Source organism: Rhipicephalus microplus, chromosome 6 (assembly GCF_043290135.1).
Source record: "Rhipicephalus microplus isolate Deutch F79 chromosome 6, USDA_Rmic, whole genome shotgun sequence".
Taxonomy (NCBI): domain Eukaryota; kingdom Metazoa; phylum Arthropoda; class Arachnida; order Ixodida; family Ixodidae; genus Rhipicephalus; species Rhipicephalus microplus.
The window spans coordinates 127,428,595-127,500,683 of NC_134705.1; the positions used below are offsets into that span (position 1 = coordinate 127,428,595).

A 72,089-nucleotide genomic window follows, 5' to 3' on the forward strand; every position below is an offset into this window, starting at 1 on the left:
GTTCGCTACCGATGCACTATTCTGCTAATTAGGACACTTCAACGGTTATCTAAGGTAAGCTGCTGAGGCCAGGCACTGCATTCGCCGTAATTAGCATGCAAGACGGATTCTCGTCTTCTTTATGCGGTCTCTTTCGTCCTTTAAACCGTTATACTTATAACTTACATCTTGTCCCTACGTCTGTTTCGTATTATTTATTTCCCCACAATGTTCTTTGGGAAATGTTCATTAGTAGACATTTCTTCATCGCGACAGTTGACACTGGCAAAATTTCTATTCATTGAGCTACGTCACATGTGACAGCCTGGAATCGGTGTTTGCCTTGCACGTTCGTTCGTTCCGTTACACTGTCCGCCTCGGTGTCCGGCTTCTGGCTCGAAGATCAAGGGTTCGATTCCGGTGCTAGCGCTTTCATTTCAATGGAGACGAAATGTTAGACGCCATTGTACTGTGCGATGCCGGTACATGGTGAAAAACACCAGATGGCCAAAATTTCCGGAGTCGGCGTCTGTCATAACTATATCGTATAGTTTAGGAACGTAGAACCTCAGAACCTCAGAACACTCAACATGTCCAATGTTCTGATCAGCGTCTTTTGTGAACATCACCTGGCCGCCTCGTCATTCGCTGCCTAAATGTGTCATGAACCGAACATAAACAAAAAGACCACCATTTAGATTTAAGCTCAGGTCTATGCAGCAATTTGCGTTTCAGAACTGAGTGACCATTTTTCCTTAGTTAACACAGTATTTTGAGATTCAGTTTCATTCCGAAACAATTATTACTTAGCAGAGGCTATTTTACAACTCCTTTAAGTTTGGAAGACTATTGAAAATTTTCAATGTTTTTCGATTAGTGGATTGTTATTCGTTTCGATTGGCGCTGAAATCTATATTATTCGAGCTACTCGAACTATTTACACTTCACAAAGACATCTTGCAGGGAACGTCCGATTGAACATGACCCCTTCATATCTTTCTTGTGCTTCGTCTGATTACATTCGTGTATTGCAGCAAAACTACAAATCAAGCTTTCATATAGTCGAATTTCTCAAAGACACGGTCGAAGTCAAATTGAAAGTGGCCCTTTGAATTTCTTTAAATGCGTTGTCTTATTTCATAGCCGTATTGAGACAAAGCTCCTATTCAAGAGCCGCTGCGGTCAAAAATTTACCCACTCAGGAAAAAAACTGTTTTCGACATACTCTTCAATTCGATATTTTTTACTTTTAATTTTTGACTCCTTTTCACTCTTTTGACGATATTTTTTGACTATTTAATTCAATATTTGGCTCGCAAAGGTTCTTTTGAATAGAGCCATTCGATGCTACTGTAGCATAATCACGAAGGGTACGCATTTTCGTCAAGTTCGCCAGCCTAGCCCTATTTTCCATTAACACATGCACACTGGTTCGTGCAAACGTCTTTCGAAAATCAACATGTTGTCAAAACGAACAAGTTAAAATTGATTTCGAAAGTTGAGTGGCTGGACTAACTACTAGAAAGTGCTGGGTCTACGAGAAACAGATTTAACATGCCTAAATTGACAAACCAATGCGTCGATCAAGTGTGATTTATTTGAATAGACGCGGCAACGAACGAGTAAAACTTTCTCAGCAATCACGTGATGGTGTCGGGGAAGGAGATTCTGCAGACGCGCGATAAACCCGTGTACTCCCGCGTGACGTGGTGATGAACCCGCGTCGTTGCTCCAACAAGAGTTCCAGAGGAGTAAGAGCAAATCTAACTCACGGGGCGCTCCACTGGAAAGGATGCGTTAACCTCTGGCAAGGTGCCCGTGATGAATCTTTCGGTCGACCCATGTGCTACGTCACATGCTACTCAGTGTTCTCTTTCCCGGGAGATGAATATACGAAGAAACGTTATTTGAAGTCCTACCGTTTTTTGTTTTGTTTTTTTTTTTCGGGTGAGGCGGGAGGAAGAGTTATTTAGCCGCTGTCCCTTCCCACCCTTTGTTGGTGATTATGGCGGTTCCTCAGATGACCACTCTAAGACCATGGACGCGGGTGGCACTTTCAGCTGTTCTGACGGCCCAACGTTGGTAGCTGGTGAGTGCCGCCTCCCAGCGGCAGCGAGGATGGTGCAATATTTCACAGAATCTCTCCTAATATCCAATAGCTTTTTAATCAGTAAATCCCAGTTGTTATATGACACGCTTCCATACGGATCATAAGTGTTTCGACAACCCATACCACCCTTAGCTTTGGTGCTTTAGGTACAAGCGTTACCACGAGAGGCTATCTGGTGAAAGAAAACACCCTGACACCCTCATTTTTGTAATCTCTGGTTGAACAAAAGGGTGTTTCGCTTGCATGCTTGAAACCTCTATAAGGGTGCAAAATAGCTTGCAGCGTGAAAATCCCTTTGAGCTTCAGAGACGGAAAAGGCAACCAGACAATCGGTCGTCTTGTGTTTCAACCGATACAGCGGTTCGCGGTCATTACTCCACAAACTCTTCACGCTAACTTCGATGTCATCGACCTTGAATAGTGTACTTGCGCCGTAACAAAAAAAAAAACACGAAAACATCCTATTCTTCTTCAGCTCCTACTTCGACTTTCCTAATCATTTACTTGACACAATGGGCTCAAAGTTTTCTACGAGAGGGGGCCTGAAATCTCAGTGCGAAGCACCGCCAATGCCGTTCCGCTTGTTAGCCATCTCTATACAGAAAATAAAAGTTGGGAAATAGCCATTTACCGCGCACCCATCCGTTTTGCTGCGAACAAATTAAAGTAAATAAAAAAATATGGCGCCTGAAAAAAAAATGAAGCGAAAGTTGGCTGTCGTTTCTGAAGCGCAGCCAGACAGAATCGAAAGTGGTCTGGAAGCTACGAGGAATCAAAATACGGCAACTTTGGTGCGGCTGATACAATTGGGAAAAGTGGCCGCCGCCGCCCGCTTTGGGACTGCTGGGATGAAGATGGACAGTGCTGTCTGTTCCGCCATTTCTCATTCTGTTCCTCGCATGTGCGGCGCGCCAAGCTGCTGCTCACTTCGCAGATTCTTCGACAACCAGCCCCCCACCACCACGTTTTTTTTTTCTTTCTTCGAACTCTATAGCCTCCCTCTCCTCTTCCTGCATTCGCAAAGTTTTCGTCTCTCTCTTCGCAGTTAGCTGCAGCAGCGCCAGTATCGTTCGCCGTTGATGGAATATGCACCGATGGCACAGAGAGTGAGTGGACGGTAATAGAAGAAAGAGCAGTAATGTAACCTCTGCCCATCACCTCTTCTACTTCTTAGACGGTAACGCTGCAAAAACTTGGCTACCGGCTAAATATATAAAAGGTCTTCACTGTCCGTATGCCAGTCATTCACTCGAGTACGTTGAAATTTTTAGGTACGTAGGTGATAGAGCTGCCGCTGTGTGGGGGCAGTGATATCACACAGAGCACACACCAAGCCTCAATTTAGGAGGACGGGTGCCGCTGCTTTGCTGTTACTGTAAAGTGTGAAAATTGCCTCAGGCGTAATTTAGACATGGAGTTTCCCCTGCTCGCGAAAATGTGGCACCAGAAAGAGGATGAAGTGTGTCCGCTTCATCGTTAATTAAGGAGACGTGATGGCTTGGTGTGTGCAAATGGCATCGCACGGAAGAGTTTAGTATAATAAAAGGGAGGTGAGTCGCTCATTCGGGCTAGTTGGCTTCTGTCAAAGTTTTAGTTTATGCGCTTATTCATGAAATAACAACAAAGAAGATGGACAGACTTAAGCTAACGTCCGGTTAACCTCTGCCCGTCTGTCTCTTTTTGATGTGATTTTATAAATCAGCGCATAATCAAAAGCTGCACGGTTGCATGTGAAACGTCTCGCATTCCACATTAGCAATATAAATGTCCGAAAACCACAGATACTAGACATTAACTGTTTGTTTAGACTGAATAAGGATTAAATGTACGTCTTTTATCGTCAGCTGACTGCCACGGTATTGAGGTAGTCTAACCATTTCTGTTCATTTGAATACTCTGTGCTGTGACAAAAGAACACGTCTCCATGAGACGACAGCTCGTACTGCCACTCAAGTTTGATGATCGGCTTTATGTGTGAATCTACCATTGTTGGCTCCCCCTTCTCAATGCACCCGGAAGGGAGCTTTGAAATTTTTTACACACAATTGGCAGTCATCATTTCTAAGAATCGGGGAAGACTGGTTAAGAATGTTCTCAGTTCGAAAGGCGTTGAACGCGTGCCCACCCTTCTCCCGCACTAGCTTAGAGGCGGACCTTGAGCAGAGTTTCCTGCCACTTTCTCTTTTTTCTTTTCTCTGTCTTTTGTTTTTGTTGTCTGTCGTTTCTTCTGTTTGTCCACCGTCTCTGGCACTAGTTAAACAGCAACTGCATGGGAATGTTGTTTAGCCTGCTAGTCCTCCTATAAATATATTAGTATTTTTACCTGTCTCGTCTCACAACGTCAACAAATATATGTAGAAACAGTGGTCCTTCTCAGGTTTTTGCTTAAACGAAGGGTACCTTGCTCACGCTGAAGCACAAAAAGGCACCGAATCAGCAAGTTCTTCAGTTTACGCTTCTTCTTTTCTTTCGTGAACTTGCAATGTTTTGAAGTGGACCCATTTAGCGTCACCATGCTACGTCTGTATTATAGTTCACAGCGCAGTACCAGAATAGCCAACTCAGGATGAAATCACCTGACGCGGCCTCCCGGTGTCTCAAGTGAATCGCAAATTTCGCGAAGTGTAAAAGAAAACTCTAAAGCAAGCAAAAAAGGAATGATAAGTATAGTTATTTAAAGAAAAAGACTTTTGCGCCAGAGTTGACCTACAGAGAGAGCCTCAGTTCGAGTCGAGATACGGGTGCGATTTTGGATAGAAGACAGTGACCTATTCGCAATCGCAAAACCGATGGCTGCGTAGGTACAGTGTAAGTCAATGTTGTGTGGAATGGAGAAGGACGCCCCTGTTCGTGGGTGAAAAGGCGCATCGTTGATAGACAGTGACAGAGGAGCTTAAATGCCGACAGCAAAGAAGCAACTCTTCCCTATTTCTGTTTGATTGTTTTAAATTAGGAACATCTCTTAGTCACAGAATGTGGTGCTTCGGCATCGGCGTTACCATCCACACCACCACTGCGCAAGCTCGCGTCTCGTGCCGCACTAGGAATACACCCGCCAAATTGTCAGTCCGGGAGCCATTGAACAATAAGACCTCACCGGGCGTTCAGCAAGTCGAGCATGCGCAGTGTAGGTGCGGACTTCTCCTCTGTACTTCCACAAAAACGGGCGGTGTGCATATAAGTGGCGGAGCGCACGCTCAGAATTCAGTCAAGAACGTTTTTACTTGGCTTTTGCTTGGCCTGAAGCTTTGCTTGGCTCGAGTAGATGATACGGAAGCAACAGTACCTTAAACTAGTTGTGGGACACAACCGAACATGAGCGTCCCGCCACTCGTTGAAGCAAATGCTTCTCCTTCATTCAATACATAATAATAAAGACAAAATAACGATCAGGCATTTCTAAATTACACTCAATTACGCAACATTCACGTGGTACCCCCGAGATTCTGCGATGCATTTACTCGAGTTCCCGCCTCGAGTTCCCCTCCGGGAAAAGATTCGGCCGGCTTTTTTATTTATTTAACCTTCATCGATGTTTCAATTGAGACGTTCGAGGAGTCAGCAGGATAGAGGGTTGGCTGGAGATGAAGGTGCTTTTCAAACGGCTACAATACAGTACGCTCGTCATTTTCAATATGCTATGAAACTCGGACTGCCATACCATGCTTCGTTGAAGATCTGATTCCGCAAAACGGCGAGTGAGCAAGATGAGATAAGCGAAGGGGCACAGGCGTAAAGATGACTCTCAAGAGGGGGAAGTCTTGGTGGCTTTATCTTTGCGTAACAAGAAGATTTATTGCAGAAGAAAAATAGAGAGAAAGAAAGTAGAAAATGTCACGAGGTCATTCGAAGTTTGAAATATCTATATTCACTGACACTTGGGCGAGTTGGTATGTGTTCATAGTTAACGATGGTGCAAGAAGACGATTGTAAACAAAGAGACCGCCGCTAAAGTAAATTAGTTAAACTGGCCCGGTGTCTGTGCTTGTGATTTCTTCATTTGGAGTCTTGTATTCTTGCGCCATTCATAACCCCGAACAAATCAGAAGCCCTTGCGCCAAATACACCTAAAAAATCACACAGACTTTTGAGCACAAGAAAGGAGAGAAAATAGGAAAAGGAACAAAGACGCCGAATTAAAAGAAGCGCAGACAACTTTGAATAGTTCAGTCTGGAGCCATATTTGAAAGAAAAGGGACTTTAGAGGGAGGCTGACAGAACTGGCTTGCCTACGGCGATAGTCTTTGAGCTAAAAAAAGGCAAACAGCTCACTTAGGCAAGTGACAAGTCTGTGCCTGACTGACCAGGTTCCTAATTAATTTAAGGTTTCCCTTTGTGGGCGTTTCTTTTCGTTCTGGAAGCTGCAAACAAGACTTAATTAGTGAGGTGAAAGGTTTCGCCTCCGGGAAAAGTACGAAGGGTGCAGCTTCGAAAGCCGCACATAAAGACTGTAGAAGGCCTCTTGTTCAATCATAGACAAGGCTAAGTCGCACGGAGGGTGTGCGGCTTGTGTTGGTTCACAAAGGCAGGCTGTCTTTATTGCGCGCCACTCACACGACGACCGCCAGCTCGTCAAAAGGATCTCTGAGGCCGGAGGCTATACGTCACATCAGCAAGAACCGTGAACCAAATAGATGGCCAGTGGCTCATGAGGGCCTTGCCCCTTTTTGTCTCGCAAAGACCAGGTGTCTGCTGGCCGTACGGATAACAATAGGCAACAGGCTATCGGCACCGCGCGCAGAGTTGAAGAACCCGGAGCTGCAGACGGGAAGAGATCTGTGGTTCTCACAATGAATGCGCACCGAAGCGCGAATTCGCTATGGAGAGCTTGTGTTTGATCTTTTTTCTTGCGTGAAGCAGTGTGGCGGTGGCTGCTGATTAACCAGTAGATCTACCGTTTTCTTAATTTTTTTTTCCGCTGACTGAGTGATAAGGTGCTCGAATATACTAACTTTCTTTTGTTTTAAATGCGAAGCACTTTCAGCAAACTTCGGCGACTTTGAGCGTATCTATCTATCTATCTATCTATCTATCTATCTATCTATCTATCTATCTATCTATCTATCTATCTATCTATCTATCTATCTATCTATCTATCTATCTATCTATCTAGCCGCCTACGACATTTAGCTCTTCTGGCTATTTTGATTAACTTGGTATGGCATCACATGACTATATGAAGAATACATCTGACTAGCCATAACATGAAAATCATGGCACGTATATAAAAAATGTTATGACTTACACTTCATGGTCCTGCCGCTCTTGCGGTGGTTTGGTTCACATGGTATGTTGCAAAACTGGTATTGTATGACATGATTGCTGACATGCGTGTCGTGCCACGCTCACGATGCACTCGTGGCCGTTTCGCTAGCGTCACATATAGCAAATTTAGTGTTACAGTACGTGAATGAATGGCTAAGGTATGTGACTGGTGCAAACATAATAATCATGAGATGCGTGTCATGTAACAACATGACTACATGCCACGCTCATGATGCGCTCGCGGCCATTTCGCTAGCTTCACATGTACCACACTCGGTATTATTTATTTATTTATTTATTTATTTATTTATTTATTTTCATACCTCAAGGGCCTCCTAGAAGGAGGCATTACATGAGGGGTGGTACAAGTGACAGACTAGAACAAAAAACGAGGGTAGGGGTGAGGGGGAGGTGTGCTACCAACATAACTATATACAAGACCGTTACAACAATAAATGAGTGAAGAAGCATAAAAGAAACTACATGGCCGGACACGCTACATGTTTTACATTGAGACAAATCAGAGTTTAAACAGCATGGATAACCGCGCTTTGCAGCAGTACAATGTTGCAAACATACAAGTCAGAATGCAAACAACGGCAATGAGCTAGGTAGCTATAAATTTGGTAAAAACAGAAAACAATATGATGTCAGAAGGCAACGCTCCATTACTTCGCCTGCACTGACAACAATGAAAGTCAGAAAAACGGGAACCATAAAACGACATGAGGATATTACACAATTCCGGGCGCGGTAAGCAGCGATTTAAACTTAAATTATGTGACGCGAACGAACGAAATAGGTGAATGACACATCCAAACTTGATAATCACGCTATGCGTGTCGTGTAACAACAGGACTACAAGCCACACTCAATTTGCGCTCGCAGCCGTTTAGCTAGCTTCACATATGCCAAATTTGGTATTACGTGACGGCAATGGATGTCGAAGGTATGTGACTGGTGCAAACATGATAACCATGAGATGCGTGTCATGTGAGAGCAAGACTACATGCCACAGTCAAAGTGCCAATACATTTCTACGTGACGCGGTGCGCGATCTCGCCTGCGTTGCCACGCCAGGCACCGGTCGTGCCATATACTCGCAAGCGCGCGCCGCGCTGCATTGCTTTGACGCATGCCCGTTTAAGTACGTGCGGCGTCCCTCCATCACGCAAAGAGGGATACACAGTGCTATCTGGGTAGTGCATCGGCGCGAATCTCGCGCCGGTTGCCGTCGGGCTGCGCCGACAGACGCTGGTCACGCCGGTCGCGCCTTTCGAAGTGCTCGCGTTTTGCTAATTTAGCGTCGCTGTACCCAGCACGGGCGCGCGTCAACGCTACATTGCAATATATTGGGCCCTTCATGATGCGATCGCGGCCGTTTTGTTAGCTCCACATATACCAAATTTTGGGTTACGTGACGTCAACGGATGACGAAATAATTGACTGGTGCAAACATGATAATCCTGACACGCGTGTCATGTAAGAACATGACAACATACCAGCCTCATAGCGTGCTCGCGGACGTTTCACAAGATCCACATGTACTAAATTTGGTATCACGTGACGTGATTAGATGACGAAGGTAAGCGAGACATCTAAACATCATAATCATGACACGGAAGTCATGTACGGCATTATTTACCTCCACCTCATAACGTTGGGTTGATTTCAAAGTGACATATATATACCTTTCCTATCCGTGCTTCGCATATCATCGATTCTCACTGTAGTTGAGATTTGAGAATTTTTTCAGGTAGTATTGCAGTAGTTCCTACTTTTACAGTGTCGCGTTTGATTTGACGTGGTGCCATGTGGTCATGGAAGAGGGAAGGCCATCAGCTCACTCAAATGACAAAGAAATATATTGCAGGAATGCGTGAGCGAGTGTATTTTGCCAAACAAAGAGCCTGGACACAGAATTGCAGAAAAAACAAAGTCGAATGGGGACACACAATTGCAGCAAAAACAAAGTAAAATGTGGTGCCATGTGGTGACGGGCGAGAAAAACCATCATCTCGCTCAAATGACAAAGCAATGTAATATCTGGGAATGTGTGAGGGAAGGTATTTTTCAAACGAAACGCTTGGACACGGAATATCAGAAAGAAAATCGTGTTTTTTTTTCAACAACACGCGTGCCTTCTTCTTGTGCGTGTGTGTGTGTGTGTGTGTGTATGCGTGTGTGTGTGTGCGTGCGTGCGTGTGTGCATGTGTGCGTGCGTGCGTGTGTGTGTGCGTGCGCGTGTGTTTGTGTGTGTATGCGTGTGTGTGTGTGTGTGCGTGTGTGTGTGCGTGCGTGCGTGTGTGTGCGCGTGCGCGTGTGTATGTGTGTGTGTATATGTGTGTGTGTGCGTGTGTGTGTGTGCATGTGTGTGTGCGTGTTTGTGTGTGTGTGTGCGCGTGTGTGTATGTGTGTGTGTGCGTGTGTGTGTGTGCATGTGTGTGTGCGTGTGTGTGTGTGTGTGCGTGCACGATTGTGTAACAAAACATTTTAATAAATATGCAGTTAGCAGTTGAAGCGTGCTCTATAGGGGCTGGATTTCGCTATCGCGTTCAACTCTTGAAGGATACGCTGAAGGGTCCCGCAGTTTACAGCACCTGTGTGAGCAAAAGAAGTTTGCGAACGAGTAGCCTTCGACCGCAGCTAGAATATCGGAATAATTTATTTATTTTTTCGTGCTACGCTGCCCTGCTTTTTCGTCTCCCGTTTCGCTCTTTTTTAGTATACAAAATTAACAGAACTCACAGGTGTGGCATTCAGGCAGTGTTTTTTGAGAAGCTTTTAGGACTCCAAGACACTCTTCCGGGAATGTGCAGGTGTGAATGCATGTTGAGGGAGAAAATAATTAGCACCAAAGTCAATGACAAACCATTGTCACGCGACGGTGACATTAGCCAAGTGGTATATACATTCAAAAGAAATAGCGCGCAAACGCGTAGTACAAGAGTCGGTGATGTGTATACAATTATCAAAAAGCTTGCCGTTTAACGCCCCAACACCATGACAGGAATATGAGAGAGAATGAATTGGAAGGCTCCGGCATTTTAGACATTTAACGGGCATTAAAGTGATGCACCGGTGATGTAAAGCACTCTGATTAGTGGGTGCACATCCAGAGAGCGGGCTGAGGTGTAAAGAACCACCTTGACCCCACTTAATTATTATGGCGTACTTCCAGTGTACCTTTCTAAGAAGAGGATTTGTTAGGGCTTCCCATTGCTCACCATTCATTTCCCATTGGTTGATCCCGTCGGAGAAATTCTGTGCCCGGCTTTACTTGCAAATGACACTGTCAAACTCTCAATCCACGCGCCTTCTTCAAAAGATGGCTTATCGTGCCACCTTTCACGCCTGAAACACTAAAGCTTCGATCTGCTGAGTGCCATCACGAAACATTTCGAAACGGACCTAAGTTTACACTTTCGGGACACCAGTAATCTTGGAGTCTTTTTTTTGCTACTTCACGAAAGCTTCTCCAGCTCCCCAATAAAATCATTCTCTCTCTCTCTCTCTTCCCGAAAGCTATTTTGCTCTACAGTAGATTACTAATATCCGGGCTGGGTTCGCGAAGCAAAAACCAAGTGCAAAAAATAAAATATAAAATCTGCTGGTTTCTACTGACATCGTTTGAAAACAAAGCTGCTACCATACATCTATGTGCCGTGGCAACACTGGCGTAGATTGAGGGAGGGTGCATGTTGTAGAGCGTACGCAACAAAAATCAGTAAAAATTTCATGTTTTCTTAAATCACAGCTGCTGGAGGTGCGGATATCTTGCGCACCGTCGTGAAAAGCTATGACCATGCACCGATACACGCTATCTTCATTCTGTTCACACTAGAGAGAGAGAGAGATAAAATGCAAGGAAAGGCAGGGAGGTTAACCAGACGCACATCCGGTTTGCTACCCTGCACTGACACTAGAGCGCAAACGTTCTTAGGCGGATGTGCGCCATCAGAATTGCCGATCCGCACTACGGTGCACAGGAGGTGCGAGTGTCAAACAAAAACAAACAAGTGAAAAAGAGAGCGGGAAAGAAAGTAATAGCAAATTGAGTGAAAGAGGAAGAGAGAAAGGAACTCATATGGTGATACAAAGGAAAGGAAGACAGAAGAAGTCGTTGAGAGTTAAATGAACAAGCACTGAAACTACATTGAAAAAAGCAAAGAGCTATGGAGATAGCGCAAGAGAAAAAAGAAGCAGAGAAACGAAAGTGGTTACCAAAAGAGACAGAGAGACAGATGACATAGAAAGAGCGATAGCAATAAAGAACAAAACACGAAAAATGAGACAGAAAGGGGACGCAGAGGGAAAAGGGGGAGAAGTCAAGAGGAAAAAGAAGGGAAGAATGATAGAGAGGCAAGAAAAAAAATAAGAAAAAAAACAAGGAAGAGAAATAAGTAGGTAGAAATAGAAAAAAACAAAAAAAAACAGTGATGAGAAACGAGACTGGCCACCCAGCAGTGCTCTTTCATCAGGCTTCGCACCACTTCTGCCAAGCTGCCAGTATTTAATTTTTTTCTGTAGCGGTGGAATTGACAAGATAGTCTGCAGTTGGCGCGAATAGGTTACTGACACGAGCTTAAATAAGAGAACAGCAAGAACATATCGTAGCGCTTTGTTCTTTATATGCTTCGTTTCCGAAGTATGAAGAAGTTCCACGAGCCTCACTGGTCTGCTGACGTATATGCAGCTTACAATGAGAAACAACGATGCTCGCTTCAAAAGGTCACTGGCTGGGCTGCTCGGCGGCTGACCCCCAAGGTCACGCGTTCGATTCGGGCCGTGACAGTCGCGTTTCGATAAAGAGAAAATGGCAGAGGCCCGAGCACTGTGGGATATGAGAGTGCTTTAAAGAAAGGCAGATGGTAGAAGTTTTCGGAGCCCTACCCTACGGCCTCTCATAATCATATACCGATTTTCAGTCATAGAAACCCCGGATATTAGTATCAAACCAAATCAAATCAAGTTTCATTATTTCGTAAAAAGATGTACAAAAAAGAATATACAGAAGGAGGTCCCATAGTATACACTCAAATGTGACCTCCTATGAAATGTAAACACAAGTATTTGATTGGCAACAACAGTGCGAAACTAAGAGAATACAAGGTTTAAAAAAATGAAATACAGATACATTCTAATGACGATGCTCTGATCAACTATATGCAGTCGGAAATATAAATTGTAAAACATATTTATATACATATATGTAAATAGCATAGGAAAATAAAAAAAAACGAGAGACTGAAAGGAGAATGGCATGGTGAGGGAGAAACTGGTTAGATAGAGAGTGAGTGTCGCATAACCAAAATTTTTTGATTCATGGCACAATTTATGTTTTTGAATTTTCAGTAGAGATGGCATTGTATTCCATAATGTTATGGCCGCAAAGTGAACTGACTGTTTGCCGTACTAGTTCGTACTTTGGGCAAAATGAAGTTGTTATGCTGTGCGAAACGACTTGAGTTAGTATTCAGTAAAGATGATGAATGAATTGATGATAACGATATTTGTTTATTGATTACTTTAAAAAAAAGTGGCGAGATTGAAATTTACAAGGCCGGCAATGTCGAGAATTTTATTTTCTTGTAGCCACTGTTTAGCATTGTGGGTGGGTGAACTAAACGTGTATGTGAGGAACACCAGAAGACATTGGAATGACAGTTACAGGTGGCAAAAGTATGTCGCAGTAACAGACTGCGGAATAGAACAAACAAAAAGAGCTGAATGTGCCCCTAATGGCACCGTATCAAGTAGAAAAAAATAAAATAACAAAATACAAACGCAGTTTCAACCTTTCTCCCTTTAAAGTGCATCGGCGAAAACAACACAACTGTGCGCAAGCTGAAATAAGATAATGCAACGTGTCAATACGAGTACGTGTTCACGCTAAAGTGCAGAAGGTAAATTAGAGGTCAATTGACATTACTTCAATGCGTATGCAAAAAAAAAAAGCAGAGCACGCTTGAGCTTCGGTTTCGATAGCAGATCGTGATAGCGTAATCGAGACTCATTCCCATCGCCCTCTGAACTGCTCGACTGCTTCGGTTCTTGGTTCATACCTCAGCTATGACGTTAAGAAACGAATGATCATGCGCGTTACATTGGCCGTTTCAAAGTGTTATTGAATGCCTAATAATTGCTCATCGCGCCATAAGCATTCTTTTTTGCAAAGCAGTGAACGACCCACGACGCGTCCGAAGGGCAACACGAGAACATACACAGCTATTCTCTATGTTGACGGTCGGGCTGCTGATCAGGATTAAATAAGTCGAAGTGCTTTTTAATGAGTGGTTCTTTAAAACATCCACTTTTTGCTCGATTCACATCTTTGGACACCTGGGGTGATTCTGTGCTTCTTCCACGCAATATATGATGCGTGAAGGTGACTCTTCCTAATGCACAGTTTGCAGATAGTGTTTTTTTTTGTGTACAAAGCCGTTTCAAGGAATTGCACGTCTCTATTGTGGAACACCTGCTTATCACGCTGACAGCCTGATTTCGATTTTCACTCAGATACGATTACTTCTAGAAGTTATTCATATATATCTGTCCCGATTTTTCGGTCACGGAAAATGCGAAGATTTTTCGCTCCCAACCAACCACGCCATCACCGATGCCGACACCGAAATTGTTGCGAAAAAAGCTCATCACCGCTATTACATTATTGCGACTTGACATTTTGGTCACAGTCTTTAGACAGAAAAGAGGTAGAGAATAATCGTCTTAATTTGAAAATTAGACTCGGAAGGGACGGCATACACGTATACACTTGCTCCCTCTGTGTAAAAATTCAGTCTCTATGTAGTAATAGTTTGTATTCTTGTTTATGTTTATTCCTGCTCCGAGTGTGTGCATAGGGGTGCTAGGGCGCACAAAAGCAACCTTTCTTTTAACACTGGTATACGAGACTTAGTTGTTTGAAAAAATTAGCAAAAACAACAATTTAAATTGAAAAATCAACGAAATAAATTAACAGGAAGTAACAATTCAATAGAGTGAAGTTTTAAAGTAATTCATTGCCTAGCACAGCATTTTACCTGTTCTCTGTTAGCATCAGGCAACGAGCCTGTTGGTTTATTTTTTTCATTTTTTATTGCTGTGGTAACCTGGTTTTCACGACGTTCCTTATCCGCAGCTCCCCGTTCATTATATTTGATTTTTCTTTGTGCGCTTGCTTTCTATTCGCTGCATCTTCACTTCCAGCAAGCCCAATTCTGTTATCTTTTTTTATATTTATTTCGTTCTTACCCTCTTGATTTGTCACCCTTTTTCGCTCTTCCACGCAGAGGTGACCGGCTTTGACGCATTGCTGGCTATCGCTGCGTCAGCGGTGCGAGCAATTAGCCAGCGTGACAATTAATTGCGTTTCTGTCGGCAACCGCAGCAGTCTCGCTGGCACCGCTATCTCCTCTGTCGGTGACCATACGGATGGTATTTTTCACGCCCCGGTTCTTCGACAATTTGTGCCTTCCCTCGCTGCCTTATTCATCGACCTTGTCCTCGTTGTCATGGTGTTGCCGAGCCGGCACGTTTAATTGAGGCTGATTAGCGAAACAAGTGTCGCTAATTGCGCAGGCTGCCCCTTGATTGCACTATGCTAATAAACGACCCGTGCCTGTTTCTTTAGTTATGTATGAGAGGAGTTTCACAGTATAGGACAGCCATCATTAAATTACCGCTGTGTTGTGTTGAGTGTCTGCTGCTTTATCATGAATGAAATGTTGTTGGCTTGGTCGTTCACGAGACATAAATTTGCGTTTCAAGCACAACCTGATAAGGCGCCAGAAAAGATGCAATCCGGGAGGCAGTATATCTTATCTCCTTTTTCAGGAGACAGCCTAATAAACTTAAGCTAATTGACCGTAAAAAAAAGAAAAGGAAAACACACTGTTCATATACGCGTATATGTGTTATAAATCAAGTGTCGAGGGAACGCCGCATTCATTATATAAGAGGTTTTGTTTTCTGTGCTTCTGGTAATAGTTTTTTCTTTTTTTTTCAAATGTTTTTTATACACGTTCCGTCATACATATTTCCGTGGCTTCGTCTATACTGTTTAGCACAGAGAGTAAAAGTGACTACGAGGCAACCGCATACTCGTAGTCATAGTAAGCTGGTTATAAATTTCTACTGAAACGTGTGTTTAATTTCCTGATAAATACGATATGCTCCATATAAGCATGTGACTTTGAGTATAATAGATACTTATGTGCGTGCATACATCGCGTTAACTACTTATTTTGATTGAGAAGTCTTATCTTTTTTTTTTTTTTCGCTTGTACAAGTGATTGTGATTCAGTCACCCTTGATACTGTGGGTTCTATTCAAAGCGTGCGTTGTCCGTTAAATAAATAAATATTTAGAGAAAGATAGTTTTTTGAAGTAACAGTATAAGTACCGCCTTTTTTTTGTTTCATCTGATCAGAGAGAAGGCCAGGGCTTTCAACCTGGCTGTGGCAGTCACATTTTGTTGGAGGCAAAACGGTAGACGCGAGTGTATTGTAAGATGTCAGTGACTGGAAGGTAAAAAAAAAAACACAGGTTGGTATAAATTTTCGTGGCCTTTCGCTACGGTGTCTTTTAGAACCATCTCGCAGTTTTGGGACGTAAGCTCTGTATAACAATATTATAAATAATTAGAGGGCGTGTACTGTGCACAAATTTACTTGAGTAATTAGATGCTCTTCACTATCTCAGCTTTCTCTCGGGGGCTTTATACACGATAATTTGCAACTTTTAGTGTAACCACAACGCATCAATTTTGATGCCTGATATGATTTGTTTGACCTGCATGATGTTTTCGTCTTTTTGTTTCACTTATTTTTATTTGTGCAGGAGGGGCTGGGGGGGGGGGGGGGAACTGACAACCTGCATTCAAATTTGGTAAGCAAGTGGCTACAAATAGAAGATTGTACGAATTTGTATTTTTCAAACTTACGTGATGAAAATGCAACGTTGTGTGACTTGTATTTTCATACTTTTCTAACTTTTTTTGCGTATCTAAATAAACTTGTGTTCCTATGTGCCATTCAAGCAAATAAACTTTTCTTTTTTACCACTGCGTAATGTGGGCTGAACTATGTATGTGTATATGTGTGATTGGAAAATGCACATAAATAAAAAGTCCGTGCTCATGTTCAGGACTAGGAAAAAGTCTGCGTTTAAATTTAATGGCGTCGTAATTCACCCACCCTTTTTAATGTCGTCGAACATAATCACCTAGTGGTCATTTTGCCACATGATCTACATTGAGGCACTCATATTCATGACATCATGTTACCTGCGCTGAAAATATTGTTCTTTATAGAAAGGCACTTACAGCAAGCCCGACCAGACACAATGTTAATGGCCTCAAATACATTTATTCGTCGTATTTTGGAGAACGCAAACAGTGCCTCGTTTCTATACAGAAAAAAATTACCAGCAAGCTCGAAGGTGTCCAACGAAACGCGCTTAATATGATCGCTTTCAACAAACATAACCGATCAGATTCACCTACAGAATTGCTTAAAAAGGCTGGAGTATTAACCATAAGAAACTTTGTGAACTTGGCAGGCTTGAAGCAAAAGTATCAACCATTACGCAGTCGTCGAAACAGATAAAAGTTCGTCTACATAAGGCTATCCGCAGCTAGAACTACCCGCCACATAAACTCTCGTACCCTTGCCTCTAACACAGATGCTCGCAAATTCTCGTTCTTCCCGTTTACAATTAGAGAATGGAGTAGCCTGTCCCTCTCCATTAACAGTCGCACATCCTTAGCCACTTTCTGAAAACTAGGAGAAGATGACTCGATAGCCTCGCAAATTTATTACAGTGATAGGTTTTTTTTTCGTTTTTCTCCTAATACTTTAGGTGAAGTTCCAATGTATTTCTAGTTTTCAAACGTGCTTGTATGATCTCTTTGCATTTCTAGTTGGTACTTTTCTTTCCTGTTTTTTGTTTAATAAATCACTGTCTTAAACTGTCCACCTGCTATAATCATTCAGGAATTTACAGTGTGTTTAAATAAAAGACATTAACAAAAACAATAACACAAAAAACAACATGTTATTATTAGTAATATTAAATTATATATAAATAGTAATAATATGAATGATAACAATAATAAGACTACAATTACTATTACTATAATAAAAACATTTGAATTTCCACCCCAAAATTATTGTGCTTGCCTTGATTAAAATAAGTGTCACTGTGTCCTAAAAGAAACGACATTCTTCTTCTGTCGTGTAAGAATTTCGGGACTTGAAGGATCAGCTCGTATCGGTATAGCTTCACTTCTCCTCTAGATATGACTAGCAATAATCGATTACTTCGTGTAATCCACGCTTGTTACATGTAAACGAATCTTGAAACAGCGTTGAGTCGTAGCGGGCGTTCATGTCGGTGGTAGCGATAAAGTTTTGTTGCGTGCGTGCACCAATTCGTATGCTGAGACGCACGGCGCATGCGCGGCCAACATGCCTCCCGATATCTCAAGGAAATGTCCGGCGTGCTTCGGGGGCTACACAGCCACGCCCCTTTCGTGTTGTCGTTTCTCGACGCCTGTCTTTTTTTTTTTGTGGCAAATAAACTACTTCTTGTGCTCAACTTTCAAGAATCTAATCCCCGTATTCTAGAACGTCCCTTCACTCAACGCTTCACCTTCACTTGAGAAAGCCGACGGGAGTGCCATCTCTAGGCAGGGAAAGTCACTGCGGATTAGCGATAATCTGCTGCGATTCTTGAGCAGCGCAGCGTCATTGTGAGCTGAGCTGTGGCGCAAGGCTCAACTATGTCAAGTGAAGGGTGAAAGTCGAGTCGAGGAGTGTTTCGGAATACGGTGGTTAGTGTTTGCCTTTCGCTCTAACTTAGGGCGAGTTGTGTCGACGCTTATGTTTCCCCTTTTGTCCCAGCTTTCTGATTTAATCAGCGCAGGGCAGCCACCTTGGTGACGCTGTGCTTATCGTAAACGTGATTACTGTCATCTTTTTAACCCTTCAATGAACCCCGTTGCTTCTAACCTAGTTCACTGGACATGTGTCGCCGCGCATATGCGGCCTTTCCTAAACAATAGCATAATATATTACAAAACGGACATCAATTATATAATCACAATGAGGTAGGTCGCTAATCGCATTAATGTCGCCGATATTCTCCTATAGAGAGATGCGCTAGATGCTTTCTGTGTTTACTACGCTAAAGACAAGTGACGTTCTTCGAACTAATTCCTTCATTTTATGACAAGTTTTGCAACGTTTCCGCATATGCAACTCCGTTTGACATGTGCCAACTGCAGATGAAAGCCCAGTAAATTAATGTCATCTCAGGGAGTTCCTGAGTTGACACGCAAAGCACCGTACACGGGTAGCTTCGTGGATTTTCTATGAAAACTATTTTTTTCCTTTAAAAAAAGGCAGGCAGTTCTTTTTTTTTTTTTGCCAAGAAATGATGATGACTGCGAAGTGATAGAGTTGTAATATTTTCGCAGTGCTACTTTATATGAGGCAGTATTGTGCTTCCGTAAGGTTGTTTTCGTAACAAGTGACACGGTAGAGTCGCACTGTAAAATGAGACAGCTCAAACACACATATGCCATTTACAGGGGCTTAGCTAGACATATTTTGTACATGGAAGGAGTGAAAAAGGGTCTGGTTAAACTTCATGCTTGTGTGTGTGTGTGTGTATGTGCAAATGTAAATATACAACTACGAAATGTAAGGGTCTTAGGGGGTTTGAACCCGCCCCTCTTTCACCCTTTTCAAAATTCATTACTTCGATTTCTGACATCCCTTATGCCCCCATTCACCAAGCCACCAACACCCGCCTACGTCAGTCGCGTAGCAATATTCGAGTGTCTCAAGCGCCGGGATATTCTAACAAAATGACGCGCTATTTTTATACCGAAAAACGCTTCTATTTGCTCTGATAGGCTCGACGCAGTTCAATGTGCAGGGAGCCTCTGTTGCAGTCCAGTGCGCTTACTTGAAATGTGGCAGGTGCAAGTCAGAGTTATTCAGTCATACCTGTCGCAAAATTTCGCATCGTTAGCATGAACATGTTCGTGGACGTATTCGCGAAGGATTAGAAATCGATGCGCCACATGTTAGCTACGAGAGTAAACGCAGCGCATCGTGATGGTCACTGCGGTATTCGTGGATTTTGCGCGACTTTGCGCAGCAGGAATTGGCAGAGCTACTTTCAAATGATTGATATGTGTGGGGTTTAACGTCCCAAAACCACCATATATGATTATGAGAGACGCCGTAGTGGAGGACTCCGGTGATTTCGATCACCAGGGGTTCCTTAACGTGCACCCAAATCTGAGCACACGGGCCTACAACATTTCGGCCTCTATCCGAAATGCAGCCGCCGCAGCCGGGATTCGATCTCGTGAGCTGCGGGTCAGCAGCCGTGTACCTTAGCCTATAGACCACCACGGCGGGGCGCAGAGCTACTTTCGACAAAGGCTTATGTGTTCTGTGGGCGCAGCATCACTACAAAATTTAAGGCGCAGGTTAAAAAAAATACGGATCCCTTCGTTAATCATGCATGTCTCACGGGCTTGAGAACCGGAACATCATTTTCTAGCTTGTTTTTTTCACCTACAGATGACGCCATAATGAGCAAACTCTCATGAGTCAGGTTAACGGAGTGTTTCGATCTTTTCAAACCAGCCTTCGATGTTCTTCTGATTTCAATACAGGTTTCTTTGTGCGTCTGCTCGTGATTTAAGTTTTTGGCAACTTGAAGTGCTCTCACTATCCAAACATATGGTTAGATTTTCGTTATTCCATCCTATGTAGGGCGCTTCTTTAGCGCAGAGCAGTTCAGAGGGCGAGGCCGTCGCGTTCTGTCGTTGTCGCTTGGCTTAAAGAGGCCCTACAACACTTTTTCGGGCATGGTCAGGAAACACAGCCGATCGAGAGTAAAGGCTCCCAGAACACGCGAGCCAAATAATACAGCGCAGCACGTAACATGGAATTCACAATAAATTCTCGATATCAGTGGAAAATTGCTTTCTCTTCTCTCAACAAATGACGGGAAAAAAATTCAAACATCACTCGTCGCAGCTGTTGTATCATTCATTGGTTGATTTGAGCCTGTCGCACTCGGTGGTTATAGGGATCCCCGCGGGAGGCCGCAACTTGTTCACGCGTTCGCGCGTGATCGCACTGAAAAGCCACGTATTCGAAGATGAAAAAAAAAAGCGAAGTGTTCGAGGTCCTGTGGTGCGCATGACGTATTGGCTTTCCTCGCGCCACCCTTCTCTGCTTAGCTTCCAGCCCTTTTGTCCAGACTAGAGAAGAGAGAATGCAGTTGCAGCGTGGGACAAATCTTTTCAACTTCGCTCGTACTGGCCGGCATCTAGAAACTTTTGGTGGTGGTGAATTCATCAGGCAATAAGCTCTTTTAGTGAGTCCACTCAATAGCTACTTAAAAAAGTGTTGCAGGGCCCCTTTAAGGCCGGCAAAGCTACCTATATATAGCATAGCCATCTGTAGCATGCTCGCGTCAAAGGCAAGTCTTCTTCCTGTTGTTCTTCGAGGGCCTTGATGGTGACAATAAAGTGCGCAGCACTTTGAATAGAACCACGTAGAAAAAATGAAAAGAAAAAGGTATGAAGCGAGATATAGTAAGAGAGAAAAATGGGAAAGAAGGAGGACATAATATACAAATAAAGAGAAACAAAAAGAAAAGGTTTTTAAAAGACAAAAAAGGAAAAAAATTGCCCGCAGCTTCCCTCGGGGGAACACTGAGGAGGATGCGGACCATATAATTGGTTAACGGGGTGTTAAAGTGCGACTTACTTGGCTCGATGGCTAAATTGGTTAACGTGGTTGTGAAATGGGGTGTTAAATTGCGACTTACTTGGGTCGATGGCTAAATTGGTTAACGTGGTTGTAGGAGGGGGTGTTAAATGAGTGAACACGTACACACGTATGCGAAAGGGCGGCGCTGGTCGAAGGGACGTCGATCATTGTGTTTGTGAATTCGTTGGAATTCATTTCACCGCGACCTTGGACGTCGACGCACCGTACAAACCAACCGACGAGCGGCAACTGAGCGAGCGAGCGCCGACCTTGAGTATATATACAGCACGACGGCGCATGCACTGTCAGCTGTTGAATGTTCTCGAAGCGCGACGCCACATGCGCGTCCACTGGAGAATCAGGAGAATTGTAGATGTCGAACGCGGTGTGTAGAGGAGGAAGGGTGCACAGATGGTGGAGGAGTGAAGCGCGCGCGGTGTGTAGAGGAGGAAGGGATGCACAGATGGTGGAAGAGTGGGCGTCGGCGCGACGGCGCATGCGCGCGCGTCAGCTGTCGAATGTTCGAGAAGCGGTGCGGACGGCGCGGACGGCGCGGACGGCGCACTACAAGGCGCGAGTATAAGATGCTTCGCATCTAAAAAATAAAGGGGGACAGAAAGACAAGCTAAGGCTGACCAGTTCCAAAATTATTTCAGGCTTGGCACCACTCGTCCACAGCTGCCTCAGTTTTTTTTTCTTCTAGTCGTCTACGTAGCATGCACAATATTTACTGCTGTTGTAGACGTAGTGTGTGACGCGCTTGATTTATTAGATTCAATCAACTCTCAATCACTGAGCCCTCTCTAGCAGCACCTGGACAATGTCTTTCACTGCATAAACGTTGCAAAATGTTTCACGATCGCGATCATGTGGCACCCCTCTAATAAAATGTTCTATATGTGTTCTTTCCAAAACTTTTTTCTCAATCAAGTAACAGCGCATCACTTGCTTCGGTACTTGAGTTAGTCAACAGTTCGGTAAATTAGTATGGCGATTGCAAGTTCGTCACTCGGCGATTGCATCGTCGTCATTGGAATCACCAAGTCATTTCATTAGCATGGGTGCCTCGTTTGTTCACGTTAAACGGACGATTATTCGGATATCGTTACTTTTATGAGCCTAATGTACCAAGACTAATAGTCTAGGAGGATATAGGCGAAACATTATTTGAAGGCCTGAGGTGCATGACTTTTACTATTTTCTTTACTAGTCACAAAACGTAGTTGAGCGTTCTTGAATATCATAAATATTACTAAGGCACCGCAAAATTGGTCACGCTACACTAGTATGCGTGTTTACTGATACGTAACTCTGGTTGATGATTCCAGTAGCGAAACTGCTTAAGTCGCAGGTTACGTCGCTAAATGTACGCACAGAAACCTCGCCGAGCCATGACGTTGGCAAGCGTTGCCTAGAATTCTGTTAGAAGAAGTAAATAAACAGGAGCGGAGAAGAGGAGCAAATAGAATAAATAAAAAGTCGAAATTTCTTCGTGAGCCGGGAATCGATCCCGGGTATAGAGGCTCTTGAGGCAATCATCGCAGAACGGACGTTTATGGTAAGCATTTGATTGCGTCGCTGCAGGGGAGAGAAAAGGAAACAAGATAAAGATGGATAGAAAGAAAGAGAATGAAAGAGAAAGAAAACAAGAGCAGGAGAGCATATTCTAGCATATCAAGACAGCTAAGGGTTGTAATATTTGAAAAGATGTGTTAGCACATATACTGTGTATAGAAATGCAAAGGTGTGCATGCGGGTGTTTTATGGCTGTGTGAATCGATGTAAACAAACTGCACATTCCCATGATGTTCCAACTTGTTCCTGTGTGACATTATGTTTTTTATTGTTCATTTTGAGCACTAATAATAATTTTTTTGTTGTTGCACATTTCATTGATATGGAGTGGCCGAGGTAATATTGACCTCAACCTCTCTACAGCAAGACGGCTACAACAAAAGAGAACAGGAGGAGGGGGGGAAGGTGCGTCAAGGCGAGAAGGCGAAAGAAAGAATTGGGGGGCTAAAAGAGCGTAGCCATGTATACACTATATAGTGTGGCACGGTGAAAGGGACATTGAGAGTGAGGAGAAATAAAATGAGGAGGGTAAAGCTACCAGCCTCACTGTATCCGCCATCTTCGCAGCGTTCGCGAGCAGCTGCCCCGGTTCTTTAAATAGCATGCTAGGTTAGATTTCTTAGCAGTGATTTGTTAATCGAGGTGGGCTGAATGGTGCGTGGCACTTTGTGTCTCGTCTAGTCCTTTATTTCCTCACGCTGCAATTATTTTATTCCATCCGGAGCTCCGCCTACCAAAAGTGGAGAAATTTGCTTCCCGATGTGCCTGGTGGAACACGGGGAAAATGAGTACACGTGAATTGTATATCCACCGAGCGATCGCTTGAAAGCTTCTTAAGATATGTTTGTCGTGTTATGCAGTGGTATGTAGCAGGCGCACATGTTAGCTGTATTAGTATACCTTGTTGAATGATCGCGCACCAATACATTTTGCTGTCGCACTGTCATTTCGTCGTTTTCATTACTGTTCTTGCTTTTGATTACCATACCTTGGTTGAATTACTTTTTGGTTGATTGAAGTGTTCCTACGTTTCATAGCTGGCATTTTATCAGTTTCCCGAATCGCTTTGGTACATTTCTGACGTATTTCGTGCACTTATCGAAATGTGGCCCACATGCATTCATTTATTTCAGTCTTAACTTGCAGTGCCGCACATTTATGCATTGAGGTTGATATATATTATGCTAGTTTAGGGACATTCGCTTCTACAATGCCCACAAGCGCGTTGTAATCATTTGTTTTTGAATATTCCGGCTTGTGGTGCTTTTTTTAGTTTTATATGGTCGTTACGCCACAAAACAGTGAAACTTCAACAACACTAGCTTGAGAATAACCACATTCATTTAATATATATTTATGTACATTTAAATACAATCACATTCAGCAGCAAAAGGTCTGGGCCCGAATTCACAAAGCTTTCTCTTTGGCTACGCATTTTCTTAGCCGAAAATTCTCTTATCTGAAGGGATTACTATAGCGCGGGTATGAATTTAACTTATTCGGCACTTAAGAGGGCAAGGAGGACCGACGATAGCCGATGAAACGACAAGAAAAGAAAGAAGTGTGTGCCGATAATATTAAGGTAGCACGCAAAGCGTCTAGCATCGAGAGTATACGATGATAGCCAATGATTTGCTGCATCTAAGTTTCAGTTCCGCGAGCGTCTGCTACAGCGCTTACGGGATGCCGCGTACGTTGTAATAGACGTTTTGGTGGGCGGTGCAAAGCCAAGCACTCGCCTTTAATCAACGACTGTAGCTAAAAAAAATAATTGCTTGATGGCCTTAAGCCACCGAGCAATCCATGCACTATCTCGCCTAGTACAAGTAAACAACACTCCAGGTGCACCACATAAATGAAACCACACATAAATCGATGCATGCAATGTTTGAAAATGTGCCTTGAATGTCTTCCCTTATTTAAAGCGACCACTTACCTTACATTTCATTGAAGCTACGCTGCTACTTAACTAATTCCGTGCAATCTAGCACGGTATAGTGGTGAACGTAAGGGTGTTTTGTACCTATAGTCAAAGGTAGCCTTTGTTACAATATTCTTATTACAAGACACATGAGCGACTTTGGTGCCTGCAGACGAATTGTGCTAAAATAGATAACAGCAGTAATCAAATGAAATTGTGAGCGCAATTTCGCTGGTTTCATGCACCGCGGCATTTTTATAAAGCCGGAATGCGAGAACGTGCATACGCTTACGCTTAGGTATATGTCTACGTGAAATGAGGGAGACTCGTCGGGAGGTGTCTCAGTGCTAATGCTTTTCACAAAACACGGTGCAAATATTTCGTCCAGCGTTGTTTGAGTGCGCAAACAAAGCAAGGGACGTGTATACGAGTCTTGAGGTCGAGAGACGTTATCACACGTGCGAAAAGGATGAAGAGAGAGAGAGAGAGAGACTCTCGTTTTGGCTTCGCGAAAGCTTGAAATTGATAGATAATAAAGACAATTTTCTGGCCCAGCAGACGTCAGGGAAAGTCTCCGCAAAGCAGCGTCAGATGCTCGGAGAGCATAAAAAAGAGGAGTACGCGTTATATGGGAGTGACAGCCACTCAGAAAGCGAGATGAAGTGTGACTGTCCTTAGATGTGAGAATCATTACTGATTAGGAGAGTTGAGTTAATGAGCCAAAACTTTCCTAAATAACGATAATGGAAGCAAACTGAGCATTCATCTAGTGAAAGTGACACTAGTGACAGTGAACTCATAATAAATGATTAGCGTTGTCACAGGCTGTTATATATTTTTATTTTCTTATTTATATTTGGCAAACTATGAGAAGGTAGCCTACGTTAGAGCCGGCTATCCCAACGTCATGACAGTAATGTAAAAGAATAAATAGCGCACGGTTATACAGTCACACGTGGCGGTTTCTATCTTCTAGTAACCTTGGGCAAACGCATTCTAACTATTTTTTATGTTTTCGACAAAGTTTCACCGGACGTTTTTGCATTTGGCTTCATTCGAAGGAATGACGATATATCAGCAATAGGGTGAATGCAAGCACTGCTGCAGTGGACGAGCGGTTACAGCGCTCAACTACAATCTAGGAGTACTTGGTTCGATTCGCAGAATCACTAAGAACTTTTTTTTTTTTGAAGAGGTTGCCCGGCCTGACATTATGCGTGGTGGCGGGTACTAATTTTTTGAGAAGTAGGCTTTCGCACTTGCTTCTTTCACTCCCCTTTTGACCCAAAAGCGCTGTATTGTGCTCCTTCAAAAATTAAACAATTCAGGGTTCATAATTTTTTCCTCCATTCTCTCTTATCGCAAAAGTGTCCAGTGCTGAAATACCGAATTATACCTGGTATATTACTTTTCACGTGTTTGGATATTCGACCAGCAATCAGTCTTCACGGTGTTTTGAAAGGGGGGGGGGGGGTAAACAACAAGAGGGAAAGGCAGGGAGGTTAACCAGGCACATGCCCGGTTCGCTACCCTACGCTGGGGGAATAGGAAAGGGACATAAAGATGAGAGAGAGAGGAAAGAGAAGAGAAAGAGAGAGAGAGAGAAAAGGAGGATTGTCAGTCAATCGGCTGGCGCGTATGCAGCGGTGGCACTACACAAAAGTTAAAGGTCGATCGGCCACTCTCTGTTCAGATGCTACTGGAACACCGTCATCGCCTTTCGTCGGCTCAAAAAGCAGTCAAAGCTTTTTGAGGACTACAGGCCTCTGTGTTTTGAAAAAAATCTACACATGCAGTGAGCTAACTGCTTGCAGCCAAGTTGACTGCCTTTGTAGGGACACGCTTTCGTGCTAATTTGGTGGGCATCATCACATGCAGCAAGACCAAAGAGCACGGACAGTTAGCGCTGACGCGAACACAGTGATTAGTTTGTGTCTTCTCTCCCGCTATTTGTCATGCTACACGCTTCAGTGTAATGTCGCTGTCAATGGTTAAAATGAACTATAGCAGTTAATCGAGTTCTGCTGAGAGGGTCCCCTATTGTCCAGAATGGAACAGAACAATAGCGATTTGATTTGTGTGATAAAAAGATACCCTGCTTTTGGTTACTAGAATAAATGTCTAAACTGAAGTTTATTTTTATTAACAACAGTTCCAGTGCAGATGAAAGGTGCATGGACAAAATTCGTGTATTCAGCTTGACTAGGTTTGTGACCTTAATTGTAATTGCGAACCGGTATCACAGTATGCATAAATATCACACACATATACAACCACGGGTGATAGCTTGCTTATTCTGATTAAAATCGAAAGGTTGAAATCGAGATATTCAACCAACGCAAGGTGTACGAGATATGTCATGTAGAGTAGCTATACTGTAAACTAATCTTCGCAGGTCCGTTCCATTTTACCCAATTTCTTGCCCATGACTGTAGGTTGGTAAATAAAACAACTTCTTCGAACACACATATTCTGTGTAAGGTTACATTTATTTTTATGCAGTACAAAATAAATTGAAATATGTAATGGCTCAAAAGAGAAATAACTAGAAACAAATTCAGCCATATCATTACCAAACTTACTCACCAATGATAAACGGATTCTCATTTAAAAGATACATACATACATACATACATACATACATACATACATACATACATACATACATACATACATACATACATACATACATACATACATACATACATACATACATACATACATACATACATACATACATACATACATACATACATACATACATACATACATACATACATACATACATACATACATACATACATACATACATACATACATACATACATATACGCACACACACATATACATATGTACACCCATACATACATACATACATACACACACTCAGGTGTAAATATTAAAATGAATGGCTATAAAAGAACAATTCTAATAAACTCATTTTGAATATATTACAGAAAGTAACTTACGAGAGAAATCCACCGGCACTGTTATGTCTGAACACGGTGTTTCTCGAACCATCTCGCAAAAGCTTGATGCATAGTTTTCCGCTGATGCCCAGTGACAAGCACTCTTTATAAAAAACACAAGAATAAAGCCCTTGACAATGTCATGCTAAAGAAAAGGGCTGTGCATCAATATTTTGTACATGTCTGCAATATCACTCTATTTACATAGCTTGGCTCATTCACAAGCCACTAACAAAGCATGTTAGGACACTTGGGCTGAAAGTTGGCACAGCGCGAGTAAATTCTAGACAATACATAAATAATACAAATATAAGCTACTAAGCTCCTTGGTGCAAACAGTGTTTATATTGACAGCTATAGGTGCCATTTCGTTTACCCAAAACACTTCTCAAAAGTAGAATCAACTTTATTTAGCTAAAAGTTTCTATTCTGGCGCTTCGTGGTGGCTCAACGGTGGAAGTGACTCTTTCGGCCAAGAAAACAAAGACCAATATTTTTCCAATTTGTGAATTCACCCCATGCTAACATTGAGGCAGCTGGTAGGAGTGCTTTTGGAGAGAGGAAAACACCACATTCCCACCAGTTGTGGCCTTGGGTAGCTACTTCACTTGGACAAAAATGATGAAAAACACTCCCCAAGAAGACTTCAAAGTTTGCACACCAACACAGTTCCCATACAGCTGTCTATTAGTCTGCTTGAAAAATATTGAGTTTACTGGTGGGCAAAGACTGTACACTATGTGAGGTGATGCTCCAGTGCACTGCATGTATGTCTTGCTGCTGGCCTCAACTGCGATGTTGCTCAGTACATATGTGTAAAATAACAACTAATACTGTGCCACTACCAAGTAATTATGGGTCATTTGCATGAAACGGGGACCACAATAAAAGAACACAACATTTGCCTTCACAACGTTCAAAAACTGTAAATAAACTTCCACAGAGTTTTCACAGTTCATCTGAGGATAGTAATATTGGTTGTAAACACATTCTTACTTCCACTAACAAACTATTTTAAGATGCCAGATTCAATATTAGAGTATACCAGCACTTTTGTAGGGCTAAACAATTGATATGTGGGGTTTTAACGTCCCAAAACCACCATATGATTATGAGAGACGCCGTAGTGGAGGGCTCCGGAAATTTCGACCACCTGGGGTTCTTTAACGTGCACCCAAATCTGAGTACACGGGCCTACATTATTTCCGCCTCCATCGGAAATGCAGCCGCCGCAGCCGGGATTTGAACCCGCGACCTGCGGGTCAGCAACCGAGTAGGGTTTAACAATTGTACAGGCACCTAGAAAAAAAAACACAAATGAATGCATGCTATAGCTACATATGAAAAAAAATAAATACTTTTATTTCTAGTCTGAGTAGAGCTGCATAGATGATAAGTCACTTGCATTACATTATGAACAAACCTATCCGAGCAAAGTATACATTTAAAAAGTTACACTTACACAGTAGATAAGTAGACTGTTGAAGGACTGACAGACAGTGGGATAATACCCAAGCACTAAAATCTACTGTTAAGATATACTAGGAGTAGTGATGATCCTCTTCCTTCCAAATAAAATAATCCACATAGATTCACTTCCCAGAGCTTATACACTCATGGCATCATTGGTGCTATACAAATGAGTGTACACTGAAGGATTACATTGACTAAGTACATGATTACTGCATCCATGGCTTTACTTTTTGTACTACAAAGAATGCAAACACAGTTACCATTGGCGACCATGGATGCTGTGATTTCTGGCATGCAAATGTAGAGGCACGCAGGCACTTAACACACCTGTTAAAAACTTCAGCTCAAAAACATTTGCCCACTAACACTACAGCAGCCTTTAAATTAGTGTCATAGTTTGGTATCTTCCATGCAAAATTTAAATAATTTCGAATGCAAGCAAAGGAACTGCTGAATAATGCACTGCTAAGAAGTTAAGCAGCAGCTGCTCCTGACATCATAATGTGCTCTTTCTGCTGTTGTAAACTTTGAGCAGGAGAACAGTCACTGGCAGTCCCTTTATACTTGTTGGTCTTCTGTGCTCTGTTCTTGATACACTGTACATGACCGTGGAGCACCGAACCTCTTGTTACTGCTGGAACTCAGAAAAATACAGATCATTGTTACAACCATGCTACATGCAAGAGTGTATAGTTGTCAATTATGTGCTCATATTTACAGATATTGTATTTTCAGAAGCCAATGACAAGCCTCAACACACACACACAAACAGTGAAGGCTGAAAATATATTTAATATGATACAAGAGCAAAACCACAATGTTATAGATGAAGGCATGAAACTTCTGACAGGCATAAAAAGTCAATAGAGTTTCTTTTATTTCGACTTTACACTAGGTGCGAGAAGTAGACCACAAATAGGTTCACTAAGAAACACAAGTTAGACTGCATTACAACACAACAGCCAATGTTGATAACTTTAAGGCTATCTAACATAGCCAGCTCACCATACCGCATACAGGAGCAAATGGGCAGTCTAGAAGACACAAAGAACTTGTGGATTATGAGTGTGCTTGTTTCTGACATCTATTATTCTAAATGAAGAAAACCTTTCAAAAATGCACTTTATCAGGGGAAATAATCATACACAACAAACACAACGGGCTCCTACAGGTGCCACCAACACTCACCATAATTGTTCATACCAGTGTCTTGCCGGATGGATATGCTGTGTCCTGCACAGAACACCAAAGGAGCGCTCCATGACTTGGATTGCATGTGTGCTAGCTGCATCGCTCTGCTGCTGAAATAGGCTAGCCACAGTCAGAGAAATGAGAAGCCATGGCTTTGAAACACACTGAACGTCACCTTTAGAGATCAACAATGCATACTTAGGTCAGGTACAATTTGTAGAAAAATATATATCACTATGCAATCGTGGTGAACATGTTCGGCTGAAACACAAGCAACAGCACTCAGAGAGAAAAAGCTACATTAGGTAAAAGATGCAGTTACTGGCCTTATGTCATCTGAGGCTTCTTCAATAGGTCTTTCTCCTTGCAAGTTGTGAACGGCCAGGTAATTTTCACCCACTTGCTATTTCCTTCCAGAGCACTTGATCCACAGAGGGAGTCACAAGCTGGAGAGCTCAATAAGGAATCAAAGTATTTATGCTCGTTTCAAAGCACAAGCTTTTGAGTCTCAGATTATTGGAGTTTCATTCATAAGCTGCAGGCTTTCAGCTTTCAACATTCTCAATTATCTTGCAATTTAGTTCTATAAATGTTGAATAAGAATTATGTGTAAGAATATTACAGGTATCCACTGAAAGCAACCATGCTTGGGTTTTCAATTCGTGCACAGTAAGTGGTGTTCACGTAATCGTTTGTATTAAAGAAAAACTATCCTTGCAGCCAGCCGTAGGCACTTTTCTGCCCTCGAAGCTTCAAGCAGATTGCAGTCCTTCAAGATGAGGCTGCCATGCATGCTTCCACGTCACATCCGCTGAATGATAACAGTCCGAGCAGTGACATAGGCTTGCACAGTTAGGGAGACCGTGTCCTTCCTATTTTTGTACAGGTGCTCCAAGTAATGATGAGGATTGATGTGCCAGAATGTGCAACCGATGCATCACAGGACCTTAACAAACCAATCTCTGCGACCTGTGAAGAGCCAAAAACGAGATATTTAAAAACAATCATTAAAAGCACTCACTTCTAATACTTATTTGAGGAAGCTATCACTTCGTTAAAGTGACCAAAGTCTGCTATAATCACTTTGAAATAAACTGAAGCCTCATGTAAAATTTACGTACCGCAATATATATGTCCTACTGAAGTATAGTACTACCGCAGTGGTAATCGTCTATAGAACTAATTTTCCAAAATAACATAAATTTTTAAGTGCAACCTGGCTCCTGAAAAATAAATTCACATTAACTTTCCAACTATCAAACGTGGTCAATCGACAGGCCCAACCTCATAATCAAACAAGAGCTCACTTGTATCAAATCACAAAAAACTTTTTATGTATTTGCTCCATAATATATGTATGTATATAACAGTAGTAGTAAATTTTTCATGCTTCAACTTACCATAGAGAAACATTACATCTGATGGGCTTTAAAACTTGCACACATTATAGAACTGCGTGAATTATAGTACCGGTGAAATTTAGTTCTGCAAGGTGAACTCACCGATGGCAGCATTTAGTGGCCGTCGGTGTCATAAGGAACCAAGTACGGCGAACAGGCAAAGGGCATCTGCAGACTGGAAGCTGCCAATGACAGCAATGAAGGGCTGGCCAGGCGTGCACGTCCATTGATAAAGTGTAAGAACTGGCCATGACCGGCTGTTGTCAAGGCTCTAGTGCCGTGCAAAACGATGGCCAGACGAACTCGGAAACCTGTAGTTAGGCGACATTGGCCTACAACTTCATCCAAAGCAAGGCACCGGTGAAATCTTTGCTTTTTTGGGGGGCTGGGGGGAAGCTTGACGTTCACGGGCTCTCGCTGCCACATAGAACTCTCAATTTCTTACCGAAGAACAGTCTAGGCGCGCTTCCAAAGTAACACGATCCACAACAGAATGTAGCGTCTCGCAGTTTTGGTTGATCACATCACAGCGCTAGGACTATGGTCATCACAAAAAGGAGAAGTGACGACTTAACAAACAAAAGCGCCAAGCTGCCCACCATGACTTCGCAGGGCAAAACAGTTATCAACGCTGTCTTTCAAGTTTCGGTCACACGAGCACAGCTTGTTCACAAGTCTTGGAACGTCAACACAGCACCACTGTTCACAACGAACATCGTTTCACTCCCGAACAGTACATTGCTCTCAAGTAAATAGAAGCGTGCGGGCTAACTAGTGGCGAAGCAAGAACCGAGCGCGTAGTTCATACGTTTCCGTACGTACTTGGGGTCACTCAAGTAACGTGTCAAAACGCTGTCAATCCGAAATGTCGCACAGCACCAAACCGAGAGACTGGAAAGTCAAGCGAACGAACTGTTACCGGCACACAAACACACATTGCAGGCTTCTCGGGTGCCAGTTGTCGTCGATACATCGACGCCGATCCCCGCTTGATAACCACACCGACGCACAGGCTTCGCTGCGCTTCACCGAACACCATTGCACTGCCACAGCTTTCCGCACTGCTTACACGCACCGAAAGAGCTGCTGTAATCACAACACATCCGGTCAAACGCTGAAGTAACTCGTGCGAGAAGCGTTTGCTGAAAGTCGCACCGACCGATATGCTGTTTACGACGCCATGTCGTTTTCGACAACTGCGCAGCACATAAGACGATAAGAGAGCTCTTAGAAAGTACTTGCACTATTTTCACGGCGTGAAAAAAATTTCTCTTATGTGCGAGGGGGGTGATATGACGAACAGGACAGGCGTGCCAGATGAAAGAAGTGTTTTGGCAACGTCACGGAGTGAGCTGATGTAGAGGGTATTGCTTCACAACCAATCACAAGCTGTGCCTGTCGGCCAAGCCGTCGTCTGCTCGCGTTTGTCGTCTGCTTCGATCAGAGCATGCGACAGGGGATTCGCCTTTGCAACGCTATTATTCTCAGGTCAAGTGGTCACTACGTCGCACAAAATACATGTCAGTGGCTCGCTCTACCTTTGAATGATGTTCGTGCGCCAAGTTAAATGGCTGGTAATTGACGCAGGGATGAATTCAGCCAAGGTTTGCTCTAGAATCGTGAGGGTTTGCATATTTTTGGTGTCATACAAAGTTACTAGGGTCATTTCATTTCGATTGCTTGCCATAGTATCACGGTCCATATCGGTGTCTGAACAGTGAAGGTGAAGATGCATGATTTGTTTGTAGTTCCATGCGTAATCATGCGCACCCCTAATACGCTTTGGTTTACAAAGTACGCTTTGTTCCAGATCGTCCCAAAGTGTATCAACAGCTGTATTTCAGAGATCGCAACCATTGGACTGTTAGAGCCAATGAAAGTACACTAGAGCACAAACTTTAGGAACCACTCACTGAAAACTTCCTCTCATTTTTATTTCCAATAGCGTGCAAAGAGTGTGCTCCCATTAACCTCTTTGGTGGTAATTTCCACCAATGAGGCAAGGATCTCGAGTCGCACTTTTAATTGGATGAGATGGGGCGCAACACAACAACATAACAAATAAGGTTGATCCTATGCCATGTCGCGTTCGAATGCACCGACCATTCACGTATCACATTGGTTTTCATCCAACCACAAATCTTTACATGCGTAGTTTTATGCCATTGACGCCCAATAGAATTCTTCAATTACTGCGACTTCGAACTTATTGGACGATGGTGGTTGTCAACACCATCCACTGCGTACAAGGGAAACAACACGCGAAGCTCAAAGCGCCGAAAGAAATAAAAACGCACCAGCAGTCATCAGGCAGCCCTTGATGGGCGTGAATTAACTCAAAACCAGCCAGGGCACCAAAGTATACCGCTGCGGCAGCAGGTTCTAAGTAGCCACATTGTTCCTAAGAGTGGTCCGGACCACTCTTGGGATTTTCTCTCAGCCATGCTGTTTTTACGCACAATTTCGCTTCGTGAATCCACTTACGAGCACTTTTCGGTGACGTAAGCAAATATAGCAACTGCATCACCATCGCTGACATGTTCCCGGGCAGTCACAGCGCGCTTTATTTGCAGCGGCCGATGTGACAACTATGGCCTCTTACGACGTTTTTTCGTTTCGTGAATCGACTTACGCAAGAAAATTTCTCTTGCGCAAAAATGTTTTCGTAAGTTAGTTTTGTGAATCCGGGCCCTGGTTTCTCTTTTGATTTTCATCATTTCTAACTGTTCGACTTTTCCGTCCTAAAACCATTTGCTGAATATTTATTTATTTATTTTATTTACAGAGTTCCTGCAACGCCATAGGGGCATTACCGCAGGGGGTATACATACAAAGTTACAAAATCAATAAGGTTGCTAACATTTCTGTGACAGTACACCTTAACGTTTTGGAAAATAACAACATCAGAAATGATAACAACATCGGAGCACACAAAAATATTTTAGTACATTATGGCACGTGGCAAACAGGAACAAAAGCTAAATAGACATGTCACATTGTCACAACGATGAAAAGAAAGCGCTGTTGTCACACAAGTTTACGATTTATTCGGGAAATTTATTCAAGTCTCAATTTGTTCTTAAAAAGAAGGAGTTGGCGAAAGTTGTGGTTTTGAATGTGTATTCTCGTATTTTATGTGTGGGTTGGCATCTTGTGGAACGATATGTTGCGACCACTAGAAATTTTACTAATCGATTCCCGTTAGGTTGATTGCATCTTATCGCTTTCCCGAATTGTTTTGGCAAATTTCTGGGGTATTTCAGGCCTTTATCGAAACCTGGCTCACATGTATTCACATATTTCAGTGCTTACTTGCAGTGCCGGGCATTTGTGCCCCGAGGTTCATATATTATGCTTTTTTAGACGCATTCGCTCCTACAATGCCTACAAGCACGTTGTAATCAATGGTTTATGGATATACTGGCTCGTGCTCCTTTTTGGGTTTCATGTGGTTATGACGCCACGAAACAGTGAAACATCAACAACACTCGTTTGAGAGCCCTTACATACATTTATTGTAAATTTATTACTATTAATTGCAATCAAGTTTTCGGCGAAGTTTTCATCTTATAGATTGTAGAGTTTTGAAGCCTGATGTGGCCGTTATTTCCGATATACTAGCCAATGGGTCGTAATTTTCGCTGATAAAACGGGTTGCCTGGTTTTGAATTATGGAAGACATCGTAGTGGAATTATTCGTAGGCTCACACTACCTGGGTATTTTGCTTAACGTGTGACTAAACGTAAATGTACGGGCATCTAACATTTCGCCGTCGTCCAACTGCTGCAGCCAGTATTCGATACCGCGACCTTCCACTAACCAGTCAAGCACTATGAGCATGGAATACCACAGCCGTTCTTATTTTCAGTTCAGTTGTTTTGCGATACCCCATCCGTTCTCACGATGTAGATGGCTGATGACGTTCCCAGAGCAAACCGTGTGATCGGGGCGGCAAGGTTGACCGCTCGTCAAAGAAGCGGATGCATTTTTTATTTCGCCGGTAACTCGACCAGTCTGCTTTCGCACCTTGACATTCCGCAGGCCATTGTCCTGTCGTAAAGCAGCTCGTAACAATAACAGGCGGCGCGCTGAATGCGTCCTTCGTTGCGATGTCCTGTGATACGTCGCCTGCACTGAAGGACACCCGATATGAAAGCATGGTCATTGAAACTGTACGCGCGAATGAGCACTTTAAGCGCAGATGCCAACAATAAATGGTTTATTCTAAACTACTTCATCCTTAATGCTTTAGTAAATGAGTGTCGACCTAATAATCCACCTGTAGGATGAGTGAAACAACCAATATACCGATGAAATTAAAATTAGTGAAATACAAAAAAAAAGTGAATGTGCAAGCTCTCAGTATGTTTCATCAACGAAACTAAGATATTCAGCCACAGTGTTCATCCGTGTGTTAATCTCGATGGTTCAATGACCTATCGGGATTAACACTGGGATGTGTGAGCCCCGCCGCGGTGGTCTAGTGGCCAAGGTACTCGGCTGCTAACCCGCAGGTCACAAGATCGAATCCCGGCTGCGGCGGCTGCATTTTCTATGAAGGCGAAAATGTTGTAGGCCCGTGTTCTCAGATTTTAGAGCACGTTAAGGAAACCTAGGTGGTCGAAATTTCCGAAGCCCTCCACTACAGCGTCTCTCATAATCATATTGAGACGTTAAACCCCGCATATTACTTCTTTTACGGTACTTCTTTTTTGCAAATAATTGTTTGTACTTCCACCCTGTAACGGCCCACTTCTGGGCTAACAGTATAAATAAATGAAATGAAATGAAATATTGATCAATCGCTGGGATGTGTGAATCCCGCTTGTGTGCGTGCCTTCTCCGTTTCTTGTCGCTTTTCCTCACAGTTTTGTAGCTATGAATTACCAACTCGCCCAGTGTTCCGTCCTCTTAAGGTTCAATGAAGTCTGTCTCAATGCAGCGAATGGAAGCGTTGGGCTTATCAGTTTCAGTTTATTAAAATATGAAGAAGCAGACTCGTGTTCTTCAGTCCCCTTCTGTGCGTTTCGTCTTTTGCGCTGTTACATAATAATGCTTCTCAATGATTGGTTACGTATTTCAGAAATGCTAATGTCTCCTTTGTCATTGTTAGTGGACCAATGACGACTTGCAACCTGACGAGTCTCTACAGCGCATGTGCACTTTTTTTCACGCATATAGGACAAATGAATTTCTATTTCCCTTTGATGTATAGTAGTAGTAATAAGATTAACATTTCAGCCAAACTCTAAAGGTCGAGCATTTCGAGCGCCTGCGCAAGCAGTCAACGCTATTTTTCTTTCCCTTTGGGGCCGATACATCTTTGCTGTAAAACATACGTTTGTTTTGATTTGCGAGCACACTGAAAAAGCTCAGACGGTCGTCATATTACAGCGTGTATTCCATGTTTTTCGTTATGCCGCTGAGCGCTCGCATACACTAACGTCATCTTGAATCTGTCTTTCAAGTGTGTGCAACACAGTTATCTTGTCTTGTCTTGTCTCCTAGGAGATCTTGGCTCATACCCACATAGGGGATTGGCCACACTGTACCTCTTGATAGATCATTTTTTACAACTCTTGTTAAAAGAATAAAGAGAAATTAGATAGAAACAATAATAATGTTCCTTTGAAAAAACGTAGTTATAACTCGGCCATTACGTGTCCTCTTCGTCATCTTCTTCTTCTTTTCTTCAGAGAGAGAGTACTGAAAGAGACAAAGAAAAAAAGGAAGAATAAAAAATTTAAAAAATATTGTCGGCAAAATGTGATGATCGCTAGACGAGGCGGGAAGAAAGTAAAGCGTATCATAGAAAGAAAGAGAGATTGAAATAAACAGGGAGAAAGAGGGAAAGACAGGGACGCAAGAGAAAAGTGTATTCAGAGAGCGAGAAAAAATACATATAACATATAAATAAGAACATAGACAGTGACAGAAAAAGAAACAGGGAAAAAAATGAGACACGAGCGAAAAAGTAATGAAGGAAAAAATAGAAAAAATAAAGAAATGAGGAAAACCACCCTGATCCTTACTCCTGTCAAGGTTGGCACTATTACTGCAAAGCTGGTTTAACTTTTTTTTTTTTCGAGTGGTCTTCTATTGAGCTGTAAGTGACATATCATTCCGCCATTGTACGCCGAAAAGCCTCTGACCTCAAACACATGAGTTTTTTTGACGTAAAACAGAGCCGAATCTTATGCAAACGTGTGCTTACACCGTTTGAACTATTCTGTTTTGTCACGCTCCCGAATCTGTTGTGTTGCGCAGAAGCTACTCTACCGTAAAACTTCTCGGCTTGCGGAATTTTCTAACAGTACACTGTGAAATATTGGCTTCGCCAATCAGGTGGCACACAGACAAAGTGAGACACAAACAAGCGAAAACACAAGCGGATTCATTCACAGAAGATAAATTATATCAGAAAAAACAACTAGTGGTTGGCACTTGTTCGCGTCCTGATCTTTCTGTGGACCGATAGTTTTGCGATGTGAATATTTCCAGATGAGTCTATACCAAGTATTCCGCCTTTCAACCCTTCGTAAGTGCATTTTTGCCAATTTTGCGGCAAGGACTCTGAATCATGCCTGCCTTAATATAAACAGAGCAGCTCAGCGCTCATTGAAAACTATACGCAAACAACATTTCGCACATTCTTCTTTATTTTTTATTTAAATATTGCGTGACTTGAAATATGCCGAAACCAAATTGCGGTTCCTCCTTGAATGGGGAACGCTTCATTATGTAGGGTCGGCTTACAGCGCAAAGCCGCGTTGATTGCCGCATAAATTCCCCGCTTCCCAGCTTGGGAACAAATATTATTGCCGGGGCCGGCAGGAAATTTGCACTTTGGGTGAATAATGCACCTCCTCATTTTTATTATATATTTTTTTCTAGGCACGTACACTGGAACTTGAGAGGTGCTGACCCGAATAAACTTTCGTCATCAACAAACGCGGTTTTAACACTCTTTTGGAGGCACGTGTTTGCCGAAACAAAGGAGTGCTGCCTTGAAAGAGATCTGACAGTCAGAGTTCTCTCCCTTTGACACGGCACTTTACGGGAGAGCTTTGCATTATAATATTATCTTCCGTATAACTCCTCAAAACCACGTTATGATCATGAAAGACAGCTATTAAGATGGCTACGGACTTTTTGATCATCGGGTCTTTTGGACAGCACACGGGCTTTAGGCATTTCTCCTTTGTCGAATTGCAACCGCTTCGGCCGCAATCTAGCGCACGACCTTCGGATCGGCTGCCGAACACCACAGACAGCTCCACTGCAACGGATAAGTTTCACATTTCGTAACGAATGCGCGTGAACGTAGGCTTCCAACTTTCACTTTCTACAGTGTGGTCCCAGCGAGAATGCTTGCTTCAATAGCATAGAAAAAAAAGGAAGACCATATATAATAAATGCACACTGAAGTTGAACAATATACTAGCTTCACCTCATAAATTATAGTGTCAAAGCTTGAAGGTAACTTAACCTTGGTAAATATATTAATATAGTAGAAGATGATTACGAGTTTTCGGTGCTTCTATGGCTGCCCCGGCTACGCCTTCTGACGATCAATTCTTAATATTTTTAAATCTAAATTTCAACATTCAGGAGGCACCTCCTTCTAAACCGTATTAACTATAATCTTCCAAATATTCGGACACCCACAGCTATCCCGCATTTCGCCAGCCAAACTGCGGCTCATTTAGAACAGCGGCTGACAGTTGAAACTGTAACCATTACTTCGATATACTGCGGGCACACTGGAATTGTATTTTGCAACCGCCGAAAGAGTCGAGCCACACCACTGTTACCTCAATCGCCGCAGTAAACGGGGTTGCTAATAACCTCACTTCGGCAATTTGCGAATCCAACGACTCTCTCTGTTGCTTTCAGTGTTATTGCAGCATTTCTTTTTTTTTAGCGTCTCTGCTTTGCTGCTATTTTCGTTTTCACTTTCGCCTAATCCTTTTACTTCATATATGCCGAAAATGCGTGTCTGTATAGTGAAGGGGAATACACCGTACAAATGGCCAGAGGTTGACTCGTATTCCTCGAGCAGCGGTATATGAAAAGTAAGGACTCGCGTCGCATTCGCGAAGGTGTGTACGCATCGCAAATGGCTTGCTATAAACCAGCCGAAGGTGAAAGCAGGTTAGCACTCGGCCTTGTGCCCAATGAGTCGGTGTGCGGTAAAAGGCACGCACGTGCTGCAGGCGGATACGGTAACGACGAAAATTCAGTGTGTATATAGAGGCCGGTGCTTCTGATATGCCTAGTACCACGGGTCATGCAAACCACCTTAAGGCCGACTGAATTTTAAATGTCTCTGGACGCAAGTGAGGTTATTACGCGTAAAGGAGCCCAGAAAACCGCAATGCATTTTTTCTGTGGCAGTCGCGATTTACTGATAAGGTTTTCATGGCGATTTTATTTGCCATGCATTACAATGGATCGAAGACCAGCGTCTCGCTAAAGGTGCAGATGACTGAAATGCAAAAAATATTTATTATATCACGAAGCGTTTTTTGGGCCTCAATAATTTCCAACAAGGAAGCATCAACTCACCTAAAAAAATGGAGTGCCTTCGTATGCCTTGCTAAAAGGCTATTTTCTTGAATGGATGTAGTATACGAACTCTGGTTAATATCCACAGTGGTGCAGATGCTACAAAATTGCACCGGGGATTCTGAGGAAGGGAAGGTTTGTGCCGAACAACCGCGACCGAATTACCAAGGCTGTTGTTTCGTATAAGAGGTGGTTTCGATGCCTCCGGTATCAATATGTGCACGACATATGAACGTGAATACATGGGCATGGTACACGGAGATAGGCGCATTGGCGCTTCGGTTTTGATTTCAACAGTGAAGTTTGTCGAGACTAATTTCGTCACGCTGCAACAATTACCACACACCACTTTTCGGAAAACTCAATTTCGCAATGCGCTCTTTTTAGGAATGATTTTGATTCTTTTGTACTTCACGTTACAGCCGGCCTCTGACAGTTTTGTTACTGTTGTATGCGTCCAGTCATCTTCATATCAGTGGCAATACAGAAAAAAAGTTATTAAAGCAGTGATCTCGCTTACTTGCAAGGATTTTTGGACGCGATCTCTCAAGAATATGTCAATGCTTTGTCTTCAATGTTTTTTTTTTATATATGATTTGCTCGCAGCGCAGCCGAACCATGCGTGCGAGGTATTTGAACGTTTTGGTGACACACATGTTCTCTATATCGTTCTTTGGGTGTCGCGCTGCCTGCTGAGATGAAAAAGACCAGCGGTAACGACAGAAACATTCTACTAAACCAGCCTACTCTGTGACCTTTGTTCCCTTCACTTTACGCAATACACACAGCGGGATAACAGTGAATCATTTCCCAACACTCGTAATCGTTAGAACGTTCATCGTTCTTTTCTCAGAAGCGTCTGCTTGCCCTAAAAAAGATTTTACGTAATACACGATCAGGCTTCAGTGAGCACAAGCCCATAACACGGCTTTGCAGTTTCCCAGAACAATACGTACAAGTGATCGCACCACCGAGAGTAGCTTGTGCTGAGGCCATGTATATTTCGCACCATCGACCGTTCTTCTTCGCAAGCGTCAGATGGGCCTCCGTAGTATCGCGACGACCTCTGGCGAACGTCAGCGAAAACGCGTCTACTTGAAGCGCAAGCTGTCATGAGGCCACCCTCACAATCATCTGGGCTATACTGCGTTCGCTCGGCTCAGTTACGAGAATGCAAAGAAACTAAAAATTCGAGCTACTACACAGATGCAGGCGTCATCGCATGCGTACAAAAAAAAACATACAATACAGATTGCGTACTATTTTTCGAAATGAAACTATTTTCGCAGTGTTAAAACTTACAGCCTAGTAAGAAGGCATGTAAGCCCGCATACACTGATCTCTCGTGTGTTTTTGCTGTAACGTGTATTTTTCTTCGAAAAATACGGCGACAGCTGATTCAATCACTGCTGTCGCACTGAAACATGGTGGTCGGTAAATCCAAGGCAATGTAAACAAAAACAGAGAAAACGAAAGGAGGAAAAAAGACAGAGAAGAAAGAGGACAGAGAAAGAAGGAGAAATAAAGAAAAAAAACGAACAAAAAGTGAAGGAAAGAAAGAAAGGAAAACAGGAAAAAAGGAAGCAAAAGAAAGAAAGAAAAAAAAGAAATATAGGCAGACAAGTAAACGTAGCCGAATAGCGTTGGTAACCTTATCGTCTGCGCTTGATCACTCACTCACTTATTCAATCTCTCACTCAATAACTCTCTCACTCACGTGACACAGCACTGATCTCTACCCCTGCATGAGCGATACTGTCGAGCTTCTTTTTACGACACTTTAATTCCAGACGCCGTGCTGCTCTACGAGCTCGGTGAATGAGGCAGTATGGGGATTAAAAGACCGTGCCGAACGCGTAAAGGGACGCCAAGCAAGGTGAAGAACTTCTGGACTCTGCGATGTGCCATCAACTGGCAACCCTTTGTATATTTATTCTTCCGGCAGATTTCTGGACTAGCACCCTCAGGGCCAATCGCGATGGCTCTAAAACTAACCGAAGCTTCGCGCGGAGAATGCTGCGATAGTAAAGAAGATGGTTGGTGGATAACGCTTGACGTCGCTAAGCAAGCCGGGCAAGGGGATACGTCATATATGTTGTGAATGACTCCATTTGATTTTGACTACCTGAGGTTTTTTTTTTTTTTTAACCTACGCTTACGTGGCTCAGTACACGCGCCTCAAACATTTGGTCTCTGTCGAAATGTGGCCGCCACGTCTCTCAATAAATACCACGTCTTTTTTGGGTCGTCACCACAGTGCCGTACAATCGCTGGGTCGACGTCACTGTCAACACGACAGAAAAGTTGAAACCGTATTTGGATACCGAAACACACACACGCACACACACACACACACGCACACACACACACAAACACACACGCACCGACATGCACACACACACACACGCACACACACACGCACAAACACACACACACCGACATGCACACACACACACACACACGCACACATACACACACACACAGACGCACACGCACACGCACACACACACGCACGCACACACACACAAACACACACACTGACACGCACACACACACGCAAACACACACCCACGCACACACACACAGACGCACACGCACACACACACAAACACACACACACCGACATGCACAAACACACGCACACACACACACACACGCACACACACAGACGCACACGCACACACACGCACACACACGCACATACACACACAAACACACACACACCGACATGCACACACACACGCACACACACACACGCACACACACACACGCACACACACACACACCGACATGCACACACACACGCACACACACACACGCACGCACACACACAGACGCACACGCACACACACACACAAACACACACAAACACACACACACCGACATGCACACACACACGCACACAAACACACATGCACACACACACAGACACACACACACAAACGCACACGCACACACACACGCACGAACGCTCACACACACTTCTCTCGTGCAATATCGAATTATAGCGCCTGATTTCCATGCGTATCATTGATATAGAATGCAGTAAAATGGATATGCTTCCAAATTGCTATTAGCTGAACATGCTTATTGAAGTGCACGAATTTCGAAACGTGAAGCAAGAAGGATTGATAGATGATCGTAAGTTCTCGTTTGCGAAGTTTGCGACAAATACACGGAGCACTCCTTTCTATATCAACTTGCAAAATACTTGCAAGCGCACTTTCATTGCGGAAAGCATTAGGTTGATATCGCTTGTCTTCTGTGTCGAGAGAATGAAAACTCTATGTAATAACGTATAATTTAGGTTGGTCTTACGTCAGGTCTTCCGAGTTCTCACTGCAATATCCACACGCCACTTTTGTGACACGGGGTATATCATATGAATCGGTATCTTTTATTTTGTGTGCGGATATTGTGCGGTATACTCTTAAACTTAATATTGAGTCGCCAGTGTGCGTTAATGGGCTTCTCCAGTATACGCGCACGTTTTGTATAGCGAATTTTTCCATGACAAGAAGATAGCGGAAACAAAGACTGACAGTTACCATCAATATAGTTTTGAACATGAAGTTCCCACCATTTCGCTGCCGCATTCACTTGCAATAAACGCACGTGCCATACGTCTCCCAAAAAAAAGCATCGTGTGTATAAACGGTGATCGTTACAGACTCTCGCTCATGCGTCTTTGTTACTAAACGTTCCACCATGCTATTCACGCAGCATGCTTACCTTAAAGCACAAGTAGTATTGTTTCTTGAGACTTTGGTTTAATTGTCAGTAGATTTATTTGAAGAAGTATTTTAATCATTGGCTATCCCCGCCTGGGCTGTGTAACCACGCGAAAATTTAATTTTTGAGCCACTCGCACCATACCACATATTAACGTTCGGCGGTTCTATTTTCCTTGAATCAGGCAGAAACGAACAAGCAGCATTTTATTGCGTCTCTTGATGCACGGAATGCTCTTTAATAAATGAAGTTAGATCGATTGCTAGTGAATACTTGTAGGAACCGTCTGATATCACCGGGATCATTTTGAAAAAGTTATACTGCGGTGCTTGTGTTTTTGTGCATTTACCCTAATTTATTGGTACATAGGGCACTGTTGTTGATAGTATTGTCGTTTTAGATGTCCTACATTGAGGTTTCACTCTAACGTAAATTGTTATTTGACCTTAGTTTCCCTTTAACGCTCACACATGAAAACATAAAACAGCTGGCCTTCATTTCACAAAGCTGTACAAATCTGCGACGTCTATATCACCACGTCTTTTTGACTACCCTCATTTCAAAGTACTTGTTTAATTCAGGGTACGTTATCAATGCTCTCAATCGCAAGTGAGATCGTACTCTCAAGAGTGCATTAAGTATACAGGCCAACGGTAATCGCAAATGAGATCACAATATTACAAATAGCTTTCTCAAACGACAACTTCAGTTGGAATTCAGCTCTATGCGTGATCACTGTTATCAGCCCTCATTTCTCTGTTTACACTCGTCTGATTATATAGGTGCGTACAGAGCAGCGCTCTGGCTCATTTTCAAGCCGTCATGCAGGCCACGTAGCACGCACTCGACGCACGCCAATTCTCATTTGGCGTTGATTGCGGAGCACGTTGCGCGGACGACGGCGAAGTAGCGGGCGGGCGCGAGACTTCGCAATCGCTCGCCCAGTAATCGACCGTTGATAAGGGTCTCTGTGCGGCCGCCTATCAGCCCGAGAAAAAAGCCAGAGGCCTTCAATTAGAGGGAACGGTAGCCGCTGCCTCGTCGTGGCGACCGCTGATGTTTGATTGATTGACATGTGGGGTTTAACGCCCCGACACACGATAAGATTACGAAAGACGCCGTAGTGGAGGGATCCGGAAATTTTGACTGCTTGGGGATATTTAACTTGCAGCCAAATCTGAGCACATGAGTCTACAGTATTTTTGCCTCGAGACCATGTATTTTTTGACACTTCGTTGGTTGGCCGTGATAGGAATATTGCATACCATGGTGTTATCTTTTGTTTCCTCTGTTGTTTCTTGATGCGGTGATTAAGTTTAGCTGAAGTGTGCAGCGTTCCTTCAGAAGTAGTGAGAAGCAGTTATTTTCGAAAATATGCTTCTTAATTCACTTTATGAAGTGTAAGTGTGTCGTTTTATTGGAAAAACTAGCTCCTGTGTGCGCGTTCTCTTCATTGATGGCTCCGCTTTTGTACACGCACTGAGAGTTCATAAGTTGTTTGTTGCACAATTCTGTTTATCGCTCACTCATAGGATTGAATTAAATTTAACTTTACTATACCATGTATGATCAAAGAAAAAGATGTTACAGGCATCTGGATTCTTAGCAAAATGGTATTGTATGGATCCGTGCAACTATAACACACATATTATTTACGGGCAGGCGACTGAGTTTTAGCAACATAATATAATGACCCGTTAGATTAGCACACTTAAGACAGTATACAGCAGTTTATCAATGTAATAGTAATTAGTATATAAAAGTAATTTAAACACAGGTTGGCACGAACAAGTCAAGTTACTTTAATGGCGTTTCAGGTCACACTACAAACCACACAAAACTTGCATTGAACTTTTTTAAAATGACGTTGAGACACCAAAATGAATAATTTGTGTTGTTTTATATAAATACGAAGGTCATTTTATAATGACGTACCAACACTAAATGGCATTTAGCCGGAATAGCATAGGTAATACATCCTTATGAAGCTGCTTCCCTGCCTTTTTATTATATTCTCTCTCTCACTCCTAATGAAGGCTGGACGCTGAAAATTTAGGCGACTGTTCACGCGTATTGCCCCAAAAACAGAAGAAATGCCGATGTCTATGAACAGTGGCAAGCGTAATGGAACATGCAATGACTGATTACTGCACCAGAGAAACAGCTTACGATTCCGGAGATGCAGTGTCCCGTTGCAGTTTAGTGGGTGTTCTTGCCTTGGTTACGCAGACCCATAAACGCGAGAACCTCAGTCTTTGATATCTGAATGTATAGCAACCCTACTGTCTGTCTGTTATCCTCCTTGCCACTAAAACGTAAGGAGGAAAAAAAACAAGCGTGAACTGATGTACCTTTTTAATAACCACTAAAGCGTGTTTGTTTATCCGCTCGTAAAGGTTTATAGAGTATGCAGCTTTGTTGGTACATTTCACAATAGTTGTGTTATGACTCGAATGTGGTGGCCCATCGTTCCATGTCGTCACGACGTGTCTCTATATTTGAGCCCAGATGTTCGATTCGCGATCCAGCCAACTGCAGTAAGGTAGAAAGAGGTGGACGAGTTGGATTTCATGCCTTGCTGTTATCCTGCTGAAAAATAAAAATATAAGGGCGCATGAACTCACCGAAGCGTTCTTTATCTGAAACGAGGGTACTTATTTTATATCTGAACCATGTGCTTGTCTACTAGATTGCGATTCATGCAAGCTCAACCATTTTCTTGGCGTGACTTAAGTTTTTCTCAGAGCATCCGTGTGTTGGTTTTCGTTGTGTTTGTTTTTGTTACAATAAACTTCAGTTGTTAGACAGCACACGTACTATGTTTTTCTATTCACGTGCTTCGCCTTTTTTGCAATAGTTTTGTGCCAGATGCCATCAAGCCAGCAGGGTTTTAACGTAGGCAAGCATATTAAAAAAAAACTACACGCAAATTAAAGAATTTCAGGTGGTCAAGGCCGGATTCTGTGGCATATAGGTTTAGATTTACTTCGGCAAGAAATTCGTATGAACGAATTCGTGCAGTGCGACAAGCGTGTTCTAAAAAATGTATCTTAACTTACCAACATAAAAAGCAGCGAATATAAATACACTTGGAAATTCACTGAAACTGTAAAGAAAAAAGAGAAGCACGACTACTACTGCATTCTACAAGAAACGTGTGGATTCAGTGTCCTTTCATTCTTACTCATAAAAGTGTCGGCTTTCGCACGACCAGTGCTAGCGAGCGTATACCAGTTGTTGTATTGCATGTTTGCGAAGAGGAATGCTGCCTTATTTAGTGAAATAGGTAATCAAATTTTTTTAATAAGCGGGAACCTAATCTCAGGCTACGAGGACCCACTTGCGAAAGCGATGATAATCCCGGCCCTGCCATAATAATCAGGCACTCAGACTGCTAGTTACTCGGAGTTAACAATACCACTATAGTTGGTTAAGGAATATAGGCGCATTGCCCCGCGAGTTGCATTAGTGGTCTTTTTATCGCACAGCAGACGCAGCAGCTTTTTTTGTTTTTTTTTCTAATCCAGGGTTCACATTGTAGAGTGATTCAAACTATGAGGACACCGTGTATGCTCAACCGATAAGCGGTAGCTCATAAAAGCCCTGCTCTGCCATTACCGCAATATTCGCGCTCACATCGGCTGAAATAGAGAATTTAATAACGTATGGTGAGCCAAGGTTGCTAAGTAAACAAAAGGACGGTAAATATTTCCGCAAGCGGGTGCTATTACGTTAGCAAAAGAAATACGGACAAGAGAGTTTGAGGCAGACGACCTAAAGGGCGAGACGCCAAGCAAACGTGAGGCAAATGTGAAGATGCATCGAAAGAAATCTGTACTGGAGGAGCACCGAGGTCTATGGAAAGCAATATGTAGGTTTCCTGTGCTACGTGACCCGAGCCCTCCCGAGAGAAAATGTCATAGGTACGACCTGCGGAAGAAGGGCGCTGGAACCAGCTGGTTGGTTCATTAAGGGAGTGAATCTTCAATGGGCTATTGACAAAGTAAGGCCCTAAACTAAGTAAAATACAGGTAGAAGATTCAAAGAAACATCCAAGTACATGTTAGAAATTTGGTTATTAAACTTTCTAAAGCCGAGGCACTATTGTATTGTTAAAAGCTATCAGGAATATGAATGCTTCAGAAAAACGATGAAGACAAAGATTAAAATAGCGGACACACTCTTTCCGTTTCGTTATCTTGGCAGCACCTGCTTCTATCTCTGCCTATATGTTTCGAGAACACATTTTTTTCTATACTTTCACCCCGTGACATTTGGTGGGGATGAGGGTATAAAAGTAAGAGCATTATATTTGAGGGTTTAGTAGCGCATTAAAGAAGTCAGGAGGCAAAACACGCACAAGCCTTGCTAACTTCCATAATTATGTATAGTTTAAAGCTTGCAGATTACCTGTGATAGTACTAAGTTCCCTCATGCTAAGCAAAAATGCTGTGTTTTTACTACATTAAGGAGAAGGTGGTGAGGTTAAGCGTAGCACGCAGTATACTTCATTATAAACACAGAAGATTGGAGAAAAATCATAACATATCAATTTCTGTGAAAGAAATGCATGATGGCAAAGCAAAGGTGCATACATGTGACCATTCACCCACTTTGATAGCTGAGAGTGAATATTTTTTTGTGTGTGTGTTGGTACGCGTGTTTTATTTTCTCAAACACCCTTTCTTGAGTTCTAATCCTTTCACCCACTCATGTGCAGCGTAGCAAACGAGACGTTAATCATGAGTGCACGCTTCGGGGCCATGAGCATGTAGCGGTATCTTCCGTTGGAGACGGCCGTGGCCTGCCGTAACTAAATAAGAATTATGGTACGGAAAACATCATTCATGTCCTGCATACCGTGTCTCAACACACAGTGGTCTCTTCCCACGAAGGGACCGGAAGGCCAAGCTCTCTCGGCAGTATTGTGGGCCATCTTGACAGCTCAGAGTTGGTAGGCCAGAAGCGGGCTACAGAGGGTGGCGTCCTACCTGGCCGAGTGGTTAACTGTAGAGTGATAGGCGAAAGAAAAAATCGTGGCACTAAAAAAGCTGATAAGTGGAAACGACCCCCGTTAAACGCAGAAGACATCCACTGGAACTTTGAGGTAAAGTAACAGTATCGCTCTACAAACCACGTGGCCTCCCGGGGTGTTTAGTATTTTACAACGGGACCTCAATTGTTTCTAAGGGGTGGTGTTCAGTTTACCAGGATTTCCACACACTCTGTTACGCGATCCTGCAATTTCGCCAGAGTGTTCCCAAGCTACCTATAACTGGGAGTCATCATTAGTAACTGCAGTTTTTATTTCATCTGATATGAATTTTGTTCGCCTTTTCCTCGTTCAGTTATAGCAGAACGCCGTTGCTGCCGCAAAGAGTTGGCGCCGTGTACACACTTCTTCGGCCCCGTCCTCTACCACTCTGTAGTGGCAAAGGTGTTACGCATGCGGCTTATTTCAGGGACACAACTTCGATTCTCATCCATTGTGGCCCCATTTTCATGGGGACGATGTACAAGAGAACAACAGAAAAGGGAAATTAACAACCTCCCGATCCTAAGGCGAAGCCGGGCTCGATATCTGGTTCAGGACAAATTTTAAATGTGGAGCATTTTTTAGTCGCAGGATGTCGCGCTTAGGTGTCGCTGCCATCCACACCCCCACTGCGCATGCTCGGCTCGTCTCACGCATCGGGCCTCGTCTCATCTCCATCGAACGCGGGTGGTGTGTATATAAGCGGCAAAGCATACGTTAGGAATTAATTCAAGAATGTCTTTACTTGGCTTTCCCTTGACTTGCTGCTCTGCTTGACTATATAGACCTTTTCACTGTATACAAGCACAGGCGCTTGACGACATCCGGTTTCGTCCACCGGTGTGCCGTAAAAGCATCGGTGAGCAAGAAGAGTGTTAGAAAATCGCCCGTCGATTTTCTACACTTTCCTTAGCTTATTAAAGACGATAGTCCTTTTGGGGGACCTTACACGCAAATATTTTGATCAGTTTGTTCACTTGTCTGTTTGTCCACCGTTAATGGTATGTGGTACTCTAAACAGCACCAGCAAACACCCCAAACGGCCGACCCCATCCGCAGTGTCCACCTATGTTACTCAAGCTTCAGCGTTTATACTTGTGCAATTGTCAATTAAAAATCAATTATTGCGCACATCTGAGGCACCATAGGAACACGTATATATTCTGTATGAGCATCATTTACTAGAAAAGGCATACATAAGTAATTATAAGGATCATAGCCTTTATCACTCTGCGCTGACCATGCAACTCTGCAGATGTCGTCTTTCGACGACATCTGCAGATTAACATGCAGATACGGGGCCAAACTTTGGGGCAGAATATATTCAAACTAATGTCCTTTTGAGCTACCTAAAACCTACAAGAGATCAACTTGACCATCACGCACGTTCTTTTCGTCTAAAAAACAAATAGGATACTTTCCTTACCTCTGAAACGCTGGAAAACATTCTCTCAGTTTAGACCTTACCAGCTCATATGTGAGGTGACAGGAAATTGTTTTTCATGACACAACTCTTGCAATCTTTAACCGTCTATACGCAACATTAACGCGATACCCCCCTCTCCGACGTAAATTTGCTTGAGTTCCTCCTGTTGGAAAATGCGGGCGCCAATTTTTCGGTCAACTAAGGCTGTGTTCCAATTTCGCACAGCATCGTAGACAGTCCAGGCTCACAGTTTCGAAGAAAGCGTCAAGCCCTAGTACTCTGGGAAACGGAACGCGTCTGAATGACACCTGCACGACGTCACTCCATTGCGAGATTAAAACGCTTGAGACAGGAACGTAACAGTTCTTTGTATAACTTCTGTCATGGTCAAATCTGTCAAAACTCGAACGTAGCTCACTCAGGATGAGTACTTGCAACGTGTGGTTTTTTCCGGACTCTCCCTCTACTAAGCGTTTACGCACACTTAATAACCATCAGCCGCAAAAATATCAACAACGGGGGCAGCTATGCGGGTACTCATGTTGTCCTTTCGGACGTGTAGTGGACCTTTCGTTGATTCTAAAAAATGAATGCGTAGTGGGCACTACGCAACTGTACTTGTAGTAGGTATTTCGGGGTACTTCGAAACGGCTAATGTTCATTTGCTTGCGGCATGTTTGAAGCATGCACCGAGAGGTGAAGCCAAAAGGTGATAAAGTATGTGATAAGGCCTATAAAACGAGCCGTAGTACGTATCACGTAATTGAGGACGGGAAATGACACCCACCCCCACCATAACACATTCGCTGGACAAACATTTTCAAGAGGCGGAATTGTCGATGAATGCTTTTTTACAAAAGTATTGCTGCTACCTAACAGGACTCGTCCGCCGTGATGTTACAAGGATCGTGCTGCTCGGCTTCAGAGACGAAGGTCACGCTTTTGATCCCGGCTGCATCAATCTCATTTCAATGTAGAGGAAATGCTAGAGACCCATCTACTCTGTGTTGTAATGGCATGTTCAAAGAGCCAGTCAGTCTGACTTTCTGGAGCACTTCGCTAAAGCATGTCTCTAATATTTTTTTTATTTATTCAATAATGCAGGCTCAAAGTTCAAGCAGGATGTGTAATACAGATACAAATAAAATAATACAGATATGAATAAAATAGTGATTGCAAAACTGAAACACTAAAGGGCGAAAAAGATTGTTTGGTAAGGTAATTCATTCATCACATGTATTAGTAAGGCAGTTCTATTCAAATATTGTTCTTGGAAAATACAAAATCTTAAGTCGTGGTTTTGACACATAATTCTGGTTTCGACAATTAAAACCACAGATACTAGTATTTCCTATTACTGTGTCCAACCGAGTTCAAAACTAATCAGTGCATGTTTCAGTGCCACGGGTCGGTCCCTTTCCTTCCTTCTTTCTTTTTTCTTCTTCCGTCCATGATAAAGGATGAGATGACATTCGTAGTGATGACACCCATAAAGATTGCGCCACACTAATACAAGCAGAAGGCGTTGCGAAGATAACGCCTCCTCACGTATTGTTGCATTGTATATCTGACTGCACAATGCCACAAAGACACATCTATTTGCGTCAATGCTGCCTCGATATAAGAAGATTATCAGGAGTGCAGTTGCTTTGTAAAGTCGTGGCTCTTGAGCTAAAGCGAGACCTCCCATGAGTGACTCGCCAGATACGCCTTAGCGTGTCCTTCACAAGTCGTTATGCCCACTTGATTGGCTGCAGTGACACAGGTCCAGACTGAGGTCACGGTCGATTACTCAAAACCCTTGATATTTTATTCAGCGCCTGTCCAGCCTACGCCCATGAACGTCAGACACCGATCAACTCGACTGCAAGATTTCAAAGTAGTTCCTTAACTGATGAGCTTGTGTTAGGTCCTTGACCTCACGTCACCAGCGCACAAGGTGCTATAGAAGTGGTCGTAGCCTTCTTGGAAGATACAGGACTATAAGCACGTCTTTAAATTTCCTCAGCGTAGTGGCACTATATTGTCATCTTCCTGACTTACCATAATTATTCATTACACTCTTGCTCTTGTGTGTCTTCTCCCCTGTGTAGAGTTGCAGACCAGAGTAAAGTAAATCTCAGGCTATACACCTTTGCCTTTCTGTAAATGTGGTCTTTCTCTCAGTAGTTATTCTGGCAGTATGATATAGTGAAGTCCTTAAGATGTCTGCTACGTGCACAGTCGCCTTCTACCAAGAATATGCTTCGTAAGAAAAAAAAACGTAAAATACGCAGGAAGTCACACCTGACATCCAAACTATGCACCAGGCGCCTGCCTACGTGGACACACGATAAAATTTTCCAGTGTGCGACAAAACAGTCCGCTGTTGAGGGAGGAACGACACGTCCGGAAGGTTTACAATGGACAAGATAAATCCTTCCACATGTGTTTAAAGCTGCTGCTGTTTACCAATAACTTTGTTCACAATTTTTTATGCTTTTTTTATAAAGTTATTGCTTCTTGCGTCAGTACCTTTGGCGTGTGCTCTCCGTTTGCCTCTGCTAACACTTCTTGACCTTCATGCAGGAACCCGAGGCAGTGTCCAAACAAACCACACACATATTCAGAGCTGTGTGCTTTCAGAGACCGGAGTTCCAGACTCACCACTACTCGCCACTCCGTAGCGGCGCATATATATATATATATTGCTGACTAAACAAAATCACGCACTTACGTTACGCGTGCGCGCGCGCGTGTGTGTGTGTGTGTGTGTGCGCGCGTTTTTTGCACGGCCCTCAGCCCTCGCTTTATTTACGCACCTGTCAAATCTTTGGCGACATACTGCAGAAGCAGCGGGAGGACAGAAAAAGCAACAGCAGACGAGAAAGTTGGAGCAGTAGGGTATAGTGGAGAAGAGGCCTTGCCATCGGAAGTGTATTGATTCGCGCTGGCCGCTTTTCGGCATAGGGTGGCGGGAGAGGGGGCAAATGTAATATCCGGGGCAGCTAGCAAACAAACGCCCAACGCGAGATATGATGGCCCCCCGCGCGAGTGGCAGGAGTGCTTTATGTCAAGGACGAAAACGCAACGGATTGACGTATATACGTACATGCATGCACCGGAAAACGCCGCTGCCTCGAAAAGCGTGCCGTATATTTAGCTCGACGCCGAGTGACGGAGTGCAACTCGGCAACGCAGCGTATTAATAGACGAGCTGGTGGCGCATTTAAGCGCCGCACTGTCGTATATAGCTAACTCGGCGCTGAGTTGTATTGATGCCAGAGCTGACCTTCATAGCCGGAGATGTCGTTTGCGCCGTAGGCAAACGTTTAAAGATAGCATTTCAAAGCAATGAGCTGCAAAAGAAGTTCCAGCCAGGCGATGGGAATGAACCCTGAGTACGCTCTTTGAAAAAAAAACAAAAAAGATCAGTTTCACTCTATTTTCTCAGTCCTTACTTCTGACTTAGGTAACTATGCATAAGGAGACAGGCGAACTTGAAATATCGTTTCAATCTCAACTGAAAGAAGGAGAACGCAAAAGATAGAGAGTTAACCCGCTTCGTCAAAAACAATCTCATACGTGGCGAGACTGGCCTCTCCGAAAACAGCAACACAGAGCTTTCTATTTCTAACAGCGAGGTTATTTAAGCTAGCCGTGATTTTTGTATGCCGCCTCTAAGAAAACTATTATTATAACGAATCTGTATGCGCGAGGGAAATGCGGTAAACCCCCTTACTCAGCAGTGACAGACCCTGTAAGGTGACAGCTAACCTTACAACAAAGGGCTGCGAAGTGACGGCGGCGAGCCGATGGCTCCGAGCACGTGTGACTGATTAGCGGGGAACCGGAAAGCCAGTGGCTGATGCTAGAAGACCCTGAAGAGACACAAGGCCTGGGCCAACGGCCGTGGGCACGCAGGTCTATAAGATATGTGAATGCTTTGTCTGTGTGCAAGCTTCTGTTTTTAGGGGTTCTCAACGCGGGCTCCGCGGAAGCTAAGTGCTCCGCATGTCGCTGGTAGTGGTTCCTCGAGCCATTGATAAAAAGTATCTGGTCCTGCACTCACACAGTCCACTCACTTGGATGTGGATTGCGAGGTGTGATTAATTTACGCAACCCCCATTATACACACCGGAGAGCTGATAAGGACATCTCAGTGCTTTTTTTATTTTTATGCAAAGTAAAAATTAAAGGAGCTCACCGGGTGGGGTGGGGTTGTTCATTGGCACATGAGGATTATACTCGCGGACAATTTTTCTTGGCAACGAAGGGAAAACTACTGGGACCACGCTACTGCACATTTACTCCTCCAAAAGAGTATATTCCGGTTCGGCCCGCGTTTTGAATGACAGCCGTGTTCGAGCAATAACACTCCATGCAATTTACAACGTCTACTTGCACAGGTATTTTCAAGTGGTATTCATCACACGCTCTTTTTGCGAGTCGTTGAAATAGCTGGATGGCGATGAGCGCTCACCCAAAGACAACACGCCATATGGACAGTGCGGTTCACGCAAAACAAGTGACATTTTCACACGGGCAAAAACACGAAATGACACTGTATTAAAGTAAAGATTTATCAGTGCGTCGGTGGCGTGTATGGCGTCTCCTTATTAACAACGTTTTGTAGAGAATAAAGTGATCTTCTTTTTATTTATTTTTACCAGAAAACCTGGTGCCATATCTGCGTGTTAATCTGCAAATGTTGTTGAAAGACGATAGTCTTGCGTGTGGAGAGAGTAAACAAAACAGTTATTTGATGTTCTGCGTAAGAAAATCGGTGAATGGTATTCTGGAGGCGCTGCGTTTGTGCCTCGAGCGTGCAGTGGAGGCGAACGAGCACATCAAGTCACGTCATACGTGAGGCATGAGCGCCATCTGGCAGTTTTCTTGGAAAACGAAGTACGTGGCTTTGAGACGGGTGTATGCGCCCGTCTCAGAGGTGATAAGATGTAGAACGCAAAACGACGGGTAGCTGCCACCACCGTCTCGTCTTAGCAAAGCGTTGGAAACACTCACCTTTTCGTGCAAGCGTTGCATGGTCAGCGCAGCGTGATATGCGCTACGGTCCCTAATGTCACTTATGTATGCTTTTTCCCGTAAAAGACGCACATGCAGAATATATACGTGTTGTTATGGTGCCCCAGACATGCGCAATAACTGCTTTTTAATAGACCATTGCACAAGTATGAACGCTAAACCTTGACCAACATTGGTGGGCACTGCGGATGAGGTCGACCGTTTCAAATACCCGGTGCCATTAAGAGTGGACAAACTGACAAATGTACAGACAGACAGACGAAAACTTTTGCGTTGGAGGTCCCCAAAAAGGCTATCGTCTTTAAAATACGGATACAATTGTGGGGCAATATTCTTCAGCGGTGGCACATGCTCACGTTGGCTTCGTAGCCTTACCTTAATTTTCAAGAAAAGTTATCCGCGAGTACAGCAGGGTTCCCTGGCAACAACGTGATTGAGAACCACTGTTCTAAAATATTGACATCCGTGTCTTGAGTGTGCTTGCCTGTGGTTCAACTCGGCCCTCTCTGCGCTGAGCTTCAAGAGCGTAGAAACAACTTATAGCTTGCTAGCTTGTAGGCCGTTGCAAGGCTTTATATAGGGGATGTCACCTTGCAGCGGCTAGCATCGCCTAGAGGCGGCTTAGAAGCACCCTAAAAACAGCTCTCATCACCTATACTATAGCTATAGGGCCTAGAAATAACGCAGAACCTGCCAAATTATTCTTTATAATAGTCCATCTACGATTTTTCAAGCTATGGACGGCTAATTTCAAGCTTCGCTAATATTTGTTAGTTTGTAAAGCTAAATAGAGGAGGAAGCATGCGCCGAAGCGGGACTATTTTTATTACAAAAAGCTTTAGTCACTTGAGCGGACGCTAATGAGAGTACAGACGAACAGACTATAGTCTCCAAAGACAGCGTTTTAAAGGGAGGCTAAAACAAAATGATAATTCAGATAACAGGGATTACCTACACTGTAAAATCTGAGCTGTCCTTGATCTCGCCACATTGTAGCTTCATCACGAGGCATAAAAATCAGTGTCGAACTCGCGCTTCTACATTTCCCAAAAAAGTCGTCGATGCCCACCTCACTGCTTGGAAGAATCTTTATCGCCATTTAAACCGCCAAATAAAATTTCTAAAACTTGGATTGTTGGGCACCTTCCCAACAAGCCAACCTTCTTCAAAACACAATGTTCTTCATTTTTACTCAAAAAAAACTACGTAGGCTATGAGGTCATCCTCATAACGTCATCAAAATCTATGACCTCATGGTGAGTGGCGCGAAAAAGTTAAGGTCATACTTTCTCGCTTCTGGTGGTGAGAAGGTTGTTTTCAGCATACCGAAAGAGGAATTTATTAATAGCTCAAAAATGTTTTCTTTAAATTTGCAATGCATGAATGATTATGAAGCGTTGCGCGTGGATCTATAGAGACGCATGATTTGTACAACATATGGGTTTCAAAGCGCCCTGATCAAGGTTGTTTAGAAGGGCTGACAAACTTACGGTACTCACTATACAGTGCATCATTACACGTGAACACAACTTAAGTAAGAGGAAACTATAAGATATTGCGAACGATTAGAGTAGCATTACAAAGTCCTGCCAATACCCCAAGAAGACGGCGTCTGCCTATTTCTCAATAAAGAACTTTACATCCATTCATGCACCCTCTTCAGTGTCCTTGTTAACTTGAATGCCGTATTCACTTGTATTTGCTAACTACTTTACTTCCTGTTAGTTATAATACATTCCTCGGATTGTTGTACAAGTTTATTTCAGTTTATTTTACTTTCAATTTGTTGTAGAATCACCGTTGATGAATTTTTAATCATCGTAACGAATACTCGATTGGCCTAATTCAGTAGTTTAACACTCCTGTAATTACTTTCTAAGCCCGATGAAGTGTAACGATGGATTGAAAGAGGAGTTCGTGAAATTTCATTCGAGAAAACCAACGCGTCTACCGCTGTGAAGCAGTGGTTATGTGGTCGGCGATCCCAGCCTTGTCGTGAACATTTCAGTAGACACGAACGGGCAGAGGCCCATGTGTGAACTGTGCGACGTGTGTGCACGTTTAGAAACACCGTATGGATAAAATTTCTGGGGCCCTCACTATGGTCTTTTTCATAATCATATCGTATTTTTCGGACGTAAAACCCGAGATATATGTGAAAGTCGACGCGTTAAGACATTGTGCGCGTTTTTCCAACACCAACTTGATTACGACTAGCATCAATTATAAGTAATTTTTTTGCTTTCTTTTCATCAGCATATGTGTGTGCGACCAGGAATTTGTGCTAATTTTTTCTCTTCGAATTTTGTGCCTTCGATCAAATGCGGTGTCGCTTTTCTCACTTGATTTAAAACAGGGAAACAATCTGGATCATTTACGCAAGCAGCATGCCATGTGACTGAGTGCGTAGTCACTTATCCGTTGACAGGTGCAGTATAGGCTCTGCACCTTTGACGTCAATACAGCTTCTATTTTTAGATGTAAGCCTTCGCAGCGTATCCGCCGAGGACAATGGAACAATGGGGGAATCTCGTTTCGCGGCTATCTCTAAAGGTCTTCTTACGACAGTTCACGCGTGCAAATACGATTAATGCAGCAACGAATCTTTCCTGATCTGTTTGACGCACAAGCTCGCGCGTCATGTCTTTACTGTGTCGATTGGGTCTTCTATCTGATTGTGAAACAATGCCAATCATGGAATTGAAATGGTGGCGAGAACCTTGCTTTTGCAATTTTTGTCACGGCCACTTACGCACGTTTCGACGATATGCGCGTCGATGGTGCTAGAGTTGCCCAAATGGGAGCTTCCTGGGATGTATCGGACGTTAACCTCATGCTGTAACAGTCAAACCATAGAAGCGATCTAGTGCAGAAAGCTGGCGTTTTGTTTTTCAGATACCGGTAGAAGTTATGCGCCACCGTCTTTTTTTTTTCGTACTATTCACCTGGTCATTCGTGTCGTCTATACTGGTTTCGCTAAATGCCTTCAAAGGGATTTTGTGTTTTCAAATAAATTTGTCCAATAGCGCTATGACGAGTTGCTCTGATGACCATGTGTTTACTACGAAGAACGTTGTTTTAGTCTCGCTGTCCAACCATCGCGATCAGATTCCTTGAAGCTAGTATGCGAAGGCTCCCGTCACTGCTTTCAAAAACTTTCGTGATCTTTTAGAGGCATACAAAAAAAAAATGATGAATTTGTTTTAAAATAACAAACTCTACTCCGAGAATCTTAATTCTATATGGTATACTATGATAAGTTAGTTATTAGCGGTGAAAATCCGGGTTGAAGTTTTAGTTCCTATTTTCGCTCCTTAATATCCTTGCGTCGCGTCACAGATTTCAAACTGTTTTTCATATTCTGTTATCATTGCCTCAATAAAAGCTTCTGAAACTTCGTATGCTAGGTCTATGGTCCGAACAGATGATAATTTGCTTCCTTTTTATCAATTAGAAACGTACAAACCAGTAGACACCTTCAGAATTTATGATGTCATGGTATTTGGTGTGGGAATCTTGAAATGACGTTTCACGCGGATTTTTTTTTTTTTGCTTTCCGCACCTTTCTTCGCTTAGTAAGCGTCGTGTTACGGTGCGAGTGATTCTTTCGGAATCGGGAAATTCTGCCTTCAGAAACATTTAAGAAAGCAAGCCGTAGGACAAGTTGGTGGTTCATTATACTGACAGCAACACGACGAAGAACAAGGGATAACAAGAACGCAGACGAGCATTGAACTTACAACTGAAGTTCATTTTCACAACGGAGCAGAATATAAAGAAAGTAAAAAAAACGCGTGAATAAAAGATTACAAACCAATATTTGCAAAAGTCCAAGAAGAGGAAACACCCTACATCATGTACGGTGGTGCACTTCTTTTTTCGTCAGAGGGATGAGAGGGATGCCCACGCAGATATTGACAAATCTACAAATCTTTGCTGCCACAATTAGCTGGCGCGTTAGTTCGGAATCAGATCGCCCCCCCCGCTCGGCACCTTTCGAACAGGGGGTTGCATCCAGGATTGCCACCGGTCAATCACGCATCAGCTGGTCTGACCAGTATACTGCTTACTGCATGGCAGCAGGATGCCGTACACCACTACCTCTACACTTATTGTGTGGCGGTTTTGTTGCTTCACGTGGGAACCGGGATCCTCCTCTAGCGATATTATTTTAACGGCAAAGCTGAGCAGCTTCTGAGGAGCAGAGAATGCCACGCGAACTTGGACACAGTAACAATGTTCGCACGTGTGGTCGCATCTCCAGGAATATGCTGTGCTCAATGGCTCCATCCAAGCAGTGGCGCTTTTGGATACTTTCCAACAGGTTGACGCACAATGGCGCTTGCGTGGCCGCTTCTCCACGCGCGCAGCGTGGTAACATGTCTCCCTTCAAGTTTCACCCTGTTAGCGCCATTTCCAGGCATGGCTGCACGGTGGAGGTCGCTTAGTTGGGGTTACATTTCAGATTCAGTAAGGAAAATTGAGCATTCATGATTTTTAATGATAATGAAGGTAGTGAGCTTAGAATACAGGAGGTCACACTAGAGATAACAGATAAGTACGAATATCTGGGCGTATGGATCAACAATGGGACCGAGTACCTAAGGGAACATGAAAATATACGTGACGAGTAAAGGTAACAGGAATGCGGCAGTGATGAAAAATAAGGCACTGTGGAATTGGGTATGATGTTGTGAGAGGAATATGGAAAGGGGTCATGGTTCCTGGTCTGACGTTCGGCAATGCGGTCTTGTGCATGAGATCAGAAGTTCATGCAAGATTAAAAATTAAGCAACGTGGAATGGGTAGGCTTGCCTTAGGAGCTCGCGGGGATACATCAAATCAGAGAGTACAAGGGGATATAGGATAGACATCATTTGAGCGCAGGGAAGCTAGCAGCAAGATAAAATTTGAGAAGCGATTGAAAGAAATGGGGAGGAGCGTTCTAGGGAGGTATTCGGCGACTTCTACATGAAGAATGTCGATACAAAATGGAGGAAGTGAACCAGAAAATTGACTGGTAAATACTTAAAAAATACCAAGGGGCCAAACCAAAAAGAATTATCGGTTAAGAAGAAGGTGAAAAAAGCTGAGACCAATTTGTGGAGAATTGGCATGATTAAGGAAGTCCGCACTAGAGATCTATCGAACTTTTAAGCAAGAAATTGCAAAGGAAAAAATGTATGATAATACTCGGGGTAGTTCTCTACTGTTTGAGGCAAAGACGGGAGTATTGTGAACCAAGATATATTGGGCCAAATACGAAGGGGTAGACACGGTATGTAGTGCGTGTGGAGAGGAAGGGGAAACTGCTGAACACTTGATAAGGTTCTGTAAAGCGCTTCATCTTATAGTTCAGAATGATGGCGCAGAGTTTTTCAAAGCACTGGGGTTTAGGGACAGGGAGGGCAAAATATACTTTAGGCGGATAGAATTAAAAGAAGGAGGTTATCTGATTGGTGGCTAAAGTCAAGGCGCGAGTGGAAATTAAACCCTTAACTGCAAAGTACGAGTCCTCAACCTCACTACTTAATGGGAAAATAATTAATCTAGCTTTTGGTCCACTAATTATTACGGCTTGGTGGCGCTAGCCACCGCTCGATCTGAAGTGTACAGCCATATCAATCCATTCATCCATCCATCCATCCATAACGAACAGCTCCAACATGACGTGCCAAAAGTTGGCAATACCCTACACCCACCACGGCCTCTCGAAAAAAAGAGCATGACGGCCTTTAGAACAGGTGCGCCCGACGCGTGCCCATCATGCCATCTCGCTGGTGATGACGGAAAGGCGCTGAAGTTGCTGAGCTCTGAGTACTGCCAGCCATGCATGCGTGTATATAAATGGCTGGCCAGTTACAAGTTGGAGAGGGTTCGCTACGTATTGTCAGTTAGTAGAGAGCGCGCGACGCTAGAACCAACGTGAGACGATGAGAAGCAACGTGAGATGGTATAAATGAAGGAATCGCCGTCCTGCCGTCAATCGCTGTGTTTTGTCGTCTACTGGCTAGGTTGGTCAGGCTGTGCTTCTTTACTCGTTCTTCTTTATCGGTCACGCCGATGCCAGCCAACAACGGCGACGACGCTCAACGTAGGAGCATGCGCTCATGAGCAGTTTTCCAGTACATGAAAATGAGCAGTGGGATGGTGCTGAGATTATGCCGACGGGACATCAACTTAGACTCAGCCGTTCATAACTTTCTCGCTGTTATTGTAGGCACATTTCCGTTTTGGCTTCGCCAAGAGCTCCCAATTCTCACGTGTTGATGAAGGCACGTAACAGCAACTGCGCTTATTGTGATAGTCTCCATTGTCATGTTAAAAATAAGTGTGCTAGTATGAATCGAAGGGCGTTTGCGGAGGTGCATTTGCTCGGTGATGAAAATGAGATATCGCATCAATTCATTTTCACCGGCCAGCCTCTTCGCGCGTCATATAAGTTGAGGGTCGGCAAACTTTTGAGATGAATGGCAGAGTTGCCTGAAATCAACATGGCGAAATCAACAACCCACAACAGAGCACCCCCGTATTCTAGAACACCCCTTCACTCAACGCTCCGCCTTCACTCGAGAAAGCCGATAAAATCGCCATATCTAGGCAGTAAAAGTCACTGCATATCAATATAATTTGCTGCTGTTCTTGAGTAACGCAGCGTCATTTTTGTCCGAGCAGCGGTGCAGTGCGCAGCCTTGTCAAGTGAACGGTGAAAGTCGAGTTGGGGAGCGTTTGTGAATACGGAGGTTGGTATATCACCAAATGCGATGCCGTCACCTCTTTAAATTTGTACAATCCGCTGCATGGCCGTAAAATGCGCTATATTACGCCCCTCATAAACTCATTTTTAATTTATCACAAAAGCTTTTACCAACGCTCGGCTCAGACGATGCCGCAGTGCTTGATAAGCTTCGCTATTATACGAGATCATGCGGGTTCGGTCAACAAGACGCAGATAATCAGGTTTAGTTGAGAGTGAAAAAGAAACAGTGCATATATATATATATATATATATATATATATATATATATATATATATATATATATATATATATATATATATATATATATATATATATATATATATATATAAGGGAAAGAAGTGTTTACCTAAGGGCTCGTTTTTCCGTGTTTTAACACAATATTAATGAGATCAAACAGACAGTAATGCCAAGGAATGTACAGGGGAAGTTTTTAGAACCAGTGGAATGTAAATAGGAAGAAAGAAAAGTGGATGAAAAAATAACCAGCCGTGGGCAGGAATCGAACCTACGACCTTCGAATAACGCGTTCGATGCTGTTCGAGAGCATCGGACAGGAGAAAGCGGACAGGAGAAAAAGAAGCACGAGAGCCAAAGCAGGAAAGAAGAGAAGGATGAAGTTATGAATAAAGCAGATTAAGATGAACGCCAGTTCCATACTGAGGCTGTAATGCTGTTCCGTTATTTTAAGTAGGAATACTACATTATTTTGGCGCAGCCGGCCATCGAAGCCAACATGTGGGTGCCGTTCTTCATTGACGAAATGTCCGCGGACAAGATCATCTTTTTGAAGTACCAAGTTTAAGATTAAGCAGTGGTGGACCTACTTCATGAGCTCTGCCCAAAGGAACTCATGAACCTGGTTGTGGGAAAGGCAACCGTGGACACTACTGAACTACGACGTAAAGGTGCTGTAAAAGTGAAGTTGCGTGTGGCGGCCTTCTTCAACCTAGTTCTTGAACCAGCGTGTCGAAGAGACTGAGGATCACGGTCTTCGACGGGAGAGGTGAGCTTCGTTTCGAAAGCTCTGCATGCAACAGGAACAGATTGTGCAACAGAACCAAATAATGACATCTCTTATAAGCTCTCTGAATGTTGAGAAACCGGTCCCTAAATTCGTAGAGCCTGATGCTTTCAACGGTGTCTTCAAGTCCAGAAAGTTGGCTTGAGTTCTACGAATATACCGCTGAAAAAAAAAAAACAGGTGGCAATCTGATGAGGATAAAATCACTAACGTGTGTGTTTACGTGAGATGTTTTGCGTTCGAGTGGTATGAGATATGCATTCAGGAAGACAGTGACGACTCTTGTAGTCAGTGGAAGAAACTTTTGACTGCATTCGGAAGCAATTCAGTACATAAATGGAGCACAGCACTTAATTTAAAGCCTGAGCAAAGCTCCCTTGTCGAGTACTTCTTCGAGAAATGCCGTCAGTTGAGCCTTTGGTGACTAGCTGAGCCTTTGCTTCCATCTACCGCCGTAGTAGCCTTAATAATGCATGGAATACACACTGAGGTATTGAAGCAGGTGCCAATACGGTCACCAAAACCTATAGATGACCTCCTGGAGTGTCTTCAGAACATTCCATCAACTTCGGAAACAAGCATAACCGCTAATTCAAGCAGCTGTTTCAGTCGGAGTAAAGCGGACTGGTCAAGCCGCGATCAGCGAGAACCAAACCGGCTCTCAAGTAGCACAAATAACTTGACCTGGCGCGCTCCAAGAGGTCGAGTGAATAATATCGACACTGAAGCTCAGGAGGATATGACGGGGAAAAAAACTAATTAATGAGGGTGATCAGCCCCACCCGATGACTCCAAATGAGACTGTTTATTTAGGTTCTAGCTATAACCTACTTCACATCACCGTCAAAGTAGGAAACAAGGCAATGATGGCTCTCGTAGACAGCGGTGCATCTGTGTCTATTGTAAATGCCAAGATGGGGGATCCTCGTCACGTGCATAGTGAGAGAGTCCTACGGGTACAAAGCTATGATGGAAAAGTAACGTTGCATGATCAGTGGGTCTTTGTAAACATTATGTTCCCGTGTCAGAAAAGAGAGAGCCAAGTGTTGGTTGTAGAGGGGGTGATGTACGACTTCTCGCTATCAAGACCAGATATAAAGAAATTAAAGTTCAACGTATACTGGGACGATGTGGTTCTAGTCAAGGCCATAGCAACGAACGAGACATATCAAAGTAGACAACATAACCTAAGAGGTGTCAAGTGTGCGGAGGATATCGCTACGACCTACCCTGAACTCTTATGCAGAGAAAGCTATCCTCTGGCAATGAAGTCATACAAGGTTCCTTTGGAACTCGCTGACAAGACCGTCATCCAAAAATCACCTTACAATAAGTCAAGAGAGCGAAAGATTTGGCTCAAGAAAGAATTGCAGGAGATGCTAGATGCTGATATCATATGACCATCGGTATCACCCTTCACTTTTTCCATAACGATCGAACCGAAAGAACATGGAACCTTCAGATTATGCGCCGACTACAGGGTTCTCAATCGTCAGACAGAACTCATACCATTTCTCATGCTGAAGATCGACACAATTATAGATGAGACTGGTGGTTGCCGACATTTTTCCCGCATCGATTTATGCAAATGCTTCTGCGAGATCCGACTAACCGAAGAAACCAAAATGTACTCAACTTTTATCACGCCATTCGATCGATACGAATATAACTGGCTTCCTTTCGGTAGGTAAAACTCGCCAGCGTAGTTTCAGAAGCTGATAAACGACGTGCTAAAGCCATACCTTGGTGTTTTCTGTAATGTGTACATAGACGACATAATAGTCTTCTCCAAAACAGAGGCTGAGCATCAGGACAATCTGTCTCAGGTGTCAAACGCCTTGAGTTTGGTACATCTTAAGGTTAACTTTAAGAAGAGTGCATTTTTTTCAAAAAAAAAGGTTTTGTTTCTTGAACGAGTCTTCCATGGGAACACTGAAAGCACGAAACAAGAGTCCGTCGAGATCTCCCAGTTGAAGAAACCATATGACGTTCATTCGCTGCGTGTGTTTTTGCGATTGGCGGGACATTTATTTGCGATCTTTCATAAAGGACTTTGCTGTCAAAACTAGATGTCTCACACGTTTAACACAGACAGACTTTCCATTTTAATGGAGTGACGAATGTGAGAGTCTACCGTGACTTGGTGCACAGAATTCCTTCTGACCCTCTCCTAAGCTTACCAGCCTTCACTTACCCTTTGAATTGAACACTGATGCCTCACATTATGGGACTGGTGCAGTATTGTATCAAAAATGTATTGAAGCATCCAGCCGAGAAAAGCGACACGTAGTAGGTTACTACAGTTACACGTTCAAGACATCTGAAACTGACTACACTACTACGGAAAAGGAAGCCCTGGCCGTTCGGAAGGCCATTGAGTATTTGCGTACGTACCTAGAAAGTACGAAGTTCACTTTGTTCGCCAATTACCAGGCCCTCACTCATCTCTTGAATATGACCCAAACTAAAGGACGTATTGCTAGATGGGTAATTTACTTGCAGCAATTCCAGTTTACCATCTCGCGCCGACCAGGACCACTTTTAACCGATGCAGAAGCTCTATCAAAGTTGATGGTACCAAGCAACACAGAACAATCCGAAGAAATCAATGAAGTGAAGCTGTGGCAAGGCTCCCAACAACTGGTTTTTACTGAAGGTCGGTATCAAGTCCAACCAACACTTGTTTCCAGAGTCCTTTATTTGCACCACGATAGCCCAGAATCTAGAGGACACGACGGATTTTGGCGCACCTACAACAAATTGATGAAAACATTTTTATGGGCTCACATGGAGAAAGGCGTCAGTCAGTACGTTCGTTCCTGCCATGTGTGTCAAGTACACAAGGTGAAGTATAAACAGCCTACGGAAGCTATGATACCACCTTGCCACTCGAACATGCCTTTCGAAGTAGTTCACCTGGATTTCGCTTCACTAAACAAGAAACGGGAAGGAGTCAAGAAAACGCAAGCTTTTCTTCTGGCCATAGATAAATGCGCGAGCATGGTCGCGGCGCGAGGAGGAAAAGATGCAAATAGTGTCATAACCCTCCTCAAAAGAGACATGTTTAAGGCTACGTGGTCAATCGTATGCGATTACGGCCCTGCGTTCAAGATCGAAAAGCTAGCAAGATAGACTCGGGATCCCAATATATCAATCAAGTTCTGTGCTCCATACCATCCCGCAGCGAATCCATGGGCTGGCAGAACGTGACATACGGCACGTGAAACAGTACATCAATATGTACGATAGTATTCCTGGTGGGTGTAAATGTTCTTTGGAAGCCGCCGTGAAACATCATAATCAATCCTACACAAGTGGCTTTGGGCGCAGTCCTCAGTACACTTCTTCAGAAAAAATTCCTAATCTGCAGGCAAACCGTGAGATGGCACTCTTGGAAAACATCAAAATCGTCGAGGAGAGGCAAGAAAAATCACAGGAGGAGAGATACCAAAAACAAATTATAAAAAATTTTGACAAGAGGCATCGAGCAGATATGCCAGACATTCATGTCACCGACCTCGTACTAGTGAGGAAAGGAATAAGAGATGACCGTGCCAAATTTTACGTTCCTTACTCTGTGACCAAAACAGCCACCAACAACGGAATTTTGAAGACTGTCTCGTGCACTGGCGAACATGAATCAGTGGAATGGGCTTCAATTGGAAATATCTTCAAGTATTACCCCAGGAGGGGTACTGGGGTAAATAAAAGAAACCGGGAAGGGTGAAGAGGTATGAGCCTTGAGACAGGAGAAAAGAAGCACGAGAGGGGGGGCAGGAAAGAAGATGAGGATCAAATAAAAAATAAAGCAGATTAAGATGGATGCCACTTCCATGCTGAGGCCATAATGCTATTTCGTTTTTTAAGTAGGAACACTACAATATATGTGATAAATGAATGCTTTTATTGCGCATGAAAACATTTAGCGCAAGCAAAACACACAAGGGACGACAGCTGCTTGCCGCTGTTGGTTTCAAGGTCATGTGAGTAGCATTCGTTCCTTGTTTGACTTTCTAGTGTGCTGCTTTTTTCTTACGCTAAATGATCCTTACCAATATGCACCAACTAGTACCTCGGAAAGGCGTATCAAATACATAAAGAATGTGCGCAGGAATGCAGTAACAAAAAGGTTTACTACCAATGATACCTTTTATATCATTAATTTTTCTGCATGCAAGCTCCATGATGGAAGTGCGTCTGGCGTAAGGTCTCGTCACCGAGAAATATATAGTATTCAATTTAGAGGAGCAACGACAATGCATGGTTAGAACGTTGCAATTTGGAATAATTGAAAACATGATGCTGATCCTTCGAAAGTGAAAAAAAAAATGGCATATCCCACGTACAGAGGAAATTGATTATATTCGAAGCACGAATGAAGAAGGCTGACATGTCACTTTAAGATCAGCACAAAGTTACGAGGCGGAGGTAAATTATGTCGTACGTGACTTCCATGTCATGATTATAATGTTTGGACGTGTCATTTACCTTCGCCATCTATTCACGTCACCTAATACCAAATTTGGTATATGTTTAGATAGGGAAACGGCCGCGAGCGTGCTATAAGCGTAGCATGTAGTCCAATATTACATGACAGACATTTCATGATTATCATGTTTACACCAGTCCCATACCTTCGTCATTCATTCACGTCCCGTAATACCAAGTTTGGTATATGTGAGGCTCGCGAAACGGCCGCCAGCGCATCATGAGTGTGGCATGTAGTCATCTTGTTACATGGCACGCATGTCATTTTTCATGTTGGGGGCTGGCGCTTGTGTTTGTCATGCAGTCATGTCATACCATACCAGTTTTGCAACATGTCATGAGAACGAAATTCATGAGGCATGACATACACGTCATAATATTTAAGTTATGACTATTCACTTATCGTCGGCCCCGCCGTGGTGGTCTAGTGGCTTAGGTACTCGGCTGCTGACCCGCAGGTCACGGGTTCAGATCCCGGCTGCGGCGGCTACATTTCCGATGGAGGCGGAAATGTTGTAGGCCCGTGTGCTCAGATTTGGGTGCATGGTAAAGAATTACAGGTGGTCGAAATTTCCGGAGCCCTCCACTACGGCATCTCTCATAATCATTCATATGGTGGTTTTGGAATGTTAAACCCCACATATCAATCAATCAATTCACTTATCGTCGTCATACAGCCATGTTATGCTATACTAATTTTGGTATGAATACTAATATTGAAATGGCCAGAAGATCTAAAAGTCGTAGGTGGCTAGATAGATAGCTAGATAGATAGATACGCTCAAAATTGCCAAAGTTCCCTAAGAAATGCTTTGCATTTAAAAAATTAAGCTTCTATATATTGGCGTAGCTAGGCCTTCATAGGAAATATACGAGAAACCTAGAGTAGTGTATTGTGATAAAATAATTTGAGTATTTGTAGCTTTGGCAAGAGAATCAAAACTGTTGTGTGTGGACACTTTAGACTCAACAAATACCTTCCTTGCAGTTAGCCTGTGACGGCTTTCTGCTCTTTCATAGTAGAATACCGATTATTCTGATTCATTGAACACTTTTTCTCAAGACACATGACATTTTCATGGAAGGTCAATGATACATAGGGATGGCTCACTGCTGTCCCATAGTTGAGTACGAAGTATTGAAAATTGTTCAACACTTCTTTAAACACATATATCAAAATTGAAAATAGTGACGTTGACACGAAGTACCAAAAAACATGTCCTGGTACTTAGTCAATGTGGAATAAGAACCACGACTTGCCTACAAATTGTGTCGACGCTAGAACCATCGGCCATTCGAGCATGTAGGATAAGATGTGATGCCGGCAATGAGAGTTGTGGACATCACGAATATTTAAACTTTGCAAAATACTGCTGCAAAGAGACACTTCAGCAGTCGCGTAAGTATGTGTCATGGGACAGTGTTCGAGACGCTGAAGAGTGCTTGAAAGATAATGTAAGATGCTATGCTGATGCTGCCCCGAAACATCGTTCTAGGGACAACCGTATAAGATGATTTTCAAAGCTTACGTTGGTGCCATGCTCGGTCAGGAGGAAATATCTGAACTGCGCCCTGCAGCATGCGTAAAGGAGCCAATGGCAGGCTAAGAACTCCTGTCTGCGTTAGATATGATCGCGATCTAAAATTTTCGTGGTACACCGGTGCTATGCAACTCTTAAAGGAGCATCAGATAACTTTCAAGAGCACAGCTGTGATTGGCAACACTGCAGGTGGCGTTGGCACAATCTCGGCAGGTGCTTTGCCCATACCCCCCTGAAAGAGGGTATGGGCAAAGCACCTGTTTACACCAATTGGCGACCAGAAATTTTCCAGTCACAGTGAAAACTTTTTGATAAGATAGGAAATTTGGTCCACATATGTGGATATGTCCGTACGATGGCTTCCACACTTAAGAATCCTGGGAGGCCGTGCTCCGTGATCCAGACCCCAACGTCCAGCAAGACATCGTCAGTGAAGCTCTTGGCGCTCTCGTGTCTAAAGAAATTCTGTCCGATAGCTTAGAGGTGACGAGCAATGCCTGACGTGACTTACATATTTTTTATTAAAACTTTTTTTTCTGTCTCTCCTGCATCTCTCTTGCCTTCTCGAAACGTGGGAGGCCAAGCTCGCCTCGATGGACCTGAACCAACAACGACGTCTCATCGCCAGGGCCAAGCAGGCAGTGAATGCCAGAGGGGTCCTGGAATGAGGAGACTTCCCATCTAGAGTGCAAGCGGAACCTGCACCGATGTACCATTTCGAACAGTAAAGTTTATTCCTCCTCCTCTCTCTTGCATAGTATAGCCATGCATCGTATAATATGAAAGAGTAGTGCAAAACCGATGTGAGGATGAGGAGAAGGGAAAAAAAGAGAGCGAAAAGGAAGGCATAGCATATATCCTCGTATTGTATAGTGCAGAAAAAAGTGAGAAAGAAAAATGAGCGTAAGGAAGAAAGAAAGCAGGATAGGAAGGTGACCATCTTTGTTGCTTCCTCAATCTGCACGCCACTAGTACGTACGCCTGCCCAACATTTTCCCATGTTTTCTTAAACTCTGGCCGATTGTGCGCAGAAAGTTTTGTAAGAAACGTACTCTACACCAGCACAGCCCACTTTTGCCTCCTACGTCATGTGATCCCTGCAATGCTAGCTAGTATTCGAGAAAGGCTAGCCTCATGTTTTAGGGGCGAAGCTCTGTAAGGTGGTACCCGTTCGTCTCTCGTCGTAGTCGTAGTGCGTAACCAGTCTTACGTTTCGACCTGCAAGGTGGTGCCGGTGGGAGATTTCTTCTGTTCGTCGTTGAACAATAAAAAATTCACAGCGTGCACACTAACTAAAAGCCGAATTCTCCTGTCTGTCATTCCCCGTTAGCAGCCATTGGCATGTGCATTGAGCACTATCTGAGAAGAAAGGGTTGCTACGTTATACTCGCTGGGCGTAACCTCCCTGACTTTAGAAAGGTTTAACGAGTATTGGGCCGCAGTGCCATGAATACAGTGAACTAGTATATGCCACGAACTCGGTGTGGTTAAAGGTGGGAAGTAGACACGAAGCGCCAGCCGTTAGAAAGTGTGCGTGTACCACCATTTGTTTAGTCCTTGGAATGTCTGCTGGATGGCGGTTCTTCAATATGGGGAATATGTGATGAAAAGATGCGAGATGGTGGTACTTGGAGTGTTGACTAGATGGACGAACGGACACACAGGCAGATGCATGGACGGGCGCACGGACTGCACGGACGGATGGACGCATGAACGGACGCAGGGGTGGATGCATGGACGAACGCAAGAATGGACGCATGGATGGACGTGTGGACGCACGAACAGACGCACGCACGGACGGTGACACAGACGGACGCATGGACGGACGGAAGCAAGAACGAATGGACGGACGCATGCTTCGCCCCACTCTCCATCATTCGTCCCGAGGATATGCTGCCATTTTTTTAGCTTTCCTCAGGCAGACGCATGCGCACATTTATCACCTTGCTCTGTCTCACGGTCCCCGAAGTACGGCGCCTAAGCCTAATTCGAAGGATTCTGGCAATCCATACGCGAAGGTATATACACAACAGCTAAGCCTCGAGTCTTAATGATCGCTGGTTACGCTATATCGGTATCGAGCGGTGACATACGAGGGCGAGGAATCGGCACCCATAGATAAGCTCCTCAGAGTCTTCTGAGCACCAGAAGCTTTTCAAGGTCTCCTCGCAATCTCAGTAGAGCTTACGCAAGCCACCATTCCTGTCTCCACGTGTTGTCCTAATATAACTCTCCTCGCTGCGTCAATGGCGAGGAAAAGAAAAAGAAGAATAAAAATAAACGCTCGCTTGGCCGAACTTGACGGGTCAAGGTTTGCTGCCTTTTCGATAGAGTTACTGTATACGCAGGACCGCGTCGCGGGGACGCCGACGTCCTTCCACGAAGTAAACAGTCTTCACGTTGTGCTTGCACCACGTACGTCTTCTGGCGGTTCGTTGACGCGTTGGGCTATTCCCGAAAAAAAAAACACTAAGGACACGATCAAGCAAGATCAGTTTGGCCTTTTACGCGCAGTGTTGATATTGTTCTCCTTTTTTCAACGATGCTACGCAGTGTGTTGCTTTACGTAGGAATTCGAGCGGGAGTCCTAAGCATGGCTTCGACTTTTATATCAGCCTGCGCGTGCGCACCGATATGGCGGTGACCTTCTGGGCAGCACAACCGTTGCGGTAATACCCGCCTCCATCGCTAACCAGCTTCAAACAAATGTAATACCGGAAGCAAAGGTTAAATTAGTCTATGAGATGGCAGCTTCAAAAAATTTGATACTTCATTCTCGAAACATTGCGCATTTAATGGGCGAAAA

The 72,089-nt window shown here is 43.5% G+C and overlaps 1 long non-coding RNA gene across 1 annotated transcript; it reads right to left on the minus strand.

Annotated features, from left to right (window-relative positions):
* Positions 1 to 27,122: 27,122 nt before the first annotated feature.
* Positions 27,123 to 33,291, minus strand: LOC142765484 (uncharacterized). The gene is made up of 2 exons (XR_012884286.1): positions 30,283 to 33,291; positions 27,123 to 29,728 (listed from the first exon to the last, which is right to left on the minus strand). It is a non-coding gene; the product is annotated as an uncharacterized LOC142765484 (long non-coding RNA).
* Positions 33,292 to 72,089: the final 38,798 nt, after the last annotated feature.